We start from the raw sequence: 72,089 nt of genomic DNA on the forward strand, positions 1-72,089 counted from the left end.
AGTTGATTGGTTATGGTTTCTTTGGACTCCCATTCCTTCTGTTGGGTTCCATTCAGCATTCCCTTTGTGGTCTCCCTGACTTCCTTCAGCTCTTTGTTAATGGATTCCATGAATGCCTTTAGTGATATTTGCTTATTCTCTACCTGGTCTCTCAATTCCTGAATTACTCTTTGATTAGCTTCCTCCCGTCTGTTGGATTCCTGCAGTTCTCTTTCTTCCCGTTCGTGGGATTCCTGCAGTTCTCTTTGAGTGTTCTCTGCCTGCTCACGCATTCCTCCCTTTTTCTTTGAGTATTCTCAAGTTGTTCATGCAAATCCTGTATCAGTTTTTGAGTAGCTTCCTCACGCTTATGATATTCCTGTATAAACTTCTGGGATTCCTCCTCTCTCCCTATCACGCTCATACAGAGTCCTTTATACATTGTCAAACTTCTCATTTATCATGTTTGCTATTAGTGTTTGTAGAGCTATTTGGGAACTCTCCTCTGGATTATTCTTTATCTGTTCTAATCCCTGATTATCAAGATTGGGAATTGAGATACCCGAATTTGCCATTTTCCTTGTGTTATTCCGGCTTACTCGGCCCATTTGAGATGAAGCTTGCACCAGTTTTGTGCTAGAACACTATCTTAAGGCAACCATCAACCAAAGTTTGCGTTTGTACAGTCAATAGTCTACAGATACAATCTAGTTCAACAGATACATCTATTCAACATCAAACAACTATATGTTAAAGGACTTCGAACCGCAGAAAAGAATTTGGAAAACCAGAAATTATTAGGATTAGGGAGAGATGTGGGTAAAAAATAGGAATAGATTGGTGTGGGGAGGCACAGGGAGAGTTAACTATGTCCTAATCACAATGCAGGAAATGGGTTGGGTAGGATGCAAGTAGAGAGAGAGAAAAAAAGAAGAGATGGAAAGGGGAATGAAGAGATACCAGAAAAAAAATAGAAACGTAAAAATTAATGTTATTATAGAGTTTAAAAGACCGTCTATTTAGAGAGGAATGTGAATATGTTCAGAGAAGGGGCGGGACATAGAGGAGATGTGAAAAGCTTTAAGGATAGGAAAGGGAAAAGAAAAGATCAGAAGTTCAGTAGAGCTAGACAAAAAACAAAAAGATAATTAAGAAAGAAAGAAAAAGAGAAAGAAGACAAAAAAAGAAAGGAAAACTCTCATTCACATATTCCTAAAATAAAAATTATAAGATGAGAAAAAAAAAGTTACTGGAAAACAATTATTTTTTCAGAAAAGGCAAAAATTAAAGATTAATAAAACTTTTAGAAGGGAAAAAATATATATATATCATAACAAAAAACAAAAAACAAGCAAAAAAAAAAAGAAAAGAAGAAGAAAAAAAGAAAAAAGAAAAAAAAGTATTTGATTTTTTTGGGGGGTAGGGAGGAGTGGGAAGAATCCTGTATCTCCCTTTTGTCTGTAACCAGTCTCTTGTTGGAGGCTCTGGTCAGCTTGAGGTCCTGTGGCTTGATTGGTTTCTTAAGTCGGTTGGTTGGAAGAGGCAGAAAAATGCTCTGCTTTACCCAAGATTTTGAGATCCCCCTCCCAGGTTAGTTTTCTGGCAGGGTGATCTGCTTTGAGAATCACAAAAGGGGGATGTGGTGATGAGGCTAGGTTCTGGGTAGAGTTGAGGCCTTTCAGCAAACAGTAGCTTTTCCCTGGGGCTATTTTGTGATAAAGCTCACAGCGCCCAGCCTGGAGCCATTCTCAGGGTTTCTGTTTTTCAATTGATTGTGGTGGCTGCTAGAGGGAGGGTCAGCCTCTGGCTCTGGTTACCCAGTGAGGCAATGCACTCCAATGGCTGGCGCCTGAGCTGGGTGACTTTTCCCTGGATGGAGCTGAGTCTGGCAGGTCACTTCGCCGTTAAGTTCTTGTGACCTGCTAAATGACTCGTTTTATTCCAAGGCCTGAGCTGGAGCTAGCAGCTCCTCCGAGCATTGTTGGTATCCAAGATGGAGATCACCGGTGCTGGGTGGGGAGGGGTGGCCTTCCCTCCTCTGCTCCCTGAGAAGGAGTGAGGACGTTGGGCTTGTACTCACGCCGAGTCTTGGATCCTGGGTCGTCTCTGGTCTGCAAACAGCAGGATAAAGATGTCCGCTCCTTGTCGGTTCTTGTTGGTGTTGAGTAGAATCCGCTCATCTGCTGCGTCTGGCTCCTTCGTCCTGGACTCTGTGTGTCTCAGGTATGACCCCGCGGCGGTGGTCGCCGCCGCGACCCTGCCGCCGCAGCGGCAGCTGATGTGTTTCCTTGGCTTCCCCTCTCTTGTCTAACTCTCTGTCCTGTGATGGCACACTTGGTGTAATTCTCTGGCTTAGGTCTGTTCACTGGAACTCTACAACTGCTTTCTATTCAAGAGCTTGTTCAGATTCCAGCTTCTCCTCCGCCATCTTCCCGGAACTCCCTATGTGACTTAATTCTTGTACTGCACATCCTCAGATAAACCCGTAGTTGACTATTATACCCTATCCCCCATTGTGAACACACTTAATCCACAAATTTATTACTCAAGTCACAACCTCTAAGACTTAAACTCCTTAATAGCAGTACTACCTCTTTATACCTATATAATATTTTAAACATTTTTATTTTTAAGTTTTTCACATCTTCATTAAATCCCTCCCCTTCTCTCAATAAATTCACGTTCTTATTTAAATAGATTGTTATCGAATCTACATATTTTGATTAATTTCTACCTTTCTATTTTTTCTGGTCTCTTTTCTTTTCCCATTCCCTTTCTTCTTTTTTTTCTCTCTCTCTCTACTGTCATCCTACCTAACCTATTTCCTGCTTTGAGATTAGGACTTAGTTACCTTGCCCTGAGCCTCCCCACAACAATGTATTCCAATTTTTTACGCACATCTCCCCCTAACTCTAATAATTTCTGGTCTTCCAAATTCTTCCTTGCGGTTCATAGCCCATTAACGTATAGTTGTTTGATGTTGAATAGATGTATCTGTTGAACTAGATTGTATCTGTAGACTATTGACAGTACAAATTCAGACTTGGGTTGATGCTTGCCTTAATATAGTGTTCTAGCACAAAACTGGTGCTATTTTCATTTGAAAAGGGCAGAGCAAGCAGGAAAAACACAAGAAAAATGGCAAATCTGGGTATCTCAATTCCCAATCTTGATAATAAGGGAAAAGAACAGATAATGAATAATCCAGAGGAGAATTCCCAAATAGCTCTACAAACACTGCTGGCAAACATGATAAATCAAAAGATTGAAAGCATACAAAGGTCTCTGTATGAGCGTGATGGGGAGAGAGAAGAGGCATTCCAAAAGTTTATACAAGAATATCATAAGCCTGAGTTAGCTACTCAAAAACTGACAAAGGATTTGCATGAACAGCTTGAGAATACTCAAAGAGAAAAGCAGGAATGGCGTGAACAGGCTGAGAACACTCAAAGAGAACTACAGGAATTCCACGAATGGGAGGAAGCTAATCAAAGAGTAATACAGGAATTGAGAGAGCAGGAAGAGAATACACAAAGATCACTAAAGGCATTCATGGAATCCATTAACAAAGAGCTGAAGGAAGTCAGGGATACCACAAATGGACTGCTGAATGGAACCCAACAGAAGGAATGGGAGTCCAAGGAAACCATAAGCATTCAATTAAGTGAACTGAGAATAAACACGGAATATCAAATTAAGGAAGTAAAGAAGGTCATACAAGATCTAAAACAAAGCTTCAACAAAGAATTTGAAGCCATCAAAGCTGACTAATTAGAAGGAAAAGAGATAAACAACAAAGTAGAATGACTTGAAAGCAGGTTAGACCATGCAGAAGATCGAATCTCAGGGACTGAAGACAGCCTAGATATTATAGAAAAGAATATACAACCATCCAAGTCAAGTCCAAGAAATATGATAAATGTATCCAACACTTGGAAGATACCATCAGAAGGCCTAATCTAAGGATAATGGGTGTATAGGAGCACCTAGAAACAGAAGTTAATGGCCTAGGAAATTTGTTTAACCGGATTCTAGCAGAGAACTTCCGACACATGCAAAAAGATAGGCCTATTCAGATAAAAGAAGCTTTTAGAACTCCAAATAAAACAGAGAAGAATAGTGCATCCCACCATCACATTATAATCCACACAGGATCAACTCAGACCAAGGAAAAGATCCTTAAAACTGCAAGGAGAAAAAATTAATCACCTATAAAGGCAAACCAATTAGAATCACCTCAGATTTCTCAGCAGAGGCAATCAAAGAAAGAAGAGCCTGGAAGGATGCATGCCATGTCCTAAACACAAGCAACTATCAACCAAGAATACTGTACCCAGCTAAACTCTCCTTCACAATTGAAGGCGAAATGAAAACATTCCATAGCAAAGAAAAATTGAAAAAATACATCTCCACCAAACCAGCCCTACAAAAGATTCTTAAAGATGTCCTACACATAGAAAACCAACAAAAACACAATAATGGCCAAGAAACTGCACCCAAACTGAGAATCCAAGAACCATAGGAAGAACCCAGTTTTCGCAAACCCCAAGAAGGTGGATAAAATGGCAGGAATTCCCAAATACCTCTCAGTCCTTTCTCTTAACGTTAATGGACTGAACTCTCCAATTAAGCGACATAGACTGTCTTTTTGGATTGAAAACCAAGACCCTTCTATCTGCTCCCTTCAGGAGTCAAACGTTGCCCGTAAAAACAAACACATTTTCAATGTTAAAGGTGGAACAAAATCTACCAAGCAAACGGCCCCAATAAACAGGCGGGAGTTGCAATCCTAACATCAGATAAAATGGAATTCAAATTAAAATTCGTGAGAAGAGATAAAGAAGGTCGCTACATACTAATTAAGGGATCTCTCTTTCAGGAGGAGAATACAATTCTAAATATCTATTCGCCAAACAATGGAGCACCCAAATTTATCCAAGGAACACTATTTTCCCTCAAATCCCATATAAATCCAAAGACATTAATTGTTGGGGATTTTAACATACCACTCTCCCCACTAGATAGATCAACTTGGCAAAAACTCAACAGAGAAACCGCAGATCAAAACAGCTGCATAGATCAACTAGATTTAACAGATATCTACTGAACATTTCACCCAGCAGCATCAGAATACACGTTTTTCTCAGCAGCACATGGAACATTTTCTATAATAGATCACATTTTAGGCCAAAAAGCAAACTTGCCTAAATTCAGAAACTTTGAAGTTATACCTTGCATTCTCTCTGACCACAAGGGAACAAAATTAGAACTCAACACCAAAAGCCACCAAAGAAAGTCCGGTATCACATGGAGACTGAACAACACACTGCTGAATCACGAGTGGGTCATGGACGAGATTAGAAAGGAATTGCAAATGTTCATGCTATTCAACATAAATGAATACACAAATTACCAGCTCCTTGGGACACAGAAAACCAGTATTCAGAGGCAAGTTTATACCTCTGAGCTCCGACATCAACAAATTGGAGAGATTTGGAACCAACAATTTAATGAGACATCTCATCCTCCTTGAAAAAGAGCAGCAAGATAAACCCCAATACCGTAGACGGAAAGAAATAATTAAAATTAAATCAGAATTAAATGATTTAGATTCCAAAAAACTATAGAAAGAATCAACAAAACAAAGAGTTGGTTCTTCGAAAAAATTAACAGAATTGACAGACCCTTAGCAAATCTTATCAGAAAAAGAAGAGAACACACCCAAATAAATAAACTCAGATTTGAGAATGGAAACATCACCACGGAAACAACCAAGATTCAAAATATTATAAGGGAATACTTGTCAAAACTTTATGCTAATAAGTTTGAGAACTTTACAGAAATGGACCTTTTCCTAGCAAATATTGACATGGCAAAACTAAACCAAGGTGAGTTAAACAGGCTTAACAGGCCCATATCAAGCATTGAAATAGAAACAGCAATAAGAGACCTTCCAACTAAGAAAAGTCAAGGACCAGATGGTTTTACAGCGGAAATCTTCAAGGACTTCAAAGCAGAGCTCACTTGAATACTCCTCCAACTCTTCAATGAAATTGAAATAGAAAGTTCACTACGGAACACATTCTATGAAGCCATCATCACCCTGATCCCAAAACCAGGCAGGCACTCATCAAAGAAAGGGAACTATAGACCGATTTCTTTGATGAACATTGATGCAAAACTTCTCAAAAAATTTTGGCCAACCGACTCCAACAATTCATCCAAAAAGTCAAACACCATGATCAAACAGGATTCATTTCGGGAAGGCAAAGCTGGTTCAATATACCCAAATCAATTAATATTATTTATCACATCAAAAGGAGCAAGAATAAGAACCACATGGTTATCTCAATAGATGCAGAAAAAGCATTCGACAAGATCCAACACCCATTAGGATGAAGGTTTTGGAAAAATTAGGAATCCATAGAACATTCCTCAATACAATGAAGGCTGTATATGACAAACCTACAGCCAGCATTATACTTAATGGTGAAAAATTAAAGCCATTTCCTCTCAACTCAGGAACAAGACAAGGATGTCCACTCTCTCCACTTCTCTTCAATCTAGTATTAGAATGGCTAGCTAAAGCAATGACAAGATCCAGACATAAAGGGGATGCAAATAGGGAAAGAAGAAATAAAACTATCCCTCTTTGCAGATGACATGATCTTGTATCTAAAGAATCCCATAGACTCCACTCCCAAATTACTCAAGCTGATTCAAAACTTTGGCAAAGTAGCAGCTTATAAAATTAACCCTCAATATCAATGGCTTTTCTGTATGCCAACAATGAGAAACGTGTGGCTGAAATTAGGAAAGCAACTCCATTTGTAATAGCCCCACAAAAAATAAAATACCTAGGAATTAACTTAACGAAAGAAGTGAAAGACCTCTATGATGAAAACTTTAAAATCCTGAAAAAGGAAATCAACACAGAACTTAAAAAATGTCAAAACCTCCCATGCTTCTAGATTGGAAGATTAACATCGTGAAAATGGCAATACTTCCCAAGGCTATCTACAAATTCAACGTGATACCTATCAAAATTCCAACCTCATTCTTCAAGGAAATAGAAGAGGCAATCCAAAAATTCATAAGGAAAAGTAAAAGACCCCAAATAGCAAAAACGCTCCTCAACGCTAAGAACACTACTGGAGGAATATCAATACCAAATTTCAAACTCTACTATAAAGCCCTAGTAATCAAAATAGCTTGGTATTGGCATAAGAACAGTCCTCAGGACCAATGGAATCGAATTGAAAACCCAGAAATGAATCTACAGACCTACAGCCATCTAATCTTAGATAAGGGAGCTAAAAAAATAGAAAGGAACAAAGACAACCTCTTCAGTAAATGGTGCTGGCAAAATTGGTTATTTACTTGTAGAAAACTAAAGCTAGATCCTTATATATAGCCCTGCACCAGAAACAACTCCAAATGGATCAAAAACCTCGAAGTCAAAGCGGACACTCTGAAAACATTACGGAATGGAATAGCAGAAACCCTAGGTCTCCTTGTCTCAGGCCGAAATTTTCTGAATAGAGACCCGGAAACACAAGAAATCAAAGAAAGGTTGGACAAATGGGATTGCATAAAGTTGCAGAGCTTCTGCATGGCAAAGGACATAGCTAGCAAGATTAATAGAAAGCCACGGATTGGGAGAAAATTTTTAATAGCCATACAAAGGACAAGAGTCTCATATCTAAAATATACTTGGAACTCAAAAAATTAAATCCCCAACAACAAATCCTCAAAGAAACAACTGCCCAATAAATATGTCGGAGAAAGACTTAATGAGAAACTTCTCTGAAGAAGAAAGAAGGATGGCCAATATACCCATGAAGAAATGCTCAACATCCTTAGCCATAAAAGAAATGCAAATCAAAACAACATTGAGATACCACCTCATTTCAGTTAGGGTGGCAAAAATCAAGAACTCTATCAACAACAGATGCTGGAGGGGATGTGGACAGAAGGAAACCTTACTTCATTGTTGGTGGGAATGTAAACTTGTTCAACCACTTTGGAAAGCATTATGGAGGTTCCTCAAAATACTTCACATAAAGCTCCCCTATGACCCAGCAATCCCACTTTTGGGCATTTACCCAAATGCTTACAAAGAAGACCACACTAAAGCTACCAGCTCAACTCTGCTTATTGCAGCATTATTTACCATAGCTAAGATATGGAACCAACCCAGATTCCCCTCAATGGATGAATGGATCTTGAAAATGTGGTATATATACACAATGGAATTCTATGCCTCCATCAGAAAGAATGACATTGCCCCATTTGTTAGGAAATGGATAAACTTGGAAAAAATTATATCAAGTGAAGTAAGCCAGGCCCAAAGAAACACAGGCTCCATGGTTTCCCTTATTTGCAATATTTAGTATTTGTATGAGTCAAGCGGAAAAGGTCAGATAATGTAATGTTAGGAAAATGAACCCTTAGATATGTATTTTAATGTTTTTTTTTCTCTCATGCATGTGTTTCTAACGCATTTATAAGATTATTTCTTTGTTGCTTTGTATGCCCTTCCCCACAGTATAACCCCTGCTTTCACTATATTTTATGTCCGTATAATTTGTGGATGAGATGGGGAAAAACAAGTCGTTTAAGGATACAGGTGGACCTGTTGCAACAATGAGAAGTACAAGTTGTCATGTCCAAAACGAGCTTTACAATGTCGGTTTCGGGGGAGAAGAAGGATTGGGATTGGGGAGGTAGGGGGGAGGCTGGGAAGGGATGTCTAGGGTAAACAAAGGAGGAGGCTGCAATATTTGGTAAGAAATGTACGCATTATCCTGCCCATGTAATTGTAACCCCTCCATACAATATGTTCACAAATAAAATAAAATTTAAATAAAAATAAAAAAATAAAAAGGTGCGTTTGCTATTTTCTTCAGTCCTGGGGCTTTAAATCAGTCCCTGTACCAGGCCTGACATTATAGTCTTCAAGGATGGTGAGCTTCCCCTTCCCCCTCAGTGCAACAGAGCTATCGAAACCTGAGTTCAAATCCCGTCACTCACAAAAATATTCATCCTGATGTCAGAAGCCAGTTGTTTTAAATGTTTTCATCTCCTGTGTAAGTCCTGAGTCTCAACTAGGAAGGGGAATTCATAGGCAACCCTATAACCATGGGAACTGGTTGTCCTCCATGTCAGCACAGTTAAACCTGTCACCTTACTTAGTAAAATACACAATACCTCCATAAAGTAGAAACAAAATAAGGAGAAATTCACCGAACACAAGATGTTGTACAAACACTATGTCAATATAGATCGTATGTTTAAATTATGAATTCATGACTGTAGGGGACCACCCTGGTGATCATTGTCAGATCCTGGGAATGGCCTAGCTCATTAGTAGCTCACAGGTTAGTGTGTTCACCTTGACCTATTGGCCAATTGGTTCTACTAGGCCCTGAGTTAAGATCCCAGCACTACTAACAAGTGAATCGTGGAGTAAGAAGCAAAGTGTAAAACTTGTTTTCCTTTTCTCTGAATATCCTTGGTGATTCTGAGAATCCTGGTATGATGGAGAACATTTCTATAAATCTATATGCTCTGTGAAAGGATGTCATCAATGTAATACATGGAAGGGGTTTCATCATAGTACAATCAATGGTAAATAAATGAATATAACAAAAGATACAAGAACAACCACACCAAACATGTATGGTTGAACATCTATAGGTAAGTAAATATCCTATCTTTACAATGTATATAAATAGTATGTTTCCAGGGCTGGGGCTTGAATTCAGTACTAGTGAACAGGCCTGACTTTTTTATCTTCATCCCCATTGCTGCAGGTTTACCCAGATCCTGAGTTCGAATCCAAAGCCTGGAAGAATAAACAGCATGAATTGCAAGCCAGGGAGCTAATTTTTTTTATTTTACTTTTCTCAATACGGCGCTTGAACTCAGTTTATGGCAACTCTGCCTCAGCTTTGATAACCCTAGGCTGGGGCACAGCCACTAGATCTATAGCTCCTCCTGGGATCCTAGACCCCCAGGCCTTGCAGGGAAATCAATGCACAAAAATGGCCATTTTACGTTTTCTTCCTTTGCATGGTGACCATCATGGGTCTGAATGACACTGTTGCAAAGGGTACTTCACCTTGCATTGCTGAAGGCTGCCAGACTATGAGGATTAACAATGGAATGTTGTCAATGTCAGGGTTGAATGAATTGATCATGGATGATGCTTTATAAAATTAGACAGCATCATTTCAGGAGGCTGATTGATTTGATTTAATATTTATGAAGCATTGAAAGAATATTATTACTTAAAGGAATGCAATAAATTCAGGACATTGATTTCATTAATAGTTTAAGAATGGAAACAATTTATTAATTACATTACATTAATTACATTAACTACATTGAGGCACAATTAATACCCAGGAATTGGTAAGAATGTAGTTTATATAACATCTTTGACACTCTATAAAGATATATATTTATTAGCGTACTGCCATCTGCATGTCAATCTTTTCTTATTTTGGTAACCCCTGGGGCTTGATCTGAGGTCCTGGGAACACCCTATCAGCTCAATTTGCTCCAGGATGGCATGCTAACACTCACCCATTCATGAATTGGGCCTTGTAGGCTTGTAGGCCTTGAGTTAAGATGCCAGCACTACCAAAAATGAATCGTGGAGGAAGAAGATGATGGTGACACATGTTTTCCTTTTCTCTGAAAGTTCTGGGTGTAAGGTATGAAGTGGAATACATATGCAGACCTATATCCTGTGTAATCAATGTAATCAATGTTTTATGTTCCATAATAGTCAATAAAATAAATGGTCAATACATGAAGAAAACAAAAAATAAAATAACTATACTGAATGCAATATGGAGTCAACCAATGTATATAAATATAAATCATATATGTAAATTCTACATGAATAGGATATTTTCTAGTGGTGAGGATCTATTTTAGGCATAAGGAAGAGACCGGAATTTCTTGACTTCAAGGAGGCCAGCTTCCCATTCCCACACAGTGCAACAGAGTTACTAAGACCATGAATTTCAAACCCAGACCTGGCAGAAAAATGGCACTTTGGTAGTATGTGAGGCCCAATTCTTATGTATTTTATTATGTCTAAATTTTATGAATGTGATTGTTTAAATGCTTAATAAAGAATTAACTAAAATCGATCAGTGTCCTATAATATATTGTATATAATTTTATCCTAGAATCATTCAAGAACTGCCCATTCAATCAGGACATACATCACATTCCATTGGTATTCATATGGAAAGGAATGAGTTCCTTAGAATCTCCTGCCATTTGGAGGTGGCAGGACCAGGATTCCAACTGTGGGCTCCAGCTCCCAACACTTCAACCTGGGGATAGGGTACGCACCGGTCTGTCCAAGAATATCAGCAAGACCAATGATTAGGCAGGCACCAGTGGCTCTCAACAGTCCTCCTTGATACTTACAAGGCTGTAATGGGAGGATCATGGTCAAAGTCATCCTAGGAAGGAAACTCCTTGAGACCTCTGTCCAACTTCAGTTCCAACAAAGCCAGAAGCCCAGGGCTCCAGTGTGGAAGGCGAGCCTTGAGCAAAAGCAGCTCACAGACTGTTCCCAGATCCTGAGTTCAAGGTCCGGGTCTGGTAACAAACAGACATACACAACAATCTGTGCAGCCATCCAGCTAAAGCAGGTCACCCTCTTGTCTCCAACTGAATTGGTCCCTGGGAAAAGGGCTGCGGGAGCTGCTGTCTTTTTGACTCCACCCATGCTGCTTGCATCACAGAAATCCAGCCACACCCCCATTATTTCATGGTTCTTTCTGACCAATGGGATACAAGAATGGTGACCACGCCCACATTCTGTGATGCCCAGTAGCACCTGGATTCCCTCTGTTAGTTTACAACATTACCAGCAGTTGAGGAAGGTAGAGGTGGCTGAGTGATGAGGAAGAGACTCAAGCGACTTTGGATTATAGTAGGAAATTGAGAAGCCTGCCCACACCCTGGCTCCCTCCCCCCTTCCCCAGGTGCGGGATTTCAAACCTCAGGTAAAGGTGCCTGCCAGCCCTCCTAAAGCACTGACCTGGTCCCTGGCCCTGGTTCTTTGCTCTTGGCCCATCTGTTTGCAATGCCACTGCCATTGATGCTTGCCCCACCTGGAGCAGCCTCCAGCAGCTTTTCCCAGCAGCACAGGTGAGTGGCTGCCCCCAAATCACCACTACCCGAGGTCAGACACCCCTCTGGGGGCACCATGACCCCCTGCTTGTTTCCTCATGCTGGCTCTGAGGAGCCACCTTTCTGTCTTGTGCATTTCTGAAATAGAGACTCAATATATGATTCTGGTTGGACTGGATTGAGGTCCTCCTATCTGGGACAGGTATGCTCTACCGCTCCACCAGACATGGTCCTCTGTAGTTGGGATGGTAGACATGTAGCACCATGCTCAGTCATCGATTTAGATGGATTATCCCAAACATTTAGTCCACAGCAGCCGATTCTTGACCACAGGTGAAGCTCTGGGTAGGGCCACAACCATCAGACCTCATTCTCTTCACAGGACAGTTTTGAGGAAACAAGGGATTTATACAGAGGGAATCTCTGGAGCATGACTTGGCATGGAGGGAGTGGCCTTTAGAGAAGGTTCTCGGCTATTCTGTTAGCAAATGACAGGAAGATACCCGAAAAGGGCTCAGGTGGGGTCAGTTATTAATCATGCAACAGGTGGGGATTTTGAAACAAAACATGGCTCTCTTTCATCATTACCCTATCCCCATGAGGAAGGGGATGCTTCACTGTGTTGAGTTTTGCATCTGGGGAAACCGAGGCACAGAGAATTCAGGTGATCTCCTTATCATTTTAACTTCACAGGAAACTCGTCCTGACTTCATTACCATCCTCCCAAGGACAATGGGTGCTATTCAATCCACTTCTTGTGGTAGGAAGTCCACTTCTTGTCAGTTGTGGGGCTTGAACCCTAGGCATGGGCGCTGTTCCTGAGCTCCTCAGCAAAAGGCTAGTGCTCTACCACTTGAGCCCACAGCACCACTTCTGGTTTTCTGGTGGTTCTTTGGAAATAAGAGTCTCAGAGAGGTTCCAGCCGGGGCTGGCTATGAACCATGATCCTCATATATCAGCCTTCTGTGTAGTTAGGATTAGAGTTCTGAGCCACCGCCACCCGACTTAATTGTAATTCTGACTTTTCTCTCTCTCTTCACAAAAACTGGTTGATGGGTTCTGGAGGAGGGGCCCAGCATCCTCATATGGCTGGAATCCAAGGTGACCCTCTCATTCTGGAGGTGGGCTCTGGGTCACGAGCTGTCTTGCTTAGCCTGTTGAAACAGCTCCCTGAGGTAAGACCCACTGTGCCCTGGCTAGACTGTGAAATTCATTGTCCATCCAGCCTTACTGGACTTATTATATTGTATTGCTTTCTGCATCATTTTCTAGCACCTGGAAAAACTTATGATACATACTTACGGAATGAAAATGTAATGCCTTCTTAAGAAATTCTCTTAGGGCTTGGGAATGTGGCTTCATGGTATGGTGATTGCCTAGCATGAATGAAACCCTGGGTTCAATTCCTCTGTAACACATAAAAAAGAAAAACACTGAAAGGAATGCTGTGCCTCAAGTGGTAGAGTGCTAGCCTTGAGAAAAAAAAAAGCTCAGGAATAATTCCCTACCACAGAGTTTAAGCCCCTGAACTGGCAAAAAAATAGTAATTGGAAAATAAAGAAACCATACTTGAAATATATAATTGCTCCTTTCATACTGACACCTGACAATAGCCCCTAATTCATGTATTTTACTTATGTTAGGATACTGTGTTGAAAAAAGGTTTGTTCATTAAGTCACAGCAATTAATGCCAGGAATGTGCTTAGATGTTAGGTGAAGATTAATTCTGGAAATTCAACGATTCCAGGATTTTGTGTCATCACTGCTAATCACAAAGTGAAAATAGTCTAAGTGTGATTTTGGAAACTTTCTGGTCAGTTTTGGCACCAAAAAGGCAGAAGCTAATTAATAGTTGTGACAGAAAATAAGGAATAACTCCAGATGGAAGGAAAAAATGATAGTAACTAAGTTTACCAGAAACTGGTCTAGAGAACCATTTTTGGTTACTGAAGAGCTAGTTGTCAAGTAGGCTTTTCCTCATTGCCTTTAGCATTCTAAATCTCTTAGGCTAGTTCTTAATCTCTGCATGATAAATGTATCTCCTTCTATGCTGTTCTTTCATACCTTATCTCCTTTGTTTTCTAAAAATCTCATTCTTTCTACATTTCTCTATGAACATTTCCTGATACTAAATACACCTATACAGATGTCACAGGATGCTAATGTAAGGGTCCCATAGCTCATCAGTCATTAATGTAACAAAATGGAAAAGGAGGACATATTTACTGCTACCTCAATTTTTCTGAAAATCTACTATGTTATCATTTGGTTAAAAATTCCATTCTTTGTCTACACAATGTCATTCAGTGCACATATATGCAAATATGAGCTGGGTGTTGGTGGTTTACACCTGTAATCCTAGCTACTCAGGAGGTTAAGACCAGAGGATTGTGGTTCAAAGCAAGCCTTGTCAGGAAAGTCCACGAGACCCTTATCTTCAATTAACCACCAGAAACCCGGAAGTGGTGCTGTAGTTAAAGTGGTAGTGCGCTCAACTTGAACTGAAGAGCTGAGGGACATTGCCCAGGATCAGAAATCAAGCCACACAACCAACAAAAAGTGAAATATGACTTTAAGTTTTCCCAAAAGGAACGACAAGATCAATAATCTTCCCAAGCAAAAAAATTAATTCCAAAATGATTCAGTGCACCTACTTTTGCTGAGTTATGTTATAGAATCTTTGCTGGACATATTCTCTAAAAACAAATCGTTTAGGGATATAGGTGGACCCATTGCAACAATGAGATGTACAAGTCATTATGTTGAAAAACGAACTTTACAACTTTGGTGGGGGGGGGAGGATAGGGTGAGGGGAGAGGGGGTATGGGAATGGAAGGGAAAGGGAAACAAAGAAGAGGCAACAATGCTTGATAAGAAATGTGCTCGTTATCTTGCCTGTGTAATTGTAACTCCTGTGTACGGTATTCTCACAATAAAAAAAAGTAAAATACTAGCTTTCCAATAAACATCTAATATTTCTTCTTTGAAGAGACGTCTATACAGTTGATGTAACTTAGCATTACTCCTACGTGGAACACGAAGTATGAGGCCACTCCCTTTCTAAATCATGCTTGCTAATCACGCAACTTTGTAGACAGTAGAATGGAAGCATAATTCTGTTTCCAATGCAAATCAGATATAAGAGCATGGAATTAATTGGAAAAAAAGTCCATCCTGAGAGAGCAGGGATTATACTAGCCATCAACTGGTGGATAAGATCACATTTATTTTCTTTCCTTTACTTATATATTTTTTGTTGGTGGTGATCTTGGCACTTTAACACAGGGCTGGAAGCTGTCCCTCTGCTATTCAGCTCAAGCCTAATGCTCTATACTTGAGCCACAGTGCCACTTTTAATTTTCTTGTAGTTAATTGGAAAAAGAGTCTCTGGGACTTTCCTGTCCAGGCTGGCTTTTAACCCTATCCGAAGATCTCACCATCACCAAGCTTAGGATCACATTTCTAACAGTGTACACTCAGCATATGTAATGTGCATGTTCATCTATCTTTATATAAATTCTTTTTTTAAATTTTATTTTATTTTATTTGAGAACATACTGTACAGAGGGGCTACAATTACATGGGCAGGATAATGCATACATTTCTTACCAAGCATTGCAGCCTCCTCCTTTGTTTACTCTTCACCTCCCTTCCCCGCCTCCCCCCTCCCCCCACCCAATTATACCCCCCTCCCCCCCCACACCGACATTGTAAAGCTGGTTTTGACATGACATTTTGTACTTCTCATTGTTGCAACAGGTCCACCTGAATCCTTAAACGACTTGTTTGTCCCCATCTCCTCCACATGTTATACTGACATCAAATATAGTGAAAGCGGGGGTTACACTGTGGGGGAGGGACATACAAAGCAACAAAGAAATAATCTTATAAATGCGTTAGAAACACATGCATGAAATAAACGAAAACATTAAAATACATATTTAAGGGTTCATTTTCCTAACATCACATTATCTGACCTTTTCCGCTTGACTCATACCTATACTAGATATTGCAAATAAGGGAAACCATGGGACCTATGCTTCTTTGGGCCTGGCTTACTTCACTTAATATAATTTTTTCCAAACCTTTCCATTTGTTAAAAATCTATGCTACACCTTAGCCTTTACACTCACAAAATATTTGTAATTTAAAATTTGATACTACTGGAGCAATACAACCTAGGAATGTAAAGTAGTCTGGGAAGTTCAGTTTGCATCCAGCCTGGGCAGAACAGTCTTTGAGAAACTATATATAATTAACCAGGCAAAAGTTGGATTGGAAGAATGGCTCAACTATTGGAATACCAGTCATGAGCAAGGTTGCTGAATAAGATGTTGAGGCTTTGCATACATACATGCAATCATACACATATATACAGAGGCACTTATATGTGCACAAATACACATATGAAGCAACTCTCAGAATATGTGGAAAAGTTAGAAAACAATAGAAAATATGTCCTGAGTAAGACTAGAATCAATTGATAATTTTTAATGTTAGAAAATCCTCAAGTGAACTTTCTTCAAAAAAGTTTAAGAATACTACATAGATAGGGACCAGAGATAGTAAGAGAGTCAAGTAATCATTTTTAAAGTGATCAGATCCATGGAGGAATGAATCAGAGACTCCTGCAGGTGCATCTGAAAATATTCATATCCTGTGTCAAATGTTAGAACATCTTTGAAGAGTACATGAACACTCTCAGCAGTGCAGTGGATAATATTACTGGAGAAGTTCAGAATTGCTAGTCTGTATCTAGATTCAATAAACCAAGAATCTATGGAGGGACAATGTGATACAAGGCTAGAATTCTAGCACTGAGATTAAGATAGGAGATTAGATAGTGGAATTACACAGTGATACCTTCCCTGGACCAGGTAGTATACTTTTGTCTTAATAAAATAAACCAAACAAGAAAGGAATACAAAGTTGGACGTTTGGGCTAATTTTGTCATTATGTTTTGAGAAGTCAAGTTTCCTATTGAAGTGCAACTCATATATAATCCTCAGTTGTGTTTTAAATGCACTCTTCATTACAGAACCTTAGATGCAAAATGGATCATGATTCCCATCCAAAATTTGAAAAAGTAAGTAATCATCACTCTGTTTGATTCCAAGGAAAGGATGAAGGATTACAAAAACTTAAGCCTGGGGAAATAGCAAAGTTAATCTAATGAAGGACTATGTGGATCTTGCTAAATTGGAGTTTAGATTTAAAATAAATACTTCGGTTTTGTTTGTAATTTCATATTCTATAAGATACTTACAAAATTCTTTTTAAGTACAGTGTTTAATTGACAAATTTACAAATGTTTCTTGCATTCTATTTGCCTAGAATATTCTTTCATAAGAGTTATAATTAGAACTCAGCTAATAGATAATTACAACACTTCATGTATAAAATGATAATGTGAATAATGTAGAGAGAGTTGCCAACAAATGGATGATATTAATTTATAAATTTAGAAAAAGGGCAATGTTTTTTTTGGTCCGGTAGTGGGGCCTGATCTCTGGGCCTGGGTGCTTTCCCTCAGCTCTTCAGCTCAAGGCTAGCCCTCTACCACTTGAGCCACAGCACCACTTCCGGTATTTTTCTTTTTCCTTATGTGGTGCTGAGGAATTGAACCCAGGGCCTCAGGCATGCAAGGCAAGCGCTCTGCCACTGAGCCACCTTCCCAGCCCGAAAAAGGGCAATTTTTTGAGGCTTTGGTATAACATGGTATGAAGAGAATAATTGTGTGACATCTTCTTTCTTCTAACTGTATGTAACACAGGAAGCAATTTCCCTTAATTACTTCCTCTGTATACAGTGAGAAAAATGCTAGGTTTGGGATTTGTTTTTATTTTTGTTTTTGTTTTATTGGTTTGTCCTAGGGCTTGAACTCTGGGACTGGACACTCGCTCTGAGCCTGTTTATTCTCAAGGCTTGTGCCCTACTATTTCAACCTCAGCTCACTTGTGTCTGTCTTTTGCTGAGAAGTTTATTGGAGAAAAGAATCTAGGGAACCTTCCTGCCCGAGTGGGCTTTTGTCAACATCTATTGCGTTGGGGTCCCTGGGTAAGGGTAACGAAATCACCAAGACATAAGGGATGCAGAGTGCAAACAGCAATTGCCACTGAATGCTGTGCTTTATTGTCAGTGGTATTTAAAGACAAGCAAGCATGATCTTTGCCAAGATTTGGTCAGAAGACAGTCACACAAAAATTTCAACAGATACATTTTTACTTGACCTATGAGACAATGTCTTGGTATTTTATTATCTAACCTATTTTAGAGCAAGCTCAAACCACTTCTTCAATATCAGGAAAATGCTTGACCAGCTGATTATCTATGCTTAAGCAAGCAGAAGAGCTACTTCCTCAGCTCCCAGGAGTCTGTGACATGTGTTTTGAGACAGGGAGAGAGAAAATTTTCCCTCTCTAGCCCGGCATCCAAGTGGTTTCTTAATACTCAAACACAGCCCTCGGATAATCCTGAGGCCAGAGCCTGCATCATTCTTCCCCTTTAACATAGACCCTGAGTCTTCACAACTTTATTCTTTTTTCTTTTGTTTTAAAAGAAAAGCTTTCCACAGCGTTATCATAGACGCTTGCATTGGTTTCATAAAAATCAAATATAACAGTACAAGTGCAAACAAAATAATAACAATCATGATTCCCATACTACTAGTAGTATTTAAAATGCTATGTTGTATTTCTTTCGGATCCAACCCTTCCAATTGTTTAATAAATGCATCAGCAATATTACAAGCATCATCATTTGTAAATTGTTTACCAAAAATATCATGTACATTAAATTATAACTGATCAATCAATTGAGCAGCTGTAGAATTTCCAGATAAATACTACTGTATTACATTCTAATCATGTATAGATGTATTATATTTTATATTAGTAATGCAAAAGGTAGTAAAATTCCAATCACATTTTAATAATAACTGTTTTTCCACAACCAATAACATTTTTCCTAACCATCCCACTGTCTGTTTAAGAATATTAATCTGTGTTTATATTAGAGCATCAATTTCTACCTGTGAGACCCACAATTCATGTGAATCCCAGTGCCATTCTTCCACAAAGTGCTTGGTTTGTAAGGAAGTGTATAGGGCAATTCCAGACACTGCAGCAACAGTGGTAATAGCAATTAAGTTTAAGATCACATATAATGGCTCCAATCATACGCTTTGTACGTTTTAGTAGTTTGGTAAAAAAATTCAATAACAACACTATCCAAAGGATTTTGGGACCATTCTCTTCCTAATTTAACAGGTAGCCAAATATGAGTTCTTTGTTATAATATCATAGTACTATTACTGTCATTAAAATTAAGAGAGGAATTAATGCAAGAATACAGGCGACAAGCTACAGCAATAAGATAAGATGCAGAAATAAAGGGGATCCAAATAGGGAAAGAAGTAAAAAAAACTCTCCCTCTTTGCAGATGACATGATCTTGTATTTAAAGAATCCCATAGACTCCATTCCCAAATTACTCAAGCTGATTCAAAACTTTGGTAAAGTAGCAGGTTATAAAGTTAACCCCCAAAAATCAATGGCTTTTCTGTATGCCAACAATGAGAAAAGTGTGGCTGAAATTAGGAAAGCAATTCCATTTGTAATAGCCCCATAAAAAATAAAATACCTAGGAATTAACTTAACCAAAGAAGTGAAGGACCTCTATGATGAAAACTTTAAAATCTTGAAAAAGGAAATCAACACAGAACTTAAAAAATGGCAAAACCTCCCATGCTCCTGGATTGGAAAGATTAACATCGTGATAATGGCAATACTTCCCAAGGCTATCTACAAATTCAATGCAATACCTATCAAAATTCCAACCTCATTCTTCAAGGAAATAGAAGAGGCAATCCAAAAATTCATATGGAACAATAAAAGACCCCGAATAGCAAAAACGCTCCTCAACGGAAAGAACACTGCTGGAGGAATATCAATACCAAATTTCCAACTCTACTATAAAGCCATAGTAATCAAAACAGCTTGGTATTGGTATAAGAACACACCTCAGGACCAATGGAATAGAATTGGAATCCCAGAAATGAACCTACAGACCTATAGCCATCTAAACTTAGATAAGGGAGCTAAAACAATAGAATGGAAGAAAGACAGCCCTTCAGTAAATGGTGCTGGCAAAATTGGTTAACTACATGTAGAAAACTAAAGCTAGATCCTTATATATCACCCTGCACCAGAATCAACTCCAAATGGATCAAAGACCTTGAAGTCAAAGCAGACACTCTGAAAACATTACAGGACGGAATAGGAGAAACCCTAGGTCTCCTTGGTTCAGGCTGAAATTTTCTTAATAAAGACCCGGAAACACAACAAATCAAAGAAAGTTTGGACAAATGGAATTGCATAAAGTTGAGGAGCTTCTGCAGGGCAAATGACATAGCTAGCAAGATCAATAGAAAGCCCACGGATTGGGAGATGATCTTCCATAGCCATACAACGGACAAGGGTCTCATATCTAAAATATACTTGGAACTCAAAAAATTAAACCACCCAACAACAAATCCTCAAAGAAACAACTGCCCAATAAATAAGTGGGCGAAAGACTTAAAGAGAAACTTCTCTGAAGAAGAAAGAAGGATGGCCAATAGACACATGAAGAAATGTTCAACATCCTTAGCCATACAAGAAATGCAAATCAAAACAACATTGAGATATCACCTCACTCCAGTTAGAACGGCAAAAAATCAAGAACTCTAACAACAACAGATGCTGGAGGGGATGTGGAGAGAAAGGAACCTTACTTCATTGTTGGTGGGAATGTAAACTTGTTCAACCACTTTGGAAATCAGTATGGAGGTTCCTCAAAAGACTTCACATAAAGCTCCCCTATCACCCAGCAATCCCACTTTTGGGCATTTACCCAAATGTTTACAAACAAGACCACACTAAAGCTACCAGCACAACTATGTTTGTTGCAGCATTATTTACCATAGCTAAGATATGGAACCAACCCAGATTCCCCTCAGTAGATGAATGGATCAAGAAAATGTGGTATATATACACAATGGAATTCTATGCCTCCATCAGAAAGAATGACATTGCCCCATTTGTTATGAAATGGATAAACTTGGAAAAAATTATATTAAGTGAAGTAAGCCAGGCCCAAAGAAACATAGGTCACATGGTTTCCCTTATTTGCAATATCTAGTATATTTATGAGTCAAGCAGAAAAGGTCAGATAATGTGATGTCAGGAAAATCAACCCTTAGATATGTATTTTAATGTTTTTTTTTCTTTCATGCATGTGTTTCTAATGCATTTATAAGATTATCTCTTTGTTGCTTTGTATGTCCCTCCCCCACAGTATAACCCCTGCTTTCACTGTATTTGATGTCAGTATAACTTGTGGAGGAGATGGGGAAAACCCAGTTTTTTAATGATACAGGTGGACCTGTTGCAACAATGAGAAGTACAAGTTGTCATGTCCAAAATGAGCTTTACAACGTCCGTGAGGGGGGGGGGAGAGGGGAAGGAGAAGGATTAGGATGGGGGGGAGGGGAGGCTGGGAAGTGATGTGAAGGGTAAACAAAGGAGGAGGCTACAATGCTTGGTAAGAAATATACGCATTATCCTGCCCATGCAATTGTAACCCCTCTGTACAGTATGTTCACAAATAAAATAAAATAAAATTATAAAAAAAAGAATACAGGCGACAATTAAAACAAAAAATAGTAGGAGAAAATGTAAAATTTCCCACTAAAAATACATAAGGCAGAGGTACACAAGCAGTAACATCATAAGATTTGTACAAAGTAAAATTATAAGTGGATGCAGAGTTCGACGTCCCTGAAAACTATCCATTTGATAGCATCACGGGTTTCAGCACTGCTCTGACCTTCCAAATTGAGTCTGAAAAGCAGTGAGTACAGCCATGAAACCCAGCATGCATCTGCAATGCCTCCATCTCCCTAGGCCATCAGTCGATCTCCAGTAAGTGATCCATTAATGGCTTCCAGCATCCTAGTAACATTTGATAAATCACATCTGGTACTATTCCATTCTTAACATGTGTTAATAAACTGTCCAAAAGGTGCCTAATTAATAAAATTATTGAACACTTTTCCAAATGTCCCTCTACACTCTTGCCACACAAAAGGCTGATATTATAAATCAATATAAGTAAAATCAGGACACATAGGTAAGGATAACTTGCCATCAAAGGTGACACTTTCCCAGCTACTATTTATGGACCAAGTAGTTAATCGCTTCAGCTGTGTTCTAGAATTGGAAGTGCGTTTCCCAGGTAAAACCCAATGTTGCCAATTCATAACTAAACATGGAGGAGGCCCCAGACAAACAGGCAAGGGATGAGTATAGTAAGTAAAATTTAAAAAGCTACCATCATCCTTATTGCAAAATGTCAAATTATTCCAAGGAGAGATTAAACAGCAGGAACATTATAGATGGTTATATCCATGTCTCCCCAAACAACAGGTTCCAATAAAGGAGGGTTAGGAACAAAGGCCCGAATAACTTACATTAGCATTAGCATGGACAGGGTTTACAGCAAGCAGGGCACACATGGCCAGAACAAGTTCTCAGCCATGACAGGTTTACCAGTGCATTGTAACATCTTCTGTCCTTCTCCAGTAAACATTTTTACCTGTCCCCAGGTGGGCAGTGGGGATTTCTTCTTCCTCAACTGGTGGCCGATTCCTTGCAGGATATGGGGCTGTCCTCACTGGGCCGCGTCTGTATCCATTGTGCAGGAAGACAGTATTGTTTGCCATCCTGTGTAGACACAAAACTCTATCCTCATCCCTTATGTAATGTTCCTAGTTGCCATTCTGCTTTCAATGTAATCTTAATCTATGTGGGAGCATTTAAATAAGGTTTTTGTGATATTTGTTCAAAATGGCGCTCAGCTCTAGGTAAAATATCTCCTTGTGGTAAGTTAAAAACGTTAAGAACAAAAAGAGCTTGATGTAAAATTATTTTAGGATTTTGCATGGAAAACCACAAAATATCCATACCTTCATCCAACCTTTTCCTCCTTTTTAATTTTTTGATTTGTTGTTTTAGTGTGCAATGAACTCGTTCAATAATGGATTGTCTTGGGAGTTATATTCTATTCCGGTAATATGTACCACATCATAAAGTTCACAAAATCTTTTAAATTTGATACTTTTATAGGCTGATCCAATATCAGTCTTTATTTGGCAGGCACTCCCATAATGGCAAAAACTTCCAATAAGTGTTCTATTACATGGTTAACAGTTTCTCCCGTAAGGGCAAAAGCCCAAATTTGGAATAAGTATCTATTGTAACATGTACAAAGGAAAAATGGCCAAAGGCTTGTACATGGATTATGTCCATTTGCCAGAGCTCCTTAGGTTGTAATCCTGAGGATTTACTCCAGCAGGTACAACTCTCAAATGCATTGGTCTGCAGATGGGACACCTTTTTATAATTTGTTTACCTTGAGAATAAGGTATTTTATAATGCATATGTAAATGGCCAGCATTTGTATGTAAATGAGCATGATCTTGTTTAGCAGAAGCAAAACTAATTTATCAACCTGATATCGCCATATACAAGGTACCCAGGTAAGGAAGAGTGAGCCCTAATGTGAGTTAGCACTTTGGCCTTATGTTGTTGCAGTAATGCTTGTAATGTTTAAATAATTGGTTTAGCTGGGGTTTAGATGAATAAGGAACAGCAGTGACTATATTAGTCACAACCCCTACAGCATAGGCAGAATCAGTAACAATATTAAAATCTCCCACAAAATCTTGTAACACCTTAATAATAGCAAAAAGTTCATTTTGTTGAACTGATGCTAAAGTAGTTGTTTGAACCCAATATGTATTTGTTGTCCAATAAACACTTTTTGTTTTGGAGCCATCTGTAAAAACAGTAAGAGCAGTGGAAATAGGGACCTTGGTAATTATATTATTAAATACAAATTGTTGTTTAAGCAAGCAATTCCACAATCTACCTTTGGGAAAATGATAGGAAAATTGCCCAGTAAAATTTACTAATGTAATTTATAGCATTTCAGACATGTTTAACAAATATTTTACTTGGTCTTTTGGCAAAGGAAGGATAATTTCAAATAAATCATACCCTGATAGGGTGAATACCCATTGCCTGGCCTGTTGAATAATAATTGCCAACTGTTGTTCATAAGGCATATTTTTTGTAAATCTATGCAGTGTATAAATCCATTCTAATGGTATCTCATTTTGTCCTATAATTCCTTTTGGGTGTTTCCATGTATCTAAAATATATAAATTTATGAGTTGATTTAGCGTTACTCGATGTAAAACCATTTATTTTATTCTCTGTTCTACAAATTGTACTTCTCTTTCAGCTTCCTTAGTTAAAGTTCTTTTGCTATGTAAATCAGGCTCCCCTTGTAACAATGAAAACAAATTATGTAATTGATAAGTAGGAATTCTTAAGGCCAGTTCCATCCAATTAATATCTCATAGGAACTTTTGAAAATCATTTAACATATGTAATTGATCACGTCATAAAGATATTTTTTGAGGTGCGACTGTTTGTCTACAGACAACATATCCTAAATATTTTACCAACATGTCTTTTTGTATTTTTTCAGGTGCTATTATTAATCCAAATTCTTTAAATATAGATGGTAAGCACTGTAACACCATTTCTAATTCTGTCATATTTGGTCCTGCAACTAAAATATCATTCATATAATGAAAAATATAAATGTGAGGCCATTTTTGTCTAACAGATTTTAAGGCCTTATCAACATATATCTTATCAACATATAACACATAGTTGGAAAATTAATCATTCCTTGGGGCAACACCTTCCATTGGAAGCGCTGATAAGGGCCTTGATGATTTATTTGTGGTAAAGAAAAGGCAAGTCTGTTACAATTTTTTTTTTTTTTTGTCAGTCGTGGGGCTTGAACTCTGGGCCTGGGCGCTGTCCCTCAGCTCTTTAGCTCAAGGCGAGCACTCTACCACTTGAGCTACAGCGCCACTTCTGGATTTCTGGTGGTTTATTGGAGATAGGAGTCTCACGGTCTCTCCTGCCCGGGCTGGCTTTGAACCGCGATCCTCAGATCTCAGCCTCCTGAGTAGCTAGGATTACAGGCATGAGCCACCAGCGCCCGGCCTGTTACAATTTTTTACATGTACAGGAATGGTAAAAAAGCAATCTTGTAAATCTATTACTATTATTGGCCAATTTTTAGGAAGCATTGCAGGCGATGGTAAACCAGGTTGTAAAGCCCCCATAGGGTACATGGATGCCTTTACTCCTCGTAAATCAGTCCGCAATCTCCATTTCCCTGACTTCTTTTTAATAACAAATATTGGAGAATTCCATGGTGACATAGAGGGCTCAATATGTCCGTTGGTTAACTGTTCTTCAACTAATTGATAAGCTGCTTCTAATTTTTCTTTCGATAAAGGCCATTATTCAATCCAAACAGGTTCCTCAGATTTCCATAATATCATTATGGGCTCCATCTAAAAATGTTAAAATTGAATATGAGCTCCCCATTGTTCCAGTACATCTCTACCAATTATGTTAACTGGAACTTCCATAATATAGGTTTAAGGACAGCTGTCTGTCTATCTTCTGAGGTTATAGTAACATACAACACTGCTTGTCCTATAAAATTTACAAGAGTATTGTTAACTCCTTTAATATTACAGGAGATTATTTTATATAATAAATGATTAGGCCATTCATGAGTGTTAATAATTGTAATATCTGAGTCAGTATCTATTAGTCCTGTCAATATCTTTTCCTGAATATTAATCTTAATCTTAGGTGCATTTTAGTAATATGAGTAGTCCAAACACATTTTTGTTGGTTAATACTTCCAAATCCCCCAATATGGGGTTTAAATGACTTTCCAATAGATATCTATGGTAATAACAAAATTTGAGCAATTCGTTCTCCCTTTTTAAAGGAATTATCTGCAGAAGCTGACATTAAAATTTTTATTTCCCCAATATAGTCAGCATCAATAATTCCTAAATGTACTAAAACTCCTTTTGTATTAAGACTGGATCTACCGGTCAATAGGCCAAATGTTGCTTCAGGTAAAGGCCCATAAATTCTGGTAGGAATTTTTTGTGGCTTATCACCACCTTTCAAAATAAAATCTTTTAAGGCTGGTATGTCCGCTGCGGTGCTGTGGGCTGTGGCAGGGACGAGGGAAAAGATGGTTGGCTGCCCTCGGTTATTAATCCTGGACTCCGGGGCTAGCCCTGGAGAGTTTCCCTGCATAGGGTAAGCATATTTTATAGGAATTCCTTTATTTTCTCTTTTTGCTCTACACTCCCTTTCTCAGTGCTTCCCCTTTTCACACTTAGGGCAAATACCACGTCTTCTCTTGTTAACATCAGTAGCCTTTTTAAAATTTTTCTTTATATGTCCCATTTGACCACATTCAAAACACTTTAGATTAGAGGGTTTGTTTGCATAGCATGCCAGGTAGTGGCCATAGTTTCAGCAAACACCTGCATAGGCCTGGATTCAGATGTAAAGTCTTTGCAGGCCCTTAAATATGTATTCACATCCCCAGATTCTTTAATAGGCAATAGGGCTCATCTACAGTCCTCATTAGTATTCTCATAAGCCAACACGCACAGCAGTTGTTGCCATGCAGCCTCTCCCACAACAGTACGTTCCAAGGTCAATTTCAATCGTGATAAAAATTCAACATAGGGTTTACTAGGTTTTTGAATTACTTTAGTCCAAGAGACATAATGCTCTCCTACCGGTGGAATTCTTTCCCATGCCTCAATACCTATGTCTCTTAACTGCTCATGGATTTCTTCAGGAGAGTTTACTTTTATATGAGCATCCGCATATTGTTCTGTTCCACCTAACATGGGAAAGGTGTGGATTACTGCTCTGTGCATTTTGTCTAGCCCTTTTTGTACATAACTCAGTAAACCACATTTGCCATTGTAGGTGTTTAGGTTTCTTAAGCAAGGCTCTACAAAGCATCTTCCAATCTATGGGAGCAAAATTATTGTAATGTCGGGCAAGCCCATTAAGCAATTCCTTAACATAATGAGACTGAGGACCATACAACTGCCTTCTTAAGTTTACCAATATCATAAACAGCAACACTTTCATATCTGGCTGGTTGAGCTATACCATTCATAGGGGGTGGTTGAATTACAGGATAAGAAAAAATAGGCATTTCATCATCAAACTCACTGTCTGAGCCCTCTGTTTTGGGAGGGAGTGATGCTTTAAATATTGCATCAGCCAGTTGAGGAGCCGAAGGCTGCTTTACTTTCACTTTCTCAGGTTCTCCATTCACTCTGCTAATTTCCAACTCCATATGTTGTAATCTTGATAAAATCAATTCCATTTGCTCAGACATTTTATTTATACTTTCAGTTTATTCCTTTTCAGCCTTTAGCTCTTGTTTTTTCTCTGTTAATTGCAATGCATCCTTATCTATTGCATCTTTAACCTCAGAGTCCAATTGTAAATCTACAAAAGAAGGGGGGAACTCTTTCTTTACATCTGCTATTAATCTTTCCTCATTCAAAGCTTTAAAAAGGGTATGTAAAATAGCCGAAATGGACAAAAATATAATAGGAATCTTTTCCCATTCTCGAACAGCTCTTTCTACATTATTCTTTACTCGGGGAACCAAGGATTCCATTCCCTAACTACATTAATACACATTTCTATGTCATAAGAAGACATATTTACAGCATAAGCAGCAAGTAAATGATTAAGCATATGTAAGTACAGAGTAGATTTAACTTGTCCCATCACCCTGTAATTAAAAGTACTTTCCTGAATATCCTTTCCTGAATTCAACAATGCAGGGTCCCTGTTTGGGCGCCAATTGTAACAAGCAAGCATGATCTTTGCCAAGATGTGGTCAGAAGACATTCAAATATTTCAACAGATACATTTTTACTTGACTTTTGAGATAATGTCTTGGAATATTATTATCTAAACTATTTTAGAGCAAGCTCAAACCACTTCTCCAATCTCAGGAAAATGCTTGACCAGGTGTTCATCTATCCTTAAGCAAGCAGAAGAGCCACTTCCTCAGCTCCCAGGAGTCTGTGACATGTGTTTTGAGGTAGGGAGAGAGAACATTTTCACTCTCTAGCCCGCAATGCCAAGAGCTTTCCTAATACTCAAACACAGTCCTCAGATAATCCTGAGGCCAGAGCCTGCATCATTCTGCCCCTTCAACATAGACGCTGAGTCTTCACAGTCTTTGAACTGCAATCTTCCAATCTTCGCATCCTGATTATCTATGATAGTTAAAAAAGTATAAATATAAATAATATTTGTAAGAATACCAGTGAAGGAAAAATGATACAACCCTGTTTATAGTGGTGTTCTTTTCAGAATATATTGGGCATCACATTAGCAGAGGTGCAGTGTATTTTCACAATGGACATAAGCTATTTTTGATGTAAATTAAGGGAATTTTGAGGTGCACCCTACAAGTTGGAAACTGGTGCGCTAGGATGACTTTATGGCATAAATTTTGTGATTGATGGTCATAGAAATAATAGCTTAATCTGATAAACAACTGCTTAATCTTGAAGAATTAATTATAAGATGCTTCATAGTTTTATCCCATATCAGAATGTGGCTCTTTTTCTGTTCACATTTCAGTCTGTAACACCCCATTGGAAACTGCATCTACTGCAGAATTAAATAACATGCAAACAGGTTCAGAATTTGAAAATGAGTATTTATTAGTCATAAGAATTTTGAAGAACACATACATTCTGTCCTCTTAACAACTTATTTACTTTTAAAAGTTATGGGATTTCATAGAATTAAACTGTTTTCTGTTTTAGTATTACAAAGTACTATATTTATTTTATTTTCAAAATATTGTGAAAAAATTTTCTAGTTGGATATCGTTCAAGTTGATGACCCTTTGATAAAGAAGAGGTAATTAATTCAAATTAGATGCCAATAAGACTGATTTTTTAAAAGTTTCTCAATTTTCTAAGTTTTTCTTTCACCCTAATAACCCTCCCAAATTGTAATGTACATTTGCAACTTATTGTCTTGTGAGAATTGCTATTGCATTGGTTTGCTGTTTGTCCTTTGACTCGCCATTGTTTTTGTTCCTGTTCCCTTCCTTATTAAGGTAAATGTATACACAATACACAGGGTACCAAAATCAAACACAGCAGGGGATAAACCATAGGGGAAAATCTCAAAGAAACTAGAAATCACATAGTACATAAAAAACCAACTGCAAATAAATATCTGTTTCCATATCTTGGAATTCATTTTGTTCAGCATCAGCTTATGTGGTCAAATATACGCAATACAAACCCACTGGAAAATAGTAGTTTCATGGACACTATATCATTAAAACAACATGTTAACTGTTTTTGATGGTAAAGGTGGGATTAAGATTGGTGAATTCATGATTCTGATAAAGGAATTTAAAAAGAGTTAAAAATTTTTGACAGGTAAATTTTAATTGTTCAAACATTTTAACAACTTAGCCTATTAAGAAAATTTAAAATTGTCTGAGAAAATAGGCTTTAATGCAAAGAAATCCATGGAGACTTAGCTGAGAGGGAACAATGTGGGTGAATATGGCTCATTTTCACACTAAACAAACAAACCTCACAAACCTTGCTGTAAATCCTGTAGGTTCCCTTGAGAATTGTCCTTACCCAGGAAATATACTCTCACTGTGTGAAACAAAGTTGTAGTGGAATTTAAATTCAAAGTTCTTTAAAAAAAAAGACATCAAAATTTGTGAATTGACATTTAATTACCAAACAATAATTCTCTGAAAAAGAAGGAAATATAATTCAAAATCACTTGACTTTATTAAAAGTATGAGAAAAGATTAGTGAAGAGAGATGAGATAAACCATAGGGTACTGTTTTCTCTCCAGTGGTGTAATGGGTTCTTGATCTTGATTCTTCCCTTCTATCTTCATAAGCTATAAAGCCACAGCTCAGGACTGGAGTAAACAGTTCAGACAAAGAATACTCACAGAATGGGGGTTCGATACCTCAGATCCACATAAGCAAAAAGAAAAAAGCCGGAAGTGGAGCTGTGGCTCAAGTGGTAGAGCGCTAGCCTTGAGCTGAAGAGCTAAGGGACAACGCCCAGACTCAGAGTTCAGGCACCATGACCAGACCAAAAAAAAAGAAATACTCACAGAAGAAAATATGTGCAGTAGATGTAGGTGATTTATAACATTAGACAATCTGTTTAAATCTGTTCAAAATTCTCCCCTACCTTAAGCTGCCCTCTTTGAACAGCTTTGTTTGCTTTTCCCAAGATTGCCCTTCATTAACTGCTTAAAATTTTGTGAGGTCATATACATACTTTCTAGAGATTGCTGTTTGGTTGTGCTTTTTGTGTGGTTTTGTTTGCAGTTGTGTTTTTAACTGAAGTTCAATAGGTTGTGCAATTGTGTTACAATTAAATATGTCCATCTAATTGTCCAATGCTCCTGGATCAGAGTCACTCCTTCTATCATTCTCAACCAACACTTTCTTCAAGATTTATTTCAGATTTACCACTTCTTTTATTATATGTGTACATTGAGTATTGTAGCTGTACTTGCCCCTTGTTCCATTTTTCATTCATTCTATGTCTTTACTATTATTTTTTTCTGGTTTCAACTTCCTGATAGTTATTCTGTTAAATTGTCTGTTAATACTTTGAAACGTTTATATATATTCCATGGAGTTTCAATCCTGCCTATACTTGAACTGATGTCAGCATATACTTCCATAATTCATTCATCTGTAATAACAATTTGCAAGACTGGAGACGTGAAGCACCTAAACATGATTTTATTCTCATCTTTTTGGAAGATTAATCTTTAGTCAACAAGAAAGTTTAAAAATTGCTTAGAATTTATAGCTAACTACCAGTTTTTATAAATGGCTTTGTGCAATGGTCTGTGATTATTTGATTTTACATGGGATGATATTTTCTACTACCTATAAGTTTTGGAAAAAGAAGAAAACTAAAATTTACTACTTAGAGGAATATGATAGAAATAGAAGATAGATTTTATGTTTGTCACATCTCTGATCAGTACCCATATTCAAGACTTACAGTCATATTTATTACTATGTTAGACAGATAGGGAAAATATATGATAAGGCAACACATGATAAGGCAACTATTAGTGACTTTTTAAAATGTACCTTCTTATGTGATGAAATTTACTTTATTAGCTAATATTTGGGTTTGAAATATGGGAGGCTGATCTATTTAACACATTTCTGGAAGGCACCTACTGAACAACGCAAATGGTGGGAGATACTATTTCCACACTTTAATGAATGGTTGAACTTATTTGGCATTAGTGCTCGGTAAATAAATCAACTCTATTGTAACTTGATTCCTACACTTGAGAAACTTTTAATATCACTATCATCTACTTGTCAAGTGTTATTTTGGTGAATATGATTCTAAAAAGTTTATTTGAAAAGGAACATACTTTCAGGAGATTAAATGTAAGTTACATTGGTTTGAGAATGACAACATTTTTATACTACAGAACCAAGTTTTACTGAAGTGCCAGTGTTTTGAAGCACTAGGGTCTTCTCAATGTTTTTCTAAATTATACTTGACATCGAAGTCAAGTTTCCTAGCCTTGGTAGAACAATTATGGATCTATCATTTCAGGAATTTTTTGGCCTACTTATGCTGGGCTGAAATCTTTCATTCATCAATAGGAGAGAGGTATTAAAAAAATCTTGTGACATTTGTGATTTTGTTTACTCATATGGGCTTGTCAACTGTAAATTGAAAGTTTGAACTACAATACTTTCTCTCATATCTTGTGGTTTCCTCTTTCATTTTAAGTTGCCTTACATTTCACAATTGCTTACTGCTAATTACTGCAAGGAATTGGAGCCCTGAAATATTATAGGAAATGAGAAATTGAGATGGGACTTCAATTACTTTCTGTTAGCATGTTGCATGGGCCAAGGTGAGAAGACTTGCCATTGTTATCTGATGATGCAGATAACTGGGATCTGGTATCCTCAGACCCGTGGGTACTGCAGAAGAATAATAGCTTTTAGGCATCATATGGAGAAAAACACTTTGGGACCAGCGAGTTATTACAATAAACACAGCAGCAGTGTAAAATCTCTTCTAGATTAGAGGAAAACAATACTGTTTTTTTTTACTATGTGAATTCAGAAGATCAAGAACACTTAGAAGGTATCACAAGCTTATACCAAAGACAATGAATTGATACTTTTTATATTCGAATATATATTCTAAACCTAATTATTTATGTTCCAATCTATTTATGGGAATAAATTTCAATTTATTTGTCAATTTATAAATTAATTCTAGTTAGATTCACTGTGTGAAATTTAAGATCAGCACATATAAATATAAAATATATAAGTAGATATAATATAAGAAATTGTTATGCATTGTTCTGTGTGGTTAGTGTATCAAAGGCAACTCTGTTTTAAAGTATTATCCCATTTTTTCTACCTCAGTTTTTGGTAGAGTTAGACCTAAAGCTTTACCATTTGTAAATTTAAAGCCTGGAGGCAAGAGGAAACACTTTGATTAAAACATTACCCATTTAAGGCCTAATATCGAGGAGAAATATATAGACTTCTCGAGGAGCTATGGAAATATTTGGTGATAGAAAATCATTAGTGTAAGTTCCTGCCTGGTTGTATGGTAGACAGGCCAGGACATTAAGTAAACATGCATATGAACAACTTTTTCATCTTCTTGGCTTTAGCTACTTTTGAAATTATAGGTATAATGAACAATTATATTTTTTTGTTGTTGTGGTTTTTTTGGGTCCAGTCGTGGGGCCTGAACTCTGGGCCTGGGCCCTGTCCCTCAGCTCTTCAGCTCAAGACTAGCACTCTACCACTTGAGCCACAGCACAACTTCTGGCTTTTTTCTTTTTGCTTATGTGACCTGCCAGAATCAGCTCGACCCAGGGAAAAGTAATCCAACTCAGGCGCAAGCCCCAGGAGTGGCTTTCTTCACTGGGTAATCAGAGCCAGAGGCTGCCCCTCCCTTTAGCAGCCTTGACAATCAATTGAAATTCAGTAAACATAAATCCAGAGAGTGGCTCCAGGCTGGGCTCTGTGAGTTTCTCACAAACTAGCTCCCAGGAAAAGCTACTGTTTGCTGAAAGTCCTCAACTCTACCCAGAACCTAGCCTCATCACAGCATCTCCAAACTTGAGGAAAAAGCCATCTCCCTCTTTTTTGATAATCAAAGCATATCCCTCCCATTGAACTAAACTGAGAGGAGGATCACAAAATCCTGGGTAAAGCAGAGCATTTTTCTGCCTGTTCAACCAAACTGACTTAAGAAACCAACCAAGCCACAGGAAATCAAACACCACAAGCGGACCAGAGACTCAAACAAAAGGCTGTTTATAGACACAAGGGAGATACAGGATTTTCCCCACCACTCCCAAAATAAAGAACTATTTTTTTTCCTTTTTTTGTACATTTTATAAAAATTTTTTTCTAAAACTTTTTTTTTAATTTTTAATTTTTACCTTTTTTAAAATAAAATGTTTCCTAGTAACATTTTTTCCCTCTTATTATTTTTTTTAGAGGTATATGTGTGTATGCGTTTTTCTTTCTTTCTTTTTCTTTTAAATTATTTTTTGTTTTTTGTTTTGCTCTATTGAATTTCTGATCTTTTTTCTTTCTTTCTTATTCTTTTCCCCTTTTCTTTTCTTTCATTCTCTTTTATGTGAGTTAATTGTTTTTCTGCACATCCTCAGACATGCCCACAGTTGATTATTAGACCTTATCCTTTATTGTGTACACACTTAATCCAAGAATTGATTATTCAGTTCAAAACCTCTTAGACTTAAATTCCTTAATGGCAGTATTACCTCTTTATACCTATATAATATTTTCAGTATTTTTATTTTTAAGTTTTTCACATCTCCTCTATATCCCTCCCCTTCTGCATTATATGCATGTGCTTCTCTGAATATTTCGTTTTGAATCTGCATAATATTTTTAATTTTTACTTTTCTATTTTTTCTGGTCTCTTATTTTTCCCCTTGCTCTTTCTTCTTCTTCTTTTATCTCTACTTTCAACCTATCCCACCTATTTCCTGCTTTGAGATTAGAACTTAGTTAAGTTAACTCTCCCTGTGCCTTCCTATTTTTTACCCATATCTCTCCCTAACCCTAATAATTTCTGGTTGGTCAAATTCATATTTGTGGTTGTTAGCCCATTTGACGTTGAATAGATGTACCTATTGAACTAAATTGTATCTGCAGACTATTGACTGTGCAAATACAGACTTTGGTTGATGCTTGTCTTAAGTTAGTGTTCTAGCACTAAACTGGTGTTATTTTCATCCCAAACGGGCCGAGTAAGCCAGAAAAAGACAAGAAAAATGGCAAGTCCTGGGTATCTCAACTCCCACTCATGATAATCAGGGGACAGAACAGATAATGAATAATCCAGAGGAGAGTTCCCAATTAGCTCTACAAACAGTGCTGGCAAACATGATAAATGAAAAGATTGAAAATATACAAAGGAGTCTGTATGAGCATGATAGAGAGAGAGAGAGAGAGAGAGAGGAGACAAACAAAAGTTCAATGGAGGCAAACAAAAGGTCAATACAGGAAAAGATTAAAAACCTACAAAGGACTCTGTATGAGTGTGATAGGGAGAGAGAGGAGGCAAACCAAAGGTTTATACAGGAATATTCTGAGCTTAGGAAGCTACTCAAAAACTGATAAAGGATTTGGGTGTACAGCTTGAGAATACTTAAAGAAAAAGGCAGGAATGGCATGAGCAGGCTGAGAACACTCAAAGAGAACTACAGGAATGGCGTGAACATGAGGAAGCTAAGCAAAGAGTAATACAGGAATTGAGACTATACACAATGATCACTAAAGGTATACATGGAATCCATTAACAAATAGCTGAAGAAAGTCAGGGAGACCAAAAAGGGAATACTGAATGGAACCCAAACGAAGAAAAGGGAATTTAAGCAAACCATAAACATTCAACTAAGTGATTTGAGAATGAACACTGAACACCAAATTAAGGAAGTAAAAAAGTTCATACAACATCAAAAACAAAGCTTCAACAAAGAATTTGAAGCCATCAAAGCTGACCAATTAGAAGGAAAAGAAATTTTAAAATAGAAAGTCTTGACAGCAGTTTAGACCATGCAGAAGATCGAAACTCGGGGATTGAAGACAGCCTAGATATTATAGAGAAAGAACATACAACCATCCAAGTCAAGTCCACGAAATATGATAGATCTATCCAACACTTGGAAGACACAATCAGAAGGCCTAATCTGAGGATTATGGGTGTAGCGGAACACCTAGAAACAGAAGTTAATGGTCTAGGAAATTTGTTTAACAGGCTCCTACAAGAGAACTTCCCAACATGCAAAAGGATAGGCCTATTCAGATACAAGAAGCTTTTAGAACTACAAATAGACCAGACAAGAATAGGACATCCCACCGTCACATTATAATCCACATAGGATGAATTGAGAACAAGGAAAAGGTCCTTAAACATGTCAAGGAGAAAAGATCAATCACCTATAAAAGGAAACAAATTAGAATCACCTCAGATTTCTCAGCAGAGACAATCAAAGCAAGAAGAGACTGGAATGATGTATGCCATGCCCTAAAGACAAACAACTACCACCCAAGAATACTGTATCCACCTAAACTCTCCTTCATAACTGAAGGCCAAAAAAAATCCTTCCATAGCAAAGAAAAATTGAAACAGTACATCTCTACCAAAACAACCCTACAAAAGATTCTTAAAGGTGTCCTACACATAGAAAACCAACAAGTCCACAATAAAGGCCTAGAAACTGCACCCAAACTGAGAATCCAAGAACCATAGGAAGAACCCAGTTTTTGTAGACCCCAACAAGGTGGATAACATGTCAGGAACTCCCAAATACCTCTCAGTCCTATCTCTCAACATTAACGGTCTTAATTCTCCAATTAAGCGACATAGACTGTCTAGTAGGACTAAAAAGCAAGATCCTTCTATATGCTGCCTTCAGGAGTCACATCCTGCCAGTAAAAACAAACACATTTTCAATGTTAAAGGTTGGAAAAAAAATCTACTAAGCAAATGGCCCCCATAAACAGGCGGGAGTTGCAATCCTAATATCAGATAAAATAGACTTCCAATGAAAATTCATGAGAAGACATAAAGAAGGTTGCTACATACTAATTAAGGAATCTCTCCTTCAGGAGGATATTACAATTTTAAATATCTACTCGCCAAACAAGGGAGCATCCAAATTTATCCAAGAAACACTAGTTTCCCTCAAATCCCATAGTGTCCAAAGACATTAATTGTTGTGGATTTAACACACTACTATCCCCACTAGATAGATCAACTCGGCAAAAACTCAACAGAGAAACCCAGATCTAAACAACTTCATAGATTAACTAGATTTAACAGACATCTACCGAATATTTCACCCATCAGCATCAGAATACACATTTTTCTCAGCAGCACATGAACAGTTTCTAAAATAGACCACGTTTTAGGCCACAATGCAAACTTGTCCAAATTCAGAAACATTGAAGTGATACCGTGCATTCTCTCTGACCACAAGGGATTAAAATTAGAACTCAACACCAAAAGCCACCAAATAAAGTCCTGTAACACATGGAGCCTGAACAACACACTGCTGAATCATGATTGGGTCATGGAAGAGATTAGACAGGAAATTCAAATGTTCATGCTATCCAACAAAAATGAGCACACAAATTACCAGCTCCTCTGGGACACAGCAAAGGCAGTACTTAGAGGCAAGTTAATAGCTCTGAGATCTTACATCAACAAATTGGAGAGATCTGAAAGTAACAATTTAATGAGACATCTGAACCTCCTTGAAAAAGAGCAGCAAGATATACCCCAATGTAATAGATGGAAAGAAATAATTATTTCAATTAATTCATTTTAATTAAAATTAAATCAGAAATAAATGAATTAGAATACAAAAAAACTATAGAAAACATCAACAAAAGAAAGACTTGGTTGTTCGAAAAAATTAACAAAATTGACAGGCCCTTCGCAAATCTTATCAGAAAATGAAGAGAACACACCCAAATAAAACTCAGAGATGAGAATAGAAACATCACCACAGAAACAACCAAGATTCAGAATATTATAAGGGAATATTTCGCAAAACTTTATGCTAATAAGTTTGAGAACGTGGCAGAAATGGACCTTTTCCTAGCAAATATTGACATGCCAAAACTAAACCAAGATTAGTTAAACCATCTTGAGAGGCCCATTTCAAGCATTGAAATAGAAACTGCAATAGAGACCTCTCAGCTAAGAAAAGTCCAGGTCCAGTTGGTTTAGAGCAGAGTTCTACAAGGCCTTTAAAAGAAGAACTCACACAAATATACTCCAATTCTTCAATGAAATTGAAAGAGAAAGTTCACTACCCAACACATTCTATGAAGCCATCATAACTCTCATCCCAAAATCAGGAAAGGACTCATCAAAGAAAGAGAACTATAGGCCCATTTCTTTCATGAACATTGATGCAAAACTTCTCAAAATTTTGGCCAATCGTCTTCAGAAAATCCTACACCACAATCTAACAGGATTCATTTCAGGGATGCAAAGCTGGGTCAATATTCGCAAATCAATTAATATAATTCATCACATCAACAGGAGCATGGATAAGAACCACATGGTTATCTCAATAGATGCAGAAAAAAAGCATTCGACTAGATCCAAAACCCCTTTCTGATGAAGGTTCTGGAAAAATTATGAATCCATGGAACATTCCTCAATAGAATAAAGTCTATATATGACAAAACTACAGGCACCATTATACTCAATGGTGAAAATCTAAAGTCATTCCTCTTAACTCAGGAACAAGACAAGGATGTCCACTATCACCACTTCTCTTCAATCTAGTAATAGAATTCCTATCTACAGCACTAAGACAAGATGCAAACATAAAAGTGATCCAAATAGGGAAAAAAGAAATAAAACTCTCCCTCTTTGCAGATGACATGATCTTGTATTTAAAGAATACGATAGACTCCACTCCCAAATTTCTGAAGTTGATTCCAAACTTTGGCAAAGTACCGGGGTATAAAATTAAATCCCCAAATCAATGGCTTTTCTGTATGGCAATAATGATTAAAGTGTTGCTGAAATTAGGAAAGCAACTCCATTTGTAATAGCCCCACAAAAAATAAAATACCTAGGAATTAACTTAACCAAAGAAGTGAAGGTCATTTATGATCAAAACTGTAAAAACTTGAAAAAGGATATAAAAACAGAACTAAGAAAATGGCGAAAATGCCCATGATCCTGGATTGGAAAGGTTAACATCGTGAAAATGGCAATACTTCCCAAGGCTATCTACAAATTCAAAGCGATGCCAAACAAAATCCAACCTCATTCTTCAAGGAAATAGAAGAGGCAATCCAAAAATTCATATGGAACAATAAAAGACCCCGAATAGCAAAAACGCTCCTCAACGGAAAGAACACTGCTAGGGAATATCAATACCAAATTTCAAACTCTATTATAAAGCCATAGTAATCAAAACAGCATGATAGTAGCACGAGAACAGACCTCAGGACCAGTGGAATAGAATTGAAAACCCAGAAATGAACCTACAGACCTATAGCCATCTAATGATAAGGGAGCAAAAAGATAGAATGCAAGAAAGTCTTTTCAGTAAATGGTGCTTGCAAAATTGGTTAACTACTTGTATAAAACCAAAGCTAGATTCTTATATATCACCGTGCACCAGAAGCAACTCCAAATGGATCAAAGACCTTGGAGTCAAAGCAGACACTCTGAAAACATTACAGGATGGAATAGGAGAAACCCTAGGTCTCCTTGGGGCAGGCCAAAATTTTCTTAATAGAGATCCAGAAACACAACAAATCAAAGAAGGTTTGGACAAATGGGATTGCATGAAGCTGCAGAGCTTCTCTATGGCAAAGGACATAGCTAGCAAGATCAATAGAAATCCCTCAGATTGGGGGAAGATCTTCACTAACCATACAATGGACAAGGGTCTCATATCTAAAATATACTTGGAACTCAAAAAATCAAACCCCCCAACAACAAATCCTCAAAGAAACAACTGCCCAATAAATAAGTGGGCTAAAGACTTAAAGAGAAACTTCTCTGAAGAAGAAAGAAGGATGGCCAATAGACACATGAGGGAATGCACAACCTCCCGAGCCATAAAAGAAATGCAAATCAAAACAACATTGAGATACCACCTCATCCCAGTTAGAATGGCAAAAATCAAGAACTCTAACAACAACAGATGCTGGAGGGGATGTTGATGGGATTGTAAACTTGGTCACCCACTTTGGAAAGTAGTATGGAAGTTCCTGAAAAGACTCCACATAGAGCTCCCCTCTTACCGAGCAATCCCACTTTTGGGCATTTACCCAAATGTTTACAAACAAGACCACACGAAAGCTGCCAGCACAACTATGTTTATTGAAGCATTATTTACTATAACTACCTTATGGAACCAACCCAGATGCCCCTCACTAGAAGAATGGATCAAGAAAATGTGGTATATATACACAATAGAATTCTCTGTCTCCATCAGAAAGAATGACATTGCCCCATTTGTTAGGAAATGGAAAGACTTGGAAAAAATTATATTAAGTAGGGCAAGCCCAAAGAAACATAGGTCCCATGGTGTTCCTTACTTGCCATATCTAGTATATGTCTGAGTCAAGCAGAAAAGGTCAGGTAAGGTGATGTTAGGGAAATGAACCCTAAGATATGTATTCAAATGTTCTTTTTCTTTCATGTGATTGTTTCTAATGCATTTATAAGATTATTTCTTTGTTGCTTTGTATGTCCCTCCCCCACAGTATAACCACTGCTTTCACTGTATTTGATGTCGGTATAATTTGTAGAGGGGAAGGGGAAAAACAAGTCCTTTAAATAAGAATACAGGTGGACCCGTTGCAACAATGACAAGTACAAGTTGTTATGTCGAAAATGAAGTTTACAACTTTGGTAGGAGGGCAGGGAGGGCTGGATGGGAAGGAGGGGGAAGGATGGGAAGGGATGGGAAGGTGGAATAAAAGTGTTTTTTTTTCATGTTGTTGTTTCTAACACATTTATATCATGATTTGTTTGTTGCTTTCTATGTCCCTTCCCCACAGTCTAACCCCTGGTTTCACTGTATTTGATGTTGGGATAAGTTGTGGATGGGAAGGGAAAAAAACAAATAATTTAAATAGGGATACAGGTGGACCCTTGCAACAACGATATGTACAAGTCATTATGTTGAAAAATGAACTTTACAACTTTGGCCTGGTGGAGGGGAGGCCGGGGTAAGGAGTAGGGGGAGAGTAGGCGGAGGTGAGGGGTTGGCGTTGCGAGATGGGAAGAGATGGGAAGGAAACAAAGAGGAGGCAACAATTCTTGCTAAGAAATGTACTCATTATCTTGCCCACGTAACTGTAACTCCTTTGTATGGTATTTTCACAATAAAAAAATCGTAATTGTTAAAAAATAAATAAAATAAAAAAATAAAAAACAAATAATATAAGGACCTAGGAAAAAGGAATCTTAAAGTTTTACTTTATGGAATGTAATCTGAAAGGACACATTTATGAATGAACCTATATATTGTAAATCAATGTAGACTTCAACGTATTATATATAGAAGACAATGAAATATATTATGGACTTTATACAAACATAGATACTTTTTTTAGACAAGCACCAGGAATATCTTTAGTTTCTATACTATTCATTTCAACCATAACTTAAAATTAAACAAAATCTCAACCTCTGCAGCAATCATTATAGATGCATACAAACAACTCTTGAATACATTTTGATATCAAAATCTGGCAATTCACGTGGAAGAATACTATGGAATCCATGAATTTTTAAATTAAGATATTGCTGTTGCTTTGTATATGAAAATATGTTGTAGGGACACAAAGGATGGACTGGCACTTTTGAAATTTAAGAAACTTAACCAAACTCCTACGTAGGAGAACAATTTGTAGAGCCATCCACAATTTCAAAGAGGTAGTGATACATACTTATCCTTTTGGCAATATCAAATGAAGTTTCTTCCAAGTTGTTCTTCAGACCCGGTTTGATATAATGTTTCAACAGAAGGAGATACAGCATATCTTTGCTATTTCTATTCCCAGCAGCAAAATGCAAGGGTGTCAAGAGACCTTTAGTTTGGGGATTGGTATCTTCATCATGATGAAGTAAGAAAGAATCCATTCTGGTGTTATTCCACATATAAGCACTGTGCAGGGGTACCAAGCCATTCAGAGTTATTGCATGGATATCTGCCTTGAGATACCAACTCATGGACAATGTCTAAATGTCCACTCTAGGCTTCCCGATGAAGAGGGGTATACTTACCTCATCCCTAGTATACATATGAGTGGCCTTTTGGGAAAGTAGTCTCGGAACTCTAGTAAGTCGATTAATTTCGGCATCCCAAAGAAGAAATTTGCATGGATTCTTCTCCATTATTTTCTTGCAATTGATACCATTCATCACCTTTTCATCTTGTTCCTTGTCTTCATCAGAATTGCCTAACCAGAGACTTTGAGTAATAGTGGGAATGAGGTGTCCATGTATTTTCCCAGTAGCTCACGTTGGTTGACATGGTCAGAAAATCCGGTGAATTTTCTGCATATGTTTTTTCACCATGATTTATTTTCTCTTTTTCCATTTTTACTATTCTAAATTATTCTAACTGGATAGTAATGAATTGATAAAGAGCAGAGGAAAGATTTCCTCCGTATTCAAATGCACAGACTGAAAATGAGGACCAGTGGTGTCTTCATGTGCAGCTTATTCTAGGAAGGAGAAAATAGGAAACAATGCCTTCTATGTATATGATTTGGGAAATACTATGATATAGTGTAAGAGAACTTACTATTCAATATATGAGCTTTAAGAGCTTTCTAATAGAACCATTATTTATTGGTACCCAACATTAGAAAAAAATGTATAATACAGTAGTAAAATAGAAGTCCTTTGCATGACTATTTAAATTCCTTGTTTTTTTATAGACACTTGTTTTCATCTAAAAAAGTTGGCCTATCTACTGTTTTCAAGTGATTTTGATGATTGAAGATGCTTAATGAGAAGTCAAAATGTATTAGTATTCCTTTGATATCAATTAAATTTCATTTTTTCTTCTTGGAGAATATAATGATCGAAGCAATATTTCAGAATCAGCAAGTAATAGTTCAGCATCATGTTTCCAATGCAAGTGGATCACCAGTAAGTAATCCTCGATACCATTTTCCTCAAAGTTTTTTTTCACAAATACAATCTGCCTGCCTTCTCTAGCAGCTTTCCTAGCCTGGACCATTTCTTTCATTGTGCAGGAAAAGTGTGATTCAACTGATTTCAGTCATATTTGTTCCTAGAGTTATCAAGGATTTAGATTCTTTTTAAAAAAAAAAACATTACTTGTGGGGCCTGAACTCTGGGCTTTGGCACTGTCCTTGAGCTCTTCAAATCAAAGCAAGCGCTCTACTACTTGAACCACAGAATCACTTCTGTGGTTCTGTTTATGTGGTGCTGATATGGGAAATGATAGAGCAGAAAGTGAAATGATGCAACCAAAAATATAAAAGCAAAATAAATTAGGACAATTATGGAGCAACCATATTGTCTATGAAAATCATGAAAGAGAGAGAGGAAGAGAGATACAGATGTGCAATGACCTAGCTATCCACAAAATCAATGCTTCTGATCTATTTATAAAGCAGTTTTATTGTTTTATTTGTTAAAAGAGATGGAAATAGAATTTATGTATTTACTTGAAATTAGCACATACATTTTTAGTCACCTACATAAAGAGACATAGCTTTGACTAAATTACAGACAAGAATCTTAATCCTTGGGCTGGGTGTTTTTCTTGTAGCTTACTACAGTGCGGACACTACTTTCCAAAAAGGCCACTCATGAATACTAGGGATGAGGATGAGTATACCCCTCTTCATCAGGAAGCCTAGAGCGGACACTTAGACGTTGTCCATGAGTTAGTAGCTCAAGGCAGATATTTATGCGATAAATCTGAATGGCTGGACACCCCTGCACAGTCCATATATGTGAAACATATTGCAGCACACACACACACACACACACACACACACACACACACACACACACACACACACACATCATCATCATCATCATCATCAGATTTCTTCTTAAGTATTTTTGTGTATGATCTTAAGAAGAAATTTACATTACTAACTTGAATTTCTGAGAGAAGAGTATAATCAGTGTACATCTTGCTTCTATACTCTCAATATTTAATTGCTATTGAAGTATATGCAATAGATAAGTATAGGAAAAAGTAGGAGCCACACTGGTGGTTCATGTCATTATTCCTAGCTAATCAGAAAGATGAAATCTGATGATTGTGGTTTGAAACCAGACCAAGAAAAATAGTCCATGTTGAAATGAGACCTGCAGTCTGTTTCCATCAGGAATTATGGAGGTCATTCTTTCAGTAAGACAGTGTTAAATAGAGATAGGGTCCCCAGGCAGTTCAGTGTTTAGTGAAGGGTTAAAATATGATTTCTACTATTTTGAGCTAGAAATCAAGAATGTTATACTTTAGCAGTTCTTTTCACCAGGGAGGTATGCATTGATTATGAACTTTGAGTATTCATATTACAGTTCCCTATTTTCTAAGATAAAGTAAAATATTATGAGTGTACACAATAATTCTGGGAAATTTTCCTAGAATTTGTAGACTAAGTGCTGGTATTTTAGTCATAAAATAGAATGAGGATAATTGATACAGTGGGAGATGAACCTCAGGCTAACACCATGTCTGCAATGTTGTACTAGTAATTCCAACTCTGAAGACTTCAATATAATCATCTGAGAATTAAAAATGTAAGGAGCTCCACTTCATGCAATTATTGTGAGGATTAAATTATATACCATAGGTAAAGTACTTGGAAAAACAATTAGCATTTGGCAAATTCTACCTGTTATTTTATCATGTGACGAAATCAAGCATTTTTACTGTGATTTTATATGTGCAATGTGATGTATTGATATGCATTGCATTGATCACTTTTCTGTCACTATGAGGAAAATACCTGCAAAGAAAATTTCTGAGGAGGAAACTATTATAATGACTCATGGCTTAAGAGAATTCAGTTTAAGATCAAATGTCTCCATTGTTTTTAATCATGTTTTTATTATCTTAACTAGTTGTACATGGGAATTTCCATTCAATAAATGAGTTTTTTAAGTATAATGGATCTTTATATAACTTTTCCTACCCTTCCAAACCTCACCCCACTTTAATTTTTTCTAGTTTCATATTATTTCCATTGAATATAATGTCTTCATTGTTACTCCATAACTCTTTTTATTCCTTCCATTTGACTTCCCCTCACATCTTCCAAGTGATTGTTTCTTGGTATTCAATTTTTTGGATTAAAATTCAATTTTATAAGAAATTACACCTTTTAAATATTGCTCTGAAAAATGAAAGCTTTGGTTAATATTGTTGTTTAACTTGCATATAATTCTGGCTTCCAAATACGAGACAGAACATGGGTCCTTTGTGTGTCTGGATCTGACTTCATTTACTTAACATATTTTTAGATCTGTCCATTTCTTTGCAAATAATGTAACAGTCCTCATAATGGATAGGTGCAATACAATTGTGTATATATGACACACTTTCTCCAATCATCCTTCTGCCAAAGGGCATCTTGGCTATGGTGAATAGTGCAGTAATGAAGATGATTGTGAAAGTGATTTTACTGTAACCTTTTAGAAGAATTCATCATTATCTTTCTGGGAGCAATCCTATAGCCAGTTTTCTAGAATAAGCACATCCTTCCCTTCATCTCCATCACAACGTATTGCAAATCCTCAAAAACAAACTACCCCATACAGGTCTCAATAAGATAAAACCACACTGTGCCCATATTCTTTCAATACATTTTTAATAATTACATAAATTTAGTGAGAACGTTCTATGTACTTTCCTAATGTGGGAATGAGAGACATAAAAACAGTGTAAAAGTAAGAAATATGTATTTTAATTAGCTATTATCATATTTAAAATCTTTTTCAGCTCTAACTCATAGCCTCACTTACTATTCTTTTAATCTTTATTTGATTACTTCATCTAGCCCCTAAATTATAACAGGTGAGTTAAATAAAAACAAAAAGTGTGGTTTGATTTTGACACGCATGTGCGAGGATGTACAATATGGGTAAATAGATGGATTGGAATTAATAGCAATTATCCATTTTGTTAAAGTAGAGATGGTTTTCCCAAACTGATTCATATTTCATTCAACAAAAAGAAACATGTAACAATTCCCTTTGTTTTCCTCCTCATTAACTTTTGTTTCCATTTTATTTTATAATGAAGGATGATTTCATATATGTACTGTAGATACAAAAATATGTTAAACTATTTCTATCCATATGTATTGATAAATACACACATACATATATTACACAGGTTACAATGATAATTATAACTTCTGTAACTATACAATTTACTAAATTATTAAAAACATCGATGGCTCATGCCTGGAATCCTGGTTATTCGGGAGGCTGAGATCTGATGAACATGGTTTAAAACCATCCTGGGCAGGAAAGTACATGAGCCTCTTATCTCCAAACAACCAACAGAAAATCAGAATTGGAACTGTGGCTCAAAGTAATAAAGTGGTAGCCTTGAGAGAAAAAGCTCAGGGACATCACCCAAGCTCTTAGTTCAAGAACTACAATCTACCCAAAAAAATTATTTAATTTACACCTGTGTAAGTAGAGTATTTCCATCACCCAAATGTACATCCATGCTCATTTGCAAGGTAACTCTGTTTTGTCTGAAGTACCAATAAATATTATCACTTAAGTAGAAAGCATTGGAACACAGGTTCATTCTGTCTCTCTCATGGATTTTTCTCGACTCAAATACTCAAGTGTTACAATTATTCCAATTATTTAAAATCATAGCTTTTATCTTTAATACCCCTAATATTACAGTTTGAATTCAGTGTCTTGTGCTCCCTAAATAGGTGTTCTTACCACTTTGTCATGTGCCCAGCCCTAAATTATCAAGATTATTTTTCAGATAGAAACTGGCTTCCTACTTGTGTATGATCTTGGCCACAGTCCACTTTATGTTATTCTTCCTGCAATTTAGAATAATAAGTGCATGGTATTATGTACAGATCTTTCTGTCTAGTCTGGGCTTTAGCCACTGTTCTCACAACAGTGCACTCCCATGTAGTCAGGATTTTCAAAAGTTTGTCATAGCTGATTTTTTTTAAATCTTTTCATTTCCTGCAGGTTCTTGAGTACTGAATTAATTTGTGTTTTCTTGTGTTGTTTTGTTTCATTTGAATGTATGTATTGATTTGTTCCTTACTTTTCCTTTTGTTTATTTCCCTCAAGTTCTTACCTAAAGTGCTGTGAAACCAATTCTTCTTTCTCAAAATAGGGTGAACATTATTTATTCCAAAGCAATTTCAGTAACATTTAAACACCTTCATATGTATGAATGGTATACAAATGCTAAACGCTGAGAAGGGTGTTTTTACTCTCACGGTAGTCTTTGTCATACACAGATCATGAAATATATGAAGATAATATAACTACAGATGCATGCCAAGAGGAGAAAACCCTATTATTAATTGTTTGACAGAAGCTTCCCTTCTAGTGAAAGAAATATATTACTTGATGCAGGATTTCACAAAATCATATTGCTAGGAGGAACCTAAACAATCATCTAATACTGTAGACTTGAGAGTGATGACTTGACTACCTGAATAATTTACTTTTGGGTCAAATAAAAGCAGGCTTCCAAAATGAGAGTAGATTTTAGAGAAACATGATGAATTTTATGTAAATAGGTCCTTAGCTGATTTTGTTAATTTGTGACCTAATACAGGGAAATAAAGTACAGCAAGGTAAAAATTAAAGAACTTCACATTGAAATACTCATTTGTGTGTGTGTGTTCATGCGATTGTGAGTATGCAAACTCATATGTGCATGAGCTCATGCATGCATTCATCATTCTTGAGGCTTGATAGTGCCTGGGATATATTCCTCAGCTTCTGTGCCCAAGGATAGTGGTCTACCACTTCAGCCACTTCTGTTTTTATTTTTAGATAATCGCTTGTATTTTCATGATTGGACTGGCTTTGAACAGTGGTCATCAGATCTCAGACTCCCTAGTTGCTAGCTAAGCTTATTCAGCCTCTGAGTACCTAGTTAAAATTCTGGGTGTCCTCTATGCTTCACTGCTCTTTTATTCATTTCCTGAGGTAATCACAAGCCTAAGTTTTATATATATATATATATGTCTAATTGCTTTAAAAATAGTTACTGCTTGGTACCAGGGGTTCCCATCTATACTCTTACCTACTTAGGAGGCTTGAGAATAGAACCCAGGCCAAAAGTTTAGTGGAATTCCTTCTCAATCTACAGCTGGGTGCATTGGATCATTTCCAACATCCTTAACTATCTAGTTACTAACATTGGAAGGACTGCGGATCCAGGCCAGTCAAGGTAGCAGGCTAGACAAGTTGGTGTTCATGTCAGATGCCATTGATGATGGGAAGGCTAAAAGGACAGATCAGGTGCATGTTCTTGTGGAAAGAAAATCCCTATCCTAAAATTAACCACTGATATGACGCTGGCCTAGAAAGAAAAATATACTCCAGCTTGAAATACCCACAATTTCCAACAACCAAATTAAGTATATACATGAACAATCAAAAACTTAGTACAATCTGTTCTTTAATATCAGCTTTATCTGATTATCATATGATGTGACAGAATAGTTTCTTCATTAAACTTATGATAATTTAAAAAGTCCTAGAAAATTCTTTCACACTTATTAAGTGCAAATGAATGGCAAATTGCCTCATTTCTTACATATTTGACTACCACTATAAATTCGTCTTATGATTATTATTAATAGTAATATATTCTGATTTATTACTTTACTTTGTAATAGTTTTTAAACTTTTTGCTTTTCTGCTAAAGTTGAAGTATTTAAATAGTATCATCAAAGTATATTCCTTGCATATTTAGGGAAGATTTTTAGAAAGTTTTTAACCAATGGCTTCTAAGAATTCTTAATTGGTATATATATATATATATAGGTTTATTTTAAATTTCAATTAATTTTATTGTAATGGTAATGTACAAAGGAGTTAAAGTTACATAAATGAGGTAATGAATACATTTCTTATGGAAGGAACATTGTTATATCTTCCATTGATATATTTGTACACTCAAAACAAGAACCAGTGATACTTTTGCTGTTGCTATTGATCAATGGGTTGATATACAGAGGGTTTACACTTAATTAAGTCAACTAAAGAGTACACTTCATTTTATTTTCTAAATTTCATATTTTGTGCTTAAATGTTTTCATTTGTTTCTTTAGGATAATTCATTTTTTTCAGAGTTGTAGAATTAGTTTATTTATTTTTGCATGATTTTTACACATGTAAATTATTCAGACATGTATTTTGCTTTTATAATATTTAACATGTGACTATTTAAAATTGTTTTCTTAATTTTTATAATGTTAATGATGTTAAATAAATTTATTTTCTTATACTTATGAACATATTTGTCCAGGTAACAAATACTTACTGTATTTTCAAGAAGCACATACTTTATTAAGAAAGGCTTCATTACTTGGTCACTTTTTGGAAATATTTTTATTTGAATTAAAAAAAAATGTTTGAGCTCGGCATGTTGATTTGTGGAATCCATTTTCTAGCTATGGTGGGAAGTGTAAATAGAGTTTGTAATTCGGCAGATACTGAGAAACTCTGTGACCTTATTATAAAACTATTCATAGTGAACTGATTAGAGATATAGCCATCGCTAGTGTTATATACAGCACCTCACTATCATATTCTAAATCTTGAGTTAAAATACAAGTAACATCAATCTTTTTTTCAAAATAAAAGGACACGTTTCAAAATGTTTATTATTTAAAACTTATTTGCAAAGGTTCTCATTTCTTGTATTAATTTTCAATTTACTTAAGCTATTAAAATCCAAGCATACTGTGATTATTTTATTTCTACTAAACTTTTAAATAGTACAAGCAATATTATGATATCATATAACATACTTTTACTATTTATTATAATTTCCTCTGCTTAATATGATAAAATCTATATTCCAAATATGTGTATGTGGTGTGTATGTGTGTGTTTATATGGTTTTTGTGTGTGTGCACTTTCTGTGTACTTTGTAATGTTTGGGAGGTCACACCATTGCTTTACACATGCTAGGCCAATGTTTTACCACTGAGCTACACTGCCTAGTTATAATCAAAATAGTGTTTTAAATCATGACTTTGAAAATTTCATTCCTAGTATGTTTTTTCAAAATAATATATGATAAAACGTGATCCATATTCTATCCACGCTAGCAATATTTAGTTACTTAGAATATTCCCACTGCCTTTCCACTTCCAAACTCTTGTGTTTGTTATTGATAAAGGTTTTACTTTGCTTCTTTTCTCTCTTCATTTTTTTCCTTTAGAGTTTAGCTACTCTTTCTCTTATTTCTTTGAGAATTAATTATCATATTCTTATTACAATATCCTTACATTGTTACAGGTATATACAATGCTCTATTTTTTATTTTATTTTTCCATTTTCACTGACTTTTGGTCCAAACTATTAGATGGATTAAAAAGAAACTTGACTTAGGACAATTACTCTTCTCCTTCTCTTCTCTGAAATCTTTCTGTTTTTTGAAACACAATAGCAATGTCATATAGCTCCTACATGGTCCATCATTCTTTCCCCTCTCACTCTCCTCTGTTGTATAGCTCAAGCTGTTATCATTCAGATTTATTATGCTACAGCATTATCTAAATCTTAACTCATTCCTAAATTAATTTTAGTTGTTTCAAGTATTCTCTAAAGACATTTCTCGATATATAATATCTGGGGTCTTGTGTTTTTACAAGGTACAAAATATGAGTGACTATCAAACATCTAGATATCTCTGTAGAATATTGGTCCACCTGCTCAATAAACTTGTATGTAAATTCAAGGAATAGAGGTCAGTCAGAACAATCATGTAAAATGATGTAGCTTCAGCCTTCATTCTAGCTTTGAAACTTATTACCATGTTTACTAGTGAAGACAAAATTGTTCTACTATAAGAGCAGATACATAGAAGATTGTAACAGATTTGTCAAAAATAAATTCTTAGTTTTATGGTCAATAAATTTTGAAAACTATCCTATAACTTTATGAAATAAAAATAAAATCTTAAATGGTGTATTGGCACTATTGTCTCTTGAGATTTAAAGAATGATCTTAGACTACTACCTCAATACTTTTTTGTTTTGTTTTGTTTTTTGTCATTCATGAGGCTTCAACTCTGGGCTTAGGCGCTGTCTGTGTGCTCTTCTGCTCAACGCGCGTGCCCTACCGCTTGAGTCACAGCACCAGATCTGGTTTTCTAGTGGTTTATTGGATATAAGAGTCTCATGGACGTTCCTGCCACGGCTGGCTTTAAACTGTGATCCTCAGATCTCAGACTCCTCAGTAGCTAGGGTAACAGATATGAGCCTCAGGCACACGTCCTACCTCCATCCTTACACAAAAATTTAAAATAAAAAATGATTATCAAACTAAATGTGAGATGTGAAAACCTATAAAATATAAATATAAAAATTCATGACATTACATCAGTAAACGTTTCTAAAACTTTGACATGGAAAGCATTAGTGGCTAAAGATAAGCAAGAATAAACTGGATTATATCAATTGATAGCATTTCATAATTCAAAGGACCCTATAACCGAAGTGAAAACATATCCATCCAACAGATACAGGGAACATATGTGTTAATGCTCCAATGTTAATGCTACAATGATTTTGAATCTTAAGTATTTTTATATCTTCTAATTCTATATAAATTTTTTCCTGAATAAGATATTTCTTTGAAGAACATATTCAAATTAATAGTCAATAGAAGGAGCATATAAAATAAGTTCCTCTTTAGTATCTAAGAAAAAAGACAAAGAAAACTCACTAGTCTGAACCTAATATAAAAAGATGACACAAAATATAGTAATGCATTTGTGGAGAAAATGATAAGCTCTACATAGGAGAATGATTTGTATAATAGTTCGATCATTTTAGCAAGCAAGATTTCAATTCTTCAAAAGGTGAAAGAGAATTGTATATGATCCAACCATTACACTTCTATGTATGTATTAAAGAGAAGTAAAAATCTTGTTTGAACAGGGAATGTAGTTCATTGATAGTGCACTTGAGTAATATGTGTGAGATCCTGGAAATAATCCCCAAAAACAAATTTGAAAAGACACACTATAGAGGATGTATGCTGGATAAATTCCTGTAAGTGAATTTTATATCTATTTTAATGTCTGTTCTAAAATTTACAGCATTTCTATTTGAAGAAATGCAAGTTTGTGAAAATTAGGCTTGGAAAACCTATTATTGTATAATTTACTTCCAAAGCACTAAATCTATACAATAAAAGGAGATTAAATATTGTAAATTTCATGGCAACAAAAACAAAACAATTGTTAAAATACTTCACATAAATTGCAGAATACCTAAAAAGATGTTTTCAATATTGACTAAAAATTCTTTGTAAACTACAGCATTTAAAACAAATATGTGTTTTTGTGTATTTTGAGTGTTTTTGGTCCGTTTTTTTTGAGTTCATACAGAGATAACTCAATCAAAAAGTGTATGTGATAACTGTAATATCTAGGAGTTATGCATCACATATAAGTAATTGATAACCTTTTCCGCAAGAAACTTTTAGCAAATGACAGAAGACCCAAATCTATGCATCTGCATTCTATGAAAGTCATATGTTACTTCCTCAATTCAATTGCTTTTCTCTACTTTGGTAGGAAAAAAATTATTCTCAAGGTAAGAGCCAATAGCAATGAAAAGAAACAAAATACATAATCATCTTTATTTATTTGTGAAAATAACAAATGAAATAAAACAATTCCACTTAAGCGACTCCAATATTAGTACCTATGAAGATGTTCCTGAATATCAATATCCAATGAATTTTTGGAATTTTAATTTCTACCAACATATTAAAACTAGAACAAGAAAACAAATATAGCCTTGGAGCCAACCAGCACTGGACTAATTTTTTTAATTGTTTTGAAATTACAAAAGGATTGATACCATTAAGAAAATGATTTTTTTGGAAATCAATTAAAAGTGTTTATTACTTATTATAACTCAAATACCAAACAAGAGTATTTTTATACAATCATTACAAATATCATTTTATTACTATAGTAAAATAGAATAAAAGACCAGTCCCAATAAATTATCATTATTCTTAATTCTTAATTATTACCTTAATATCTTAAACAAACTAAATAGTCATGTCTTTAACATAAACATAAATATTCTATACTTTTTACCTAACATTTTCCAGGGGCATGTATTCATGTTTCTAAGAAATGTTCACAGCAGTTAAATGGTGCTTTTGTGAAATTAATGTGATATATTTTGTTGTTGTTGTTTGCAAGGCCTGGGCATTATTCCTAAGCCTTTTTATGCTCAAAGCCAGCATTCTACAACTTGAGGCACAGAGGTAATTCCGGTTTTTAGTGGTTAATTGGAGATCAGAATCTAACAAGTACTTCTTTAGTGGGGGGATCCAGTAGTGGGGCCTGGGGGCTGTCCCTCAGCTCTTCAGCTCAAGGCTAGCGCTAGACCACTTGAGATACAGAGCCACTTCCAGCTTTTTTTCTTTTTGCTTATGTGGTGCTGAGGAATCTTACCCAGGGCTTCATGCATGCAAGGCAAGGGCTCTACCACTAAGCCACCTTCCCAGCCCCCTAACAAGTACTTTCCTGTCTGAACTAGTTTCGAACACAATTCTAAGATCTCATTACCCAGAACAGCTTAAATTATAGTCATGAGTCCCTGGCGCTTGGTTGGATGTATTTTTTAAATTTTAATTATGTTTTAAGATTTTTGTTTCACTATAATATACATCGTTCTACACATAAATTCATATATATGTATATATTTCTGATGACAAATAATCTCTAAAAATGTATGTCTTTCTACATATAATATATATATATATATATATATATATATATATGTTGCTGAACACAGACTTACTCTAAAACTTTTATGCTATTTTTTTACCTTTTTCATTTCAAAGACATACAGTCTATTGTTCCAAAAGTTTCCTAGAATAGAATAACTAATATTTCAATAGAATGTAGAATCTATTACTTTCAAGGTAATTTTAGATATACACATGATATTGCAGTAACATTTATACTATATTACTTGAAATAATTCTGTTCACACTCTTAAATCTTTGTGTGTAGTGATGGGGAGAGAGGAAGTTATTTCATACTAGTTAGGAATTTGCAATGCTTCCAAAATCTATTCCATAATTTGATATAAGCATGTAGTCAATCTACCTGTTATGGTTTAGTATTTTTGTTTCTTTATTTGTGCAAATTTTTAATATGCATGCATGCACAGTGGTAACATTAAAACTATCAATCCAGATTTTGTGGGTATTTATATTTCTCTTGGGAAAACTAATGAGCTCCAAGAAAATGTCCATAAGGAGCCTTCTAATTCCAATATCACGGTTTGTCTTACAATGCTTTAAATTCTACACACTCTAATGTGGACATAGGGTCATATTGTGGAACTTTTCTCCTCAGAGAGTTAGTACTACACTATTGCTTAACATGGACATTGTACCTTCATACATAGACAGGGCATGTGCAAAGAAGAAGTGGTAGTTGAACAATTTTCTTATCAGTTTTTACAGATGAAATGGAAATAGAGCAAATATGAGCTCAAAAGGAATGTGCAAAGAAGACAAGGGCACAAAATAGAATGTGCCAAGAAATGCTGAAGTATAATTTCAAATAATGTGCTCAGGTGTGAGGGTGTGTTCAAAGTACAAATTCAGACAATGTACTTGGATATCTTGGGGAAAAAACTGCTTTAACCTATTCTGGGGTAATTGTACAAGTACAAGCCCTTAACTCTGACTTTAATCAGCCACAACATCATCAACCAGGGACTATTTTCCAACTGCAAAGTGAGAAAAAAAGGGCTCATCACAGTTAGTGTTCAGGTTAAAGCAATGGCAATCACATAACTTTTCTATAATTCTTCAATTGTTTTGGAGCATTAAAATAGGAAAAAGCCAAGTAATTATTTTGCATGAACCTAAATTAAGTAGGATGTATTCTATTGGTCTCTCTTTAACTTGAAAGTTATACATTATGTCTTTTTATACTCTATCATGGGACAATGATATGCGGTCAGTCATTTTCTTCTCTTCCCCTTCTTTTGCCCTTCCACTTACATAATTGTTATTTAAAGAGACATACTTAAGCTTGCATTTCTAAATTCTTCAAAATTATCTGAACTACTTTATACTTCTGGCAGCCTTCTATATCTTTCTCAAGGGAAATATTTTTGTCACTACCATTTTTATTCTCTATGATATTGGATATCTTCCTGCCTAATTCAGTGCAAGATATACACGAGACTCATCCAGATATCTCAAAACTCGTACCACCATGAAAATCCTATCTTACTTAGAAATCATGCTTTTAGAATGTCTGGGGAAGTGGCTTCTCTCATTTTTGAATGACACTAAGTGATAGTTATATGCAGTCATGTTTTAAACCAATATGCCACTCAGTAGATGAACGAATTGACAAAATGTGGTTTATGTATGCACTGGAAAGACTTGGAAAAATCCTATGAAGTAAAATAAACAAGACACAAAGAAACAGATTCCGTGGTTTCCTCATTTGTAATAAGTTAGAAATGTCTAGGATAGTCTTAGCAGTTGAGCAAAATTGCTCAATAACTATGTTTTTATGACCATATAAGATGATGATGAGCAAAATGACCTCCTGGATATGGGAACAGAATTTTCTGTTTGTGGTTGTTGTTTTTAATGTACTATGTGATTTCTTTTTTCTTTTGTGTTTTCTCTTTGGTTTATCCCCTGTTATATTTGATTTCAGTATCCTGTGTATTGTAGATACATTTATCTTAATTTGGCAAGGGAGGACGCACAACGAAATGGCGAGACAAAGAACAAAGGCCAAACCAATGCAATAGCAATACTCAAAAACAACATGTTGGAAATTTACATTACAACTTATGAGCTGTATAGGGGTGAAGGAAAACTGTGAGAAAAATGAGGGAGCGGGTAAAAAGTTCAACATGTTATGTATTCAAACCTTACAATTACTGCAACCCCTTCTATATAACACCTTGATAATAAAATTATATTAAAAATGAGCTGCATAAAATATAATTTCACTGTATTGGTATAGTAAATATTATTCTATGTGTATTACCTTTTTAAGAAATGAACATTTTGGCTACTAATTTGAATTAATTACCCCTTTATCAGAGGGTCATCATCTTGAATATTATGAAACTATACAATATTTTCAGAATTTACTTGCCATTATTTTGAAAAAAACATTATTTTAGTATTGTCTCATACTAAAACAGAAATAGTTCCATTCTATGGAAACTCTTAACTTTTCAAACTGAATAATTGTTAAGAGGGCAGAGTATATGTGTTTTCAAGATTCCTATTATTACTAACTACTCATTTTCAAATTCTGAACATGCCATACTAGAGACATTCAAAAGAGTACCTGTTTGCATTTTATTTAATTCTGCAATAGGTGCAGTTTTCAATGTGGCATTACATATTTAAATTCAACAGAAAAAATAGCCACAGTCTGGTAGAAGGTAAAACTAAGAAGTATCTATATTAATTCCTCTAGAGTAAACATTTGTTCATCAAAGTAAGCCATTATTTCTATGACCATCAATCCCAAGTTTTCTGCCATAAAGTAATCCTAGCTCAACAATTTCCAACTTGTAATGTGCACCTTAAAATTCCTTAATTTCACAACAGGACAAGCATATAATTATTGTGAAAAAATACTACACTTCTGCTAATATGATGCCCTTCGTATTGTAGAAAGAACACTACACTAAACTTTGCTGCATCATTTTCCACCAGTGTTATTCTTTTTTTTTTTTTTTTTTTTTTTCGGTCTTGGGGCTTGAACTCTGGGCCTGGGCACTGTCCCTCAGCTCTTCAGCTCAAGGCGAGCGCTCTATCACTTGAGCCACAGCGCCACTTCCGGTTTTCTGGTGGTTTACTGGAGATAGGAGTCTTACGGTCACTCCTGCTCAGGCTGGCTTTGAACCGCGATCCTAAGATCTTAGCCTCCTGATCAGCTAGGATTACAGGCATGAGCCACGAGCGCCCGGCTCCAGTGTTATTCTTGAGATCAGAACACTTGCAAATATTATTTACAGTTATATATTTTATCTATCATAGACATTCAGGAGATCTGAATGTCTGAATATTAAGATATGAAGACCCTGGTTCAAATTCCACCCAGGAAGGAAGGTTCCTTAGATTCTTACCTCCAATAAACTGCTCACGAAAAGTGGCACTGAGGTTCAAGTGGTAGAGCAGTAGCCTTGAGCAAAAGCAGGCTCAGAGACAGTGCCCAGGCCTAGAAGTTAAGCCCTAGGACAAAGCAAACAACAAAACAAAAACAAACCCTAACCCTAACATTTTTCTCATTGTATACAGAGGTACATAATTAAGGAAATTTCTTCCTGTGTTATGTATAGAAAAAAAAGATGTAGAAAAAAAAGATGTCACACAATTACTCTCTTCATACCATGTTACAGCAAAGTCTCAAAAAATTGCTCTTTTGCTAAATTCATAAATTAATAGCATCAATTTGTTGGCAACTTTATCTAGATTATTCACATTATCATGTTACTTATGAACTGTTGAAATTAACTATTAACTAAATTCTAATTATACGTCACTTGACGAATATTTTAGGCAAATAGAATGCCAGAATCATTTGTGAATTTGTAAATTAAACCTTCTACTTAAAAACAATTTTATAGTATCTAATAGAATATTAAATTACAAACAAAAATATTTATTTTAAATCTCAATTCTTATTTAGTCAGGTCTACAAAGTCCTACATTAAATGAACTTTCCTGTTTCTCTAGGCTTAAACTTCTGTAATCCTTCATCATTTTTTTGGAATCTAACAGAATGATTATTGCTCTTTCAAATTCTTGGTTGGGAATCATGTGCTCTTTTGCATCTAGTAATGTTCTATAATGAAAACGATATTTAAACACAACTGAGTTTAAATATATGAGTTGCAGTTCAATAGGAAACTTGACTTCTCAAAACGTAATGACAAAATTAGCCCAAACTTCCAACTGTGTGTTTCTTTCTGACTTATTTTTTATTCCTTTCTTGGTTTGTTTTATTGAGATAAAATTATACTACCTAGTCCAGTGAAAGTATCACTATGTCATTCCATTCTCTAATTACCTGTTTAAGTCTGAGTGATAGAATTCCTGGCTTGTATCACATTGTCTTACCATAGTTTGTTGGTTTATTTAATCTAGATACAGACTAGAAATTCTGAACTTCTCCAATAATATTTTCCGCTAGACTGATGGCTCAGACTGTTCATGTACTATTTTCAAAGATGTTCTAACATTTGACACAGGATATGAACATTTTCAGATGCACCTGAAGGGGTCTGTGATTCATTTCTTCCTGGATCCGATCCCTTTATTAATGATGACTTGATTTTCTTACTATTTTTGTTCCCACCTACGTAATATTCTCAAGCTTTTTGGGGAAATTTCACTTGAAGACTTTCTAGTATTAAAAATTATCACTTGATTTTAGTCTTACTTAGGACATACTTTCTAACTTTTCTACAGAATCTGAGAGTTGTTCCAAATGTGTGTTTTATCATATAAGTGCCTCTGTGTATATGTGCGTATTTGTATGTATGTATGTATGCAAAAACCTCATGCTCTTCTTCAGCAATCTTGCTCATAACTAGTACTCCATCACTTGAGCCATTCTTCTAATGCATCTTTTGGCTGGTTAATTATAGTGTCTCAAAGACTGTTTTGCCCAAGCTGGATGCAAAATGAACTTCCCAGACTCCTTTGCATTCTTAAGTTTTATTTCTCCAGGGGTATCAACTTTTGAACTACAACCATTTTTGTGAGTGTAAAATCTCAGCTGTAGCCCAGATTTTTAACTCGAGTTCATATAAAGATAAATGAACATACACATTACGTATGCTGAGTGTACACTGTTTTCACATTTCTATGTGATCCTAAGAAGGGTTTAAGTGGCTCACACCTGTAATCCTAGCTAATTAGCAGGCTGAGATCTGAGGATTGCAGTTCAAATCCAGCATGAGTAGGAAAGTTTCTGAGGCATTTATCTCTAATTAACCACAAGAAAACTGGAAGTGGTGTGAGTCTCAAAGTTATAGAAAAAGTTTTGAGCTGAAGAATAGAGGGATAGTGCCCAGGCCCAGAGTTCAGGCCCACTACCATCAAAAAAAAAGAAAGAAAGAGAAGAAAAAAGAAATGTGATCTTAGCCACTAGTTTATTGCTAGTATAATTCCTGCTTTCTCGACATGGACTTTTTTCCAGTTAAGTCCATGGTCTTATCTCTGACTTGATTGGAACCAGAATTATTCTTCCATTCTACTTTTTACAAATCTGCATGATTAGCTATCATGATTTAGAGCTAGTAGAAGAAAGAGAGTGGTCTCACCCTTCATGTTCCACTTAGTAGTAATGCTTTCTCTATGTCACTCCCATAGATCTACATACTGGCCTTGGCTTTATTATTTCAACGTTGTCTTATTTTCAGAGTCTTCTATCGAGTATTGAACCATTATACTTAAATACAGAACTTCTCTTTCTCCTATACCTATTGTTTCTCCTTCTGTTAACTTATGTACACTTGGGTAATAATGCACAACACAAACACTGACCAAAAAAAACGTTTCCGAGAACCTTCTTCCCACTTAAAATTTGTCTTAATTTACAGAGCACTTAGGAAATTTGAACTTAATGTACTCCAGGATAATGTTTTTTTTCATGTTTTTTTATTGTGAAAAGGGTGGACAAAGGGGTTAGAGTTACATAAGTAAGTTAATGACTACATTATCTAAGGAGCATTGTAACCTCCTCTTTTGTCTTTCCCCTGCCATCCCTTTTCTCCCCACCACCCCAACACTCCCCTCCTATCCCCAAGTTGTAAAGTTCCTTTCAACATAGTGTCTTGTTCATCGCATTGTTACAACAGGTCATACTGTATCCTTGATTTACCATTTTATTTCCCTTCCCCTCCCCACATTAGAAAAATGCGTATGCACGATGCAGTTAACCGATATCAAACAGTGGAAACGGGTTATACCATGGAGGAAGAAAATAGAAGAGAAACAAAAAAAATCACATAATACATGTTAGATACATTAAAAACAAAAGTAAAAGGGCTGGGATGTAGCTCAGTGGCAAAGCGCTTGCCTAGCAAGTGCAACATCCTGGGTTCGATCCCCAGTACCAAAAAAGAAAAGACAAAAAAAAATACAGTTAACCATGGGACCTATGTTTCTTTGGGCCTGGCTTACTTCACTTAATATAATTTTTCCAAACCTTTCCATTTCCTAACAAACGAGGAAATGTCATTCTTTCTGATGGAGGCATAGAATTCCATTGTGTATATATACCACATTTTCTTGATCCATTCATCTACTGAGGGGAATCTGGGTTGGTTCCATATCTTAGCTATGGTAAATAATGCTGCAATAAACATAGTTGTGCTGGTACCTTTAGTGTGGTCTTGTTTGTAAACATTTGGGTAAATGCCCAAAAGTGGGATTGCTGGATCATAGGGGAGATCTATGTGAAGTCTTTTGAGGAACCTCCATACTGCTTTCCAAAGTGGTTGAACAAGTTTACATTCCCACCAACAATGAAGTAAGGTTCCTTTCTGTCCACATCCCCTCCAGCATCTGTTGTTGTTAGAGTTCTTGATTTTTGCTGTTCTAACTGGAGTGAGGTGATATCTCAATGTTGTTTTGATTTGCATTTCTTTTATGGCTAGGGATGTTGAACATTTCTTCATGTGTCTATTGGCCATCCTTCTTTCTTCTTCAAAGAAGCTTCTCTTTAAGTCTTTCGCCCACTTATTTATTGGGCAGTTGTTTCTTTGCGGATTTGTTGTTGGGTGGTTTAATTTTTTGAGTTCCAAGTATATTTTAGATATGAGATCCTTGTCCGTTGTATGGCTAGTAAAGATCTTCTCCCAATCCGTGTGCTTTCTATTGATCTTGCTAGCTATGTCATTTGCCCTGCAGAAGCTCTGCAACCTTATGCAATCCCATTTGTCCAACCTTTCTTTGATTTGTTGTGTTTCCGGGTCTCTATTCAGAAAATTTCAGCCTCAAACAAGGAGACCTAGGGTTTCTCCTATTCCATCCTGTAATGTTTTTAGAGTGTCTGCTTTGAGTTCAAGGTCTTTGATCCATTTGGAGTTGATTCTGGTGCAGGGTGATATATAAGGATCTAGCTTTAGTTTTCTACATGTAGTTAACCAATTTTGCCAGCACCATTTACTGAAGAGGCTGTCTTTCTTCCATTCTATTGTTTTAGCTTCCTTATCGAAGATTAGATGGCTATAGGTCTGTAGGTTCATTTCTGGGTTTTCAATTCTATTCCATTGGTCCTGAGGTCTGTTCTTATGCCAATACCAAGCTGTTTTGATTACTATGGCTTTATAGTAGAGTTTGAAATTTGGTATTGATATTCCTCCAGCAGTGTTCTTTCCTTTGAGGAGCGTTTTTGCTATTCGGGGTCTTTTATTGTTCCATATGAATTTTTGGATTGCCTCTTCTATTTCCTTGAAGAATGAGGGTGGAATTTTGATAGGTATCGCGTTGAATTTGTAGATAGCCTTGGGAAGTATTGCCATAAAGGTCAGATAATGTAATGTTAGGAAAATGAACCCTTAAATATGTATTTTAATGTTTTCGTTTCTTTCATGCATATGTTTCTAACGCATTTATAAGATTATTTCTTTGTTGCTTTGTATTTCCCTCCCCCACAGTGTAACCCCCGCTTTCAGTATATTTGATGTCAGTATAACATGTGGAGGAGATGGGGACAAACAAGTCGTTTAAGGATTCAGGTGGACCTGTTGCAACAATGAGAAGTACAAAATGTCATGTCAAAACCAGCTTTACAATGTCGGTGTGGGGGGGAGGGTAGTATGATTGGGTGGGGGGGAAGGGGGAGGCTGGGAAGGGAGGTGAAGGGTAAGCAAAGGAGGAGGCTGCAATGCTTGGTAAGAAATGTATGCATTATCCTGCCCATGTAATTGTAACCCCTCTGTACAGTATGTTCTCAAATAAAATAAAATAAAATAAAATAAATACAGTTAAAAACAATAGTAAAAAAGAAAAAAAATACAAGTTGTGTCCCTATTTTGGGGCTCATTTCACTTAACATAGTCTTATATGGCCATATGAACATGGATAATGTTTTATAAATCATTTAAATTCCATATTTTCTCGTTACTAAGTTGTCTCTGAAACACGTGTTACCTCATGCCCAAAGATGTCTTTGTGCTATTTCAATTAAGCCAGAAAACATTCATTTTTCCTGGAGCAGCACCGTAGATTGTTACTGGAACTAATTAGAAGGAACTTTTACAGGAAGTAGAACCTGAATCCAGGAGAGAAATTGAACATAGAGAATTGACAAAGTTCAACTTAATTTGTGTGATCCTTTTACTGTACAAGAAAATAATCCAAGGCTTGAAGGAATCACTGTCCCTGACTTTTTCGAGTGTGTTCTTTACTCATAATACTTTCTGTAAACTTCTAGTTGAGAGTATTACAAAAGGAAACAATATGCCATTTGAAGGCAAGCATAGAAAAAATGGAAATAACATTGTTGTACAATCTTCTGCAAAGAAATAAAGACACGGAGGTTTTAAAATGTCTTATGCATGGATATTTAACTCTTGAGATGATTCTCTTTTAAAAGTCAGATATCTATTCCTTTATTCTGGTCCTCAGTTCACCATATCAATAAGGATTCCAATAAGGATCCAGTGAGTATGATCAGCAAAAGGAGCCTCTTTTCAAACCAGTGCTTTAAGGATGGTCCAAAAAAATATTTGGCTTTTTTTGTTTCATGTTTGTTTGTTTAGTTTGAGCTGCTTCTGGGGCTTGAACTCAGAGGCTAGACCCTGTCCCTGAACATTTGTCTTTCCTGCCCACCTGCCCCCAAAGCTAGTACACAACTGCTTGAGACAAAAGTCCACTTCCAGATTTTGGGGGTTTAATTAGAGATAAGAATTTGACAGATTCTCCTGCCTGGGTTGGCTTTGAACTGAGATAGTAAGAAAGCTAAGTGACACCAACTGTATGGACTTCTCTTTTGAACAAAGAAATATTAGATGAAGTTTATTATAAAGGTAATATTTGACAATTTTTAAAAGAAGAGAATACATCCAGCAAAGAAGCCATAACTTAAATAATTCAGCAAAAGTAGGTGCACTGAATCATATTGGAAACTTTTCTTCAGCTTGGGAAGATTACTATTGACTTCGTAGTTCCTTTTGGGGAAACTAAAATTATATTTGACTTTTTTTGTTGGTCGTGGGGCTTGAACTCTGATCCTCGGCACTGTTCCTCAGCTCTTGAGCTTAAATTGTGTGCTCTACCACTTTAGATATAGCACCACTTCCTGGTTTCTGGTGGCTAATTGGAGATAAGTGTCTCATGTACTTTCCTGACCAGGTTAGCTTTGAACCACAATCCTCTGGTCTCAACCTCTTGAGTAGCTAGGATGACAGGCGTAAGCTACCAGCACCCGGCTCATATTTGCATTTATGTGCACTTAATGACACTGTAGACAAAAAATGAAAATTTGAATCAAATGATGACATTTCAGCTTTTCAGAAAATTTGAGGTAGCAATTAATATGTCTTCCTTTCCCATGCTGTTAAATTAATGAGTCATGAGCTATTGGACTCTTACTTTAGCATCCTCTGATGTCTGCGATGGTGGACTTAGTATAAATAATTGTTAGTAAAGAAATATAGAAAGCCTGATATTTTTAGAAAGCAATGGAGATCAGACAGGAAAGAACAACATAGAATGACATATAATTTATCACACAGAGATTAAGAATTAGCCTAAGTGATATAGAATGCTAAAGGTAATGAAGAATAAGCTTGGTTGATAACTAGTTCTTCAATAACAAATTATGGTTCCCTAGAACAGTTTCTGGTATAATTTAGTTATTATTATTGTAAGGTCCACTCCTGGATGGCTAACAGACTCCACCCTTCTCTCAGCAAAATCTCCACCCAGTACCTGCGTTACCTAGGCAACTGGGACACCTGGAAGTGGTCACATCTGCATCCGCTGAGGTCACATCTGAATTTGATGTGGCCACACCTTTCTGCGCCCATACGCTAGATAAGGCCTACCACAGGCCCAGACGTCCTCTCTCTGCTCTTTTCTAGCTCTTTCTCAGCTCTTTCCTTCTCTTCTCTTTCCTAGCTCTCTCTTTCCCATCTCTTTCCGAGATGCTCTCTTTTCTAGCTCTTTTTTTCTCTTTTGTAGCTCTTTTTTCTTTCCCAGCTCTCTCTCTTTCCCAGCTCTTTCTCTTTCCCAGATCTCCCAGCTCTCTTTCCCAGGCCTTTCCCCACCGCGTGGAAGACCAAGATGGCCTGGTGCCAGCCAGAACGAAGAATAAATTTACTCCTTACCTGAATACCATGTTCATGGTGCTGTTCTTACTCAGCTACCTCTTTTTAAAAAAAATGTAACAATTGTCATTTATTTCTTTGATCTGGATTATTCCTTCACTTCTATCACAACTATTAATTAGCTGGAGCCTTTTTGGTGCAATAACTGACCAAAAAGATTTATAATTCTCACTTAGACTACCCTACACATTGTGATTAGCAGTGACCACTCAAAAGCCTGGAATCTTTGAATTTCCAGGATTAATATTCACCTGATATCTAAGCACATTCCTGACATTAATTGCTGTGACTTACTAACAAAACCTTTTTTTTTAAATCAACACAGCCTTCTAATATAGGTAAAATACATGAATTAAGAACGATTGTTAAGTCATAATTGGAAGGAGCAATTATATATTCAAATATAGGTTCTTTATTTGGCATTTACTAGGTAAATGCATTTTTTGCCAGTCCTGGGGCTTGAACTCAGGGCCAGGGAACTCTTCCTGAGATTTTTCTCTTTTTATTTTGCTTAACGCTTGCACTTTACCACTTGAAGCACAGCACCACTTCCTTTTCTGTTTTTGTGGTACTGAGGAATTGAAGCCAGGGTTTCATGCATTCTAAGCAATCACTGTACTATGAAGCCACATTCCCAGAGCTCTAAATGAATTTATTAATATGGCATTACTTTTTCATTCAATTATTATGTACTATAATTTAGGCTTGGTGGTAGAAAAGGAAGTGGAAAACAATACTAAGTCCAGTAAGGCTGACATTCCTATCACATCCCTACAGAAGTACAGTGTGAAGACCTGCAGGACTCATAGGGATGTTGCATGTTGTATTTTTATATAAAAAAACATAAAAAGTCATCCCCGACATCCATAACATTCTGCTTCCACTTTCAAGTTCAAGAGTCAAAAATCGAAGCCTTTTTAATTGATTGGGTGTATTTCCTAGGAAGGAAGAAGGAGGATGTGGAAGATGATGTTGGAAAAATATGTATATTGGCTCCCAGTCCACATTTTTTGCAATTTTAAAAAGTGCTACTGACGAACTCTCACATCTACTTGAATATGCTGTCTGCACAAAATGCAGATAAATGAATACATTTATTCTGGTGGATAGTCACATATATTACCGAAATCCAGTTCTCGAAAACGTTACCAGTATAAATTATTGTCTATAAAATGGTTTCATCTCCTAGCAGAACAAAATGTAGTATTGAATTCTTTGAGATTTTATGCTGCTTCAGTATTAAGATGTTCTCTAATTCCAGTAACATGGAAGCATAAAAGACATGATTTGAAGATCTCAGTAATTTTAGGAACAAAGGTACATAATACTTTCCTTCCTGCAGAGACATGTGATGGCAAGTATGACTGATTGTATTATAGTTCTCTTCTTTTTCCTCTTTATCTCAAGTGTTGCATATCTTGGCATATTAGACTGCCCTGCATCAGCTTCCTGTAGGTGAGATTTACCTCTACTCTGCAATGTAAAGATTGGTCATGTGACTTACTTCAGCTTACAAAAATGAACCAGAAGTGGTGAAAGGCTATTTCTAGGGGAAGATTTCTATCCCATTGTTTGTGTCTAAGAGCTAACTTTTTTTCCCTTAGCTATAAAAATAGCATATTTCCAGAGGGAATCTTTTTTCAACTTATATACTGGAAGAATATAGCATGTAAAATGAGGCAAAACTCAAACACAGAAAGAATTAAGCGAATATTAGAATGTGATACTAATGTTAATTTCTTACCATTCTTGTATGACTACAGCACATCAGAATTTAAGAAATACTAAACAAGTACTAAAAAAAGATAACACTTCCTGTTTGATGCTATTACATTTTTTAAATAAATAAGCATTCTCTATGTGATCACTTGAGGGGTTAACTTTTTCTATAAATGTATTTAATCACTCTAGAGCACTGTATATAACATCTACAATCATTATCAAGAACTTGTGATTGAGATGAGGAAGAACAAAATATCTAGAGTTCTCACTTCTCTTTTCCTCTTCTCCTTTTTCTACTGAGAATTTTTATCCTTTCTCCAAATTCTCCTTTTAATAAAGAAAGAATGACACATGTGGATATCAAGCAAAAGGCTTCAAAGCCAGAATTTCATTCTTTCAGAAATAGATGAAATAAATCAAAGTGGCTCAAGGAAGAAGCAAAGCATGATTTTTCCCCTTTCTGGCTTCAACAATAGAGTCTGAACACGACTCTAAACATCTAATAAACAATTTGCCTTGGCTAATTTTTTAAAAATATTGTTTTTTAATAAATAATTTTAACAATTAAAAAATTTTAAATATATAGTAATTTGTTGTTTGCTTTTGGTAGGCATAAAATAAGACTGCATTAACATTGTGTGAGTTGAGAGGCTAAATTTTATAAGAATCCAAACAAAATGAAAAATATATGATGTTAAGATAAATAGCTTTTAGGTACATTTTCAATATGACATATACACAGGGACATCTTTTTTCTTCTTTTCCTCTCCACATTTCAATAAGCAGTTCATGTAATTCAAATAGCTGTGTTTCTTTCAGAAATAGATTACACATAAACAAGTTAAAAGACGAGAACCAGTATTGGTAGTGCATTCTTTAAAAATAGCAGTCACATAACTATTAACCATAATTCCAAAATTACAACAATCAAATGCTCTTGAAAAGAGAAGATTGTAAGCAGAATATTCAAAAAGTGATAGTGCTAGAACTGCTTCAGGAGCTGCTGTCTGACATTTAAGATTGCTAGTACATGACAATAAGGATTAAATGCTTTCAGGAACCCAATTTTTTCTAGTTATATTTTATTAAAGAAATATGTTGTTCAAAATTAATGAAAGGGTAACAGGTTATAACCTGTAGAAAGAATGCTTACACACTCATTGTGGTAGGCAGTAAAATACCTTCCCAAAATATCTATAGTCCCGAAATATCTAATCCATAAAATGTTGATTTACATTTTATATATAAGGTTGTAAAATAATCACCTTTCATTACCCAAGGAACACAAATTTGAATAATTATCAGATGGGCAAAGTATACTCAAAAGTCCAAGCTGTAGTTCGAAAGGGACATCATTAGGTAAGAATCATCAGAATGATGTAAAGATGCTACATTACAAGATAAAGGAAAAGACAAGAACACAGATTCTGAAGTTTCTGGAAAGCAGAACAGGAAATAAATGCTTTTTCCACTAGAATCACTTGAAAAATATTTTAGCTCTGTAGGGGGCTCAATTTTAATCCAGTGAGACTTATTTTAGATTTCTGTCCTTTAGAAATGTAAATGATAAATATGGATTATTCAAGCCAATTATCTTGTAGAAATATTTTACATCAGATTTGTTGTGGTAAGCTAACTCAACTACAACCTTTTCCTGATGCAACTACAAGGATACCACACGTCCTAGTTTCTGAGAATAAGAAAAAGTTGCCACCAGCTTTGTACACATGTATGATATACATACTACTAAGGGCCTTGCATTAATGAAGTCTTGAATTCCTAAATAATATTTAAACAAGAAGCTCCCTATCTTCATTTTCACATTTGGAGATCACTAAGTACCAAATTTATGTAGAAGGCTAGGGTAAGAATATAGAAACGAAATCTGTCTCCTATTATTATAAAGATAATTTATGTCATTTTGATTTACAGTTTCTAAGGTAATAAAAAAATAAGGTAAAACCGAAACAGTAACTCAATCTTCTCTCCTTCTTAACTTTCCAACAGAAATTTGAGAATCCCGTAAAGATAAGCAATCCCAGGATGGTATAGGATGTTATAGGATCACCAGATGGTGAAAAAGAAGTTAACAAAAATGGGTCCCATGGAAGAATGGGAAACAAAATCTACACCTACAGATTGTGATATAGCTAGAAAATAGTTTCCACTATGCTAAGTCTTTGACATTTTAGATTTGTTTACACAGCTACTTTCATCTCTTAGGAAATTTCTTTATTAATACTCAAGGGTTTGCAGCGTATGACCCAGGAACAAATAATGCTTCTAAATGTAAACAAGCAGGATACTATGAGTAACCAAGGCATTGCTATAGCTGATAAAGAAGAATGATCTTGGGGCATAGTCATACCTTTCCTCTTCTCCAACATTAGAAGTCCTAGTCTAGATATGTAAAACATTAATAAAGGATTTTTTATTTTTTTTCGTTCACACTAAAGCAAATACACTTTTCTTTTTTCCAAACCTGACTTTGAAAGAGTCAGACCCTCACCATTATTTTATAGACAAACATTTACTGCTTTGACTTAGGTGTTTTCTTGACTTTGGGTGTTGCTATTATTTTGGCAACTACATAGAATAACAAGATAAATCCTTTTTGCTTATTTTGGATTGTTCAAATTCAAGCTGCCTTAAGTTTTCTGTTCCCTTCTTCACTGCTAATTAAAGTTTAATTATTGCTCTTTAAATGATAACAAAAACGTGATACTTTAACGTATATTCTCATTGAAACCAGTGAAAACAGGAGTGTCTGCGATTGTTATATAATTGTTTTCAAATATTTTTCTTGGCTATTTTCATTATTGCCTTTGTTCCTGTCTTCTAATCAGGAACACAAGGTTACACAAAATATCTTCCTAAGGAATAGGATGTTAGGCAGAAAAAAAATAGATATATAATTGAAAGTTTTCATCTCTTAAGAGACTGAAAAGATCAAAAGACATTTTGTTATAACTTGTACGGTTAAGATGACTTGAATGTTTTGGTTCTTTTTTTTTTTTGTCGGTGGTGGGGCTTGAACTCTGGGCCTGGGTGCAGAGCTCAGCTCAAGGCAAACACTCTACCACTTGAGCTACAGCGCCACTTCCGGTTTTCTAGTGGTTTATTGGAGATAGGTGTCTCACGGTCTTTCCTGCCTGGGCTGGCTTTGAACCACAATCCTAAGATCTCAGTCTCCTGAGTAGCTAGGATTACAGGCGTGAGCAACCAGCGCCCAGCTAATGTTTTGGTTCTTAAACTAAATGAAATGCATGCAAAATATTACAGTTGTTCCAAAAAATTATTATGGTTTATACATTTATGCTTCAATGAGATGAAACCTCTTACATGTTTGGAGGGCATATTTATTTTACGGTAGAAGGATTAATGTTAGAAAGCCAAGGGAGGTTCCTAAAACAACACTGCCAATCACGTATCAGTTAATTATACTTATGGCATATAAGTATATAAACATACAGTTATGAATTGAGTGAGAAATATGTGATTTACACAATTGATTCAATAACAACTAGTATATCTAGTGAGGATTTAAAAGTTTTATTATACATATTTTAACATTTATGCCAAAATATTTGTTTATTTGTAACTGTTTATTTTTAATTTTTGTCGGTCATGGAGCTTGCAATCTTCACCTGGACGATATCCGTCAGGTCTTCAGCTCAAGACTAGTGCTCTTCCACTTGAGCCACAGCCAGTTTTCTGGTGGGTATTTGGAAGTAAGAGTCTCACGGTCTTTCCTGCCTAGGCTGGCTTTGAACAATGATTCTCACCTCTCAGCCACCTTAGTAGCTAGGGTTACGAGCATGAGCCATTGGCGCCTTGCAACATAATTATTTTTTACACATTTATGAAGTATGGAGTGATAATCCCATTCATTTATATATTGTTTAATGATCAAGCCACACCATATCCATTAATTTCTGCATGTAACATTTCTTTATAGGGAGAATGCTCAAAAACTTATCTTCTGGCTGTGATGAAATATCTATTCTTAACTATAATCACTTTGCTTCTTGTAGGATAAAATTAATATATTTACTTTTAGTCATGGAAGTCTGCTAATTAAAACATGAATTGTAAAGTGAAAGAAGTTCATAGTTCCATTACTTGTTTAAAAAATAATTATGCATTTTTTTCAATTTTATTTCTTTGGGAATGTGTAGTATTCATTGATTTAACTGTTAAAATTGATAACAGTTACATTATATCAAGTAGATTCAAACTTGTATTTTAAAATTGCACACTTAACACAAATATACTTCCACATTCTTCTAAGACATAATTAAAATAATGGTATAGCAAAGCTTGGTGTTAGTTGTTCATGTGTAGAATCCTAGAAGCTCAGGAAGCTAACACCTGAAAAATTTAGCTCAATATCAGTCCAAACAGACAAAATGTGAAAACTTATCTCCAATTATCCAGCAGGAGGCAGAAGGTGTGGATGTGGCTCAAGGAATAGCCTGTCATCAGCTATGAGCAAAAAACACAAGGGAGATCATTAAACATTGAGTTCAAGCCCAAAAATGGCATATACACACAAGACAACAAAAAAATTAGTATGAACATCAATAATGAAGACAAAATTGTAGAAAAGATCATGAGAAATGTTGTGAAAACATCTGGAAAACAAATTATTAGAGAGAATTTTGATTCATGACAGGTAAAAGTCACAGTATAATTTGGACAATCTCATTGTAGTCATTTGTGTTGAAACCTGGCTATTTGGTAACATGTGAAAGAGCAGACTGGATTACCTGACATATCAGACTTCGTCTGTAACTATGTATCATCCCACTCTGCAAAAATCTAAAATCGTGCTTGTTAATTTAAAAAGAACCTCATGTTAGAGACTGTTTGGTCCACACAGACTGGGGTCCTTATTTTGAGGTTTCAGACCAGTGCTTTTTTTAATAACCACTCCTCTTTTACCCCTCTTCCCTGTTGCAGCTATCCCTTACTAAACTGGCACCAAGCCAAGGCTTTGAACTAGACCCCCCCCCGCCTTAGTCCCTCCCTTTCTCCAGCTACAACTCAGTTCACATATTATCACTCTTTTAGCATTAGTTATTTTCTTAATAATCCTCACCAGAAAACTCTTATATTCATGTAAACCCACTATAAATAACCTAGTTAGAAAAGGAAGAAAGGCATTGGCTGAGACACTCATTTGTAGGTTTGTTCCCTAAAAATCTGTGCTACACTATCTTTGTTTTTCATGGCTTTTGAGTCTGACAAATGATTGATTTGGTTTGATGTAATCCCATTTATCCAGACTTACTTTGGAAGTTTCGACCTGTGCCAAGGAGCCCCCATGTTTCCCCCTAACTCTTCCTGTAACATTTTCAAGGTATCTGGACATACATTGAGGTCTTTGATCCATTTGGAATCGATTCTGGTATAGGGGGATATATAAGGATATAACTTCAGTTGCCTGTGTACAGCCAATTCTAAAAGCACATCTTTTTTAAGAGGCTGTTTTTCTTCCATCCTGTGTTTCTGCCTTCCTTATCAAAGATTATGTACCTATAGGTGTGGATTAATTTCTGGATCTTCAATTCTGTTGTATTGATGGAATTCTGCGCTTCCATTGGAAAAAATGCCATTACCCCATTCCTGAAGAAATGGAAAGACTGGGAAACAATAATATTAAGTGAAATAAGCCACATCCAATTAAGTATATGCTGCATGGCTTTCCTCATTTCTAATAACTAGATATATCCATAAATCTACAAGGTAATGCAACAGATAATAAATGACATATAATTGCACTTGGATATGATTAACAGCACTCTAAACATTCACATGGCAAGAGCAATGGAAGCTATTCTTAGGAGAGGATCACAATAGCTCAATAGCTATGTGCATATGACCAGTTAAAGTGATGCTTATTGAAATGAACTCTAAGAATCAATCATACATGTGAAATACATATATATGCATATAATTTTAAAAGATGTCATATAACAACCGACTTCCCTGTAAACTCAACAGCAACATTGTAAGTTTAGAAGATAAAATTGAGGAAAGTTTTCAACACATAAACTAAAATGCATAGAGGAAAAGGGAGAGAAAAGATAAGATGGAAAGGAGAATAGTTAAGTACTGAAGAATTCATAAACAATTTCCAAAACTATATAAGAGAGCTGGGGTACAGCTCAGTTGTAGAACTAGACTAATATATACAAAGCTATGGGTTCAATCTCCAAGAAGGCCTAAAAATAAGTTAATAAATAATAGTAATACAATAATTATTTTAAATAAATGCTTTCATATTTGAGAGGCCTGAATCCTCAAACAGTAAACAAAATATTCTCAATTCTTGTACCAATGACATGAAACTACAAGAATGAAGAACAAATAGTTGCCTTTTCTGTCCTTTCCTTTTTCTGTTTTCTTTTTTTTCCTTTGATAATATTGGTGCTTGAAGTTGCCAAAGCTCTAACCACTTTATATTATTTTTCAGGCCAAGCCTCCCTTGAGCAATCATCTCTTACCTATGGCTTCCACAAACGTGAG

At 36.0% G+C, this 72,089-nt stretch overlaps 1 long non-coding RNA gene across 1 annotated transcript; it reads left to right on the forward strand.

The window, feature by feature from the left end:
• The first annotated feature begins 13,295 nt into the window (after window positions 1-13,295).
• Window positions 13,296-42,387, forward strand: LOC138835133 (uncharacterized). The gene is made up of 3 exons (XR_011374462.1): window positions 13,296-13,316; window positions 17,182-17,229; window positions 42,310-42,387. It is a non-coding gene; the product is annotated as an uncharacterized lncRNA (long non-coding RNA).
• Window positions 42,388-72,089: the final 29,702 nt, after the last annotated feature.

This window comes from Dipodomys merriami, unplaced genomic scaffold (genome assembly GCF_024711535.1).
Source record: "Dipodomys merriami isolate MVZ:Mamm:240054 unplaced genomic scaffold, mDipMer1.0.p SCAF_23, whole genome shotgun sequence".
In the NCBI taxonomy this organism is placed as follows: domain Eukaryota; kingdom Metazoa; phylum Chordata; class Mammalia; order Rodentia; family Heteromyidae; genus Dipodomys; species Dipodomys merriami.